Source organism: Pollachius pollachius (assembly GCF_949987615.1).
Source record: "Pollachius pollachius genome assembly, chromosome: 17".
Taxonomy (NCBI): Eukaryota; Metazoa; Chordata; class Actinopteri; order Gadiformes; family Gadidae; genus Pollachius; species Pollachius pollachius.
In genome coordinates, this window is record NC_136950.1 from 15,967,020 (window position 1) to 16,039,108 (window position 72,089).

Genomic DNA, 72,089 nt, shown 5'->3' on the forward strand with positions numbered 1-72,089 from the left:
CACACAAGCCTAGTGCCTTCATATGGCCAGCAGTGATGGACCAACATCTAAAACCAGAAGGACATTTCTGACACATTTATACTCTCCAGGACGTCAGTTCTAAATAAAGTTAACTGCCACAAACGTAGTTTAAAATCCTCTGTGGGTCCTTATGGTGGCTTGAATCTATAGAGGCTTCAATCTATAGCGTCTACAATCTACAGGGCCTTCCTTCTATATTGCGTTCAATCTATAAGCCTACTCTGCATGTGTGATAGTTCTCGTTTTAGTTGCCATGTCCTCAGACTGTCAAATACAATTTCAGATGGTTGATCTTAAGTTTGGCAGGTACACCCAGAGATATCTCCTACCATTTCAGAAGAGTTCTGCTTTCTGAATTGCATTACCAACGCTGTTACGTCGTGTGATTTAAGGTGAGCTGTTTTCTAGTCAGCCTCCCAGCTGGAGACGTTGATGAAACACCCCCTGAACTACATGATGAGCCGTGATGATTGCGGCAGAAGAGCCCTCCTATCCCAGGGTCTAGATGGTCACGGGCGTTCACAGTGCCTTGCTTCACAGCTTATGTAAACCAGCCACTCTGAGTTCGCTGAAAGGCTTCGCTTGTTTGTTACAAAACCCCCGCTCTGGCGCGATCACAGGAGCTTTGTGTACCTCTGCGCCTCGTCTGAATGCATGGTGCAGCATGCTAATGAGCTAATGCAGTCCCACCGTTAGTGCAATTAGGCCTGTGTGCTCTCTGTAATTGGGGAAGGGCTAATGGAAACAGGTGTCTGCTGGCAATGCCTCCTCTGTGGAAGGATAGCTGGTGGGGGGCTGGGGGGGGGGGGGCGAGGAAGAGGGCTACAGAGTTCTTCATTTCTTTTGGTCATTAAAACATTAGGTATGCAAATATATTTCTGTATATTTTATTAAGATGTTACTCATTGCCTCGGATACAATGTCTTTCATGCAGCGCTTTCTTACTGAGGATTTTTTTTGGACGACGTGACTATTTGACTTTTCTTTCCCATAGTTATTTGGCCGCCATGCCAATCCATCACGTAAATGGGCAGATTTTATTATTATTTTCGCTCAATTGGATTTTAATGAATTCTGCAGTAAATAAGCAACAAAGAGAAGAGATAGTGTGGTGTCCCGTGATATCTGGCCCTCCCGTTGTATTAGTGGAACAATACGTGAGAGGGCTCTGAATACTCTGCATCAGGTGAAGCAGAATTAGATTTAGAGTTTAGTGTTTCAAGCAAACAAAGAGAGAGACACAATCATGCAGAGCAATTCCTTTTAATGCCTTCAAGGTCGGCCTTTTGTGAGGATATTGCTTTCTGTCTGCGCTCACACTCTCGATGGGTAGACTATCCCCTGTGTGGGGGTTTGGTCTGTGCAGCTGTGTCGAGGTGTCATCTGTACACCTCTCCATCTCTACACCTCTATATCTTTACACCTCTACATCTCTAGATCTCTAGATCTCTACATCTGTACATCTCTACACCTCTATATCTCTACACCCCTACATCTCTAGATCTCTACATCTCTACACCTCTAGATCTCTACACCTCTAGATCTCTACACCTCTACATCTGTACACCTCTACATCTGTACATCTGTACATCTATACACCTCTCCATCTCTACACCTCTATATCTCTACACCCCTACATCTATACACCTCTACATCTCTAGATCTCTACATCTCTACATCTGTACACCTCTATATCTATACACCTCTAGATCTCTACACCTCTACATCTGTACATCTCTACACCTCTATATCTCTACACCTCTACATCTATACACCTCTACATCTCTAGAACTCTACATCGCTACACCTCTACATTTCTACGTCTCTACTTCTACACCTCTACATCTTTACAGCTCTACATCTCTACATCTACACCTCTACATCTTTACAGCTCTACGTCTCTACATCTACACCTCTACATCTTTACAGCTCTACGTCTCTACATCTACACCTCTACATCTTTACAGCTCTACATCTCTCCAGCTCCTCAGGAGCATCCTATCTGGATCAGAATGCTGCTCTGCTTCTGCAGATAACTCCTGCCTGCCGGAACACTACTGTAATATTTACTATATGCTATTTGTAAGATGGCACCAATATACATTTTTAGAAATAACCATATTTAAATGAGCATATATTATACAAATACAATGATACATAAATATTCATCTGTTCCACAATATACATAATGGATAGTATTCCATACAGGAATGCTGCTAGTCATTACACTTAATCAGGTCTTTGCTTCATGCAAATTTAACACACAACTTTAGTAAGCAGTTTTAAATCCCTAAAATACATTATTTTCTTATAGTGACATATCCAACCATTCTTAAGTCTCCAGAACTCTGACCCCTCACACTCACACACAGGTACCAACACACTTGGCATGAAGCATCTGCCTGATGGAGACCAGGGTGAGCCAACATCTCTAACCAGGGCCTCTTGCTCCCCTCCACAGCGCTAATCAAGGCTATGATTAGCGCTCGCCAGATGAGGGCTTTCCGGTTGAACGGGGACAATGGCTAACGCTGATATAAATGGACGTCTCTTGAATGTGTGCTCATCTTGCATGCATGAGTGGAGAATAGGGGTCATGACGACAACAAATAATTAGAGCAAAAAGGAAAATGAGTCGGACGTCATTAACTAATGTGCTCATGCCTGTTAGTGCACGGCGGGAAACACGTGTGCAACACGGCTGTCGTTATGGAAACACTCAGCGTTGAAAAAAGGATTTCTTCAAGATTAGTTTCAGAACTTGATCTTGAACATGCAAGCAAGAGAAAAAGATGATCAGCGATGTATCTTTTAATCTTTTTCTAAAAGCTTTGGGAGGATGTTTTATAGGTTGTCTGGGTATCCGTCTTCTGAATAGGCTCGGTCATCAGCCCACACACTGTAAGGGAAGAATGAGGAGGTGCCAGCCAACCCACCCTGCTCCTCTGCCCAGGAGTCGGTAGCATTCACCTCCCCCATGTCCTCCTCTCCTCCTCCACACATTGCTCCACCTCCTCCCTGTCTTGTTCAGAATATTGGTAGCGGTAGTGCTGGTCCTGATGCTGGGAACTGGCAGGGAACGCAATCTGGTGGTGAAACACGATTAGACCAATAATCGGTATGGATGTTAGGGCTCAGTTTGAGTTGGTTGGTTTATCTGGTGGAGCTGCCTTCTGAATAGTGTTGGCCATGCTCTGCCACACTGTAATAAGAAAATTCAATTGATCCCAACACTTGAAATTCCTGTTGCTATTTGTTTTATCTCCTCCACTTTCAGATAGACAGTCTGATTTTAACACAAACCCTTACAAACTGTGGCCATAAAACTCTGTTAGTAGAGACACGAAACATCCTGCAGAATGTCTCTGGGGGTCATTCTAAGACCAGGGAGAAGGCTTTTCAGTAAGTCTATTAACCCATGAGGACATCCTCTGGATAGAACTGCATTTGGAAACAATGTCAATAAAGTTAGACTCTAAGGCACATCTCGTATTACAAAACTTCAATTTATTTCGAGCGATCTCATTGGTCGAAAATTTCAATTTATTTCGAGCCATCTCATTGGTTGAAAACTTTCAATTTATTTCGAGCAATCTCAATGGTTGAAAACTTCATTTTATTTTGAGCGATCTCATTCGTCGAAAATTTCAATTAATTTCAAGCGATCTCATTGGTCGAAAATTTCAATTTCAAAATAAATGAAGTTTTCGACCACCGTACCATCGTTGTGGTCAACAGGGAGTACTCAAAGACAGAAAACATCAGATGCAGGAATGAATTGATGGTCCATAAACTGTTATGCAAACATAATATCACGTTATGCTTAGAACACAAAATGTTGGTTAATAGGTCATGTTCAAGACAAATGATTATGAATGATGAACAAATCAATAATTTAATTTCCCTAAGATTAAGGGTTCAACACATGAAGCCGTTAATGTTCATAACCCAAAGTGGATAGGTTACGTTTATCTTCTTCCATGTAAAAAATCGGAAAGTAAAACAAAGCCATTGTTGACTTTGAATGAAACTTTGATTGAAGAATAGAATGAAGAATGTTATTTTCTAGGTCTGTGGAATGCCCGTACATATAGTAGAAAAATTGTCTTCCATCCCTCCGCTTTTTGTTGGCTTAAAACCCAGTCTACATTCTAGAAATCCTTCTTGTGCAATTTGTCCCACGAACTCTTTATCAACCCCTGTTCTGTCCCTAAAAGAGTGCATCAGGTGAGGTCGGGCGGGTGTGCAAGTCTTCCAAAGCTCAGCCTGTAGTATTGATCAGGGTGCAGGGGAAAGGTGATCATTGGAAAAGTGATTATAACGCCGTCCTCTTTCCTCTGTCCTCGACCAGGCTGTTTATCGCCCCGCTGAATAAGAGAGCCGCGGACTGGGCCCACCTCTTCATCGGCTCACCTCTTCATCGGCCCGTCACCACACTGTGAGGGGGGCGTGGCTCCCTGCAAGGAAAGGTGTGCAGAGCAGGTCATTATGATAACACTTTGCATGCATAGAGTGCTTTTCTGACTAGTGTGAAGACACTTGTGATATAATTTATTATATATCATATTCATATAAAAATACATCAAATACAAGAGTAAACGAAACAATTACATCAATGGTTTATTACAAAAAAAATTAAACTAGGGGTCTCTCAAACAAAACGGTAGTTTACAGCTGTAGATAATGTTATGTGGGGTAGGCCTAGTTTACAGATGTAGATAATGTTATTTGTCCAGTAGCCCAGTGCTGTTATCCATGGTTTAAACAATCATATGAAAAAAAACCTTATGAGCATGTTCAACGTCGTTGTACGTTTTTATCGTTCACATTATAGTGTCTCCACATTACCGGGGTTGCCTAGCAATCAACGTATGATTTATAAGTTACCAGAGACATGCTGGGCCTCAAGATTATGTTATTAAGCTCTAACATAATGGATGGAGGTTACGAAGCTGTTTGCGGATTCTATTCCAGCCTTGCTCTCACAGCCGGACGCTCAGCTGCCGGCCGTTTAGTAACTAGGAGTCATGTCCATTTTCATCACCCTATCGCTCAAGCGTTTAACTTCCCTTTTCTTTTTAGCGCTGCACTTGTTGACTGGTTGATTGCAGATCGTGTTGAGCACATCATTTACAGAAGTGAAATCGAGCAAATAAGTACTGAGTTGTCCTCAGTTGTTACAACACACATGAATGGCTCATGGGCATGGCTCCAGACTCTTTGTTGTGGGATTGTGTTACATTCAAGTCTTCATAATTCATCATAATAAATCTACCGTGTTGACAGGGTTAATCCACAAAGGATTTAATAATTTAATCTGCTGGTTTTGGTCGTGCCATTAAGACCATGGTCTTGGATGTATTTTGATATGGCATTTGTATTGGAGCTCAGCTTGGTGACCCATTCGCTCTATCATGGCGCCATCTATTGTTCAGTCTGAATACTGCGGCTCAGACTTTTTTCTTACCACTAATTTAAAATATAAAGGCATGGTGTGGCATAAATACAACTATTTAAATTCAGCTAAATAATATCTATACAGAAACGAAGACAATTTTTGACAATGTTTTATGCAATCCTAAATTATATATATATATATATACACACACTAATACTAATATATTAGTATATATGTAGCTGAAGTGCATTGTATTGACATCATTACTTAATCATTTCAATAGTGATTAACAGTTAATAGTGTGTTATGGAGCTGCACTTGTTTCATGTTATGCTCCTCATCCATGTTCATGCTCTAATGTTTACAGCCTCTATGTAAAAATCCATCAGTGATTTAACAAACACTAGCAATGCAATTGTACAGTCAATGGTACACTTTTATTGATAAGCACTTCAACGGAGGACTAGTTGATTTGAGATGGCATCACAGCTGAAGACCTCTATACATCATGAAGTTCACACGACCAAAGGAGACTAAACTGAATGTTTATCAGCACACATTTGGTCAGGAAATACGTGTCTGTTTGAATCGCTTTATGACCAAATGAATAAATATCCAAGCTATAATTACAGTATATCAAGGCTGCTAAATCTAGATGAACACATTGAAACAAGTTTTGATTTCATGAGGGATGAACTTCTGATAGCTTCGATAGTTTACACCTTAAGTCAATCAAGGCTGTGAGAACCAAACATTAAGCTGCACTTCAAAGTTAAACCGCAGATCCCCTCACTTACATTCCTCCCCGCCACACACTACCTCACATACATTACACTCTACACATACATTACCCCACACACACACACACACACACACACACTACCTCACATACATTACACTCTACACATACATTACCCCCCCACACACACACACACACACACTACCTCACATACATTACACTCTACACATACATTACCCCCCACACACACACACACACACTACCTCACATCCATTACTCTCCACACATACATTACAGTCCACATACATCACCCTCGACCCACATTACCTACCCCCCCCCCCACACACACACACACACACACATATTACCCCCCCCCACACACACACACACACACATTGCCCTCCACACACACACATTACCCTCCACACACACACATTAACCTCCACACACACACACATTACCCTCCACACACACATTAACCTCCACACACACACACATTACCCTCCACACACACATTAACCTCCACACACACACATTACCCTCCACACACACATTACCCTCCCATTGCCCCTGGTTATGAGCATGGTCTGAATAAGCGTTCCTTGGTTCTACTTGACCGAGACAGCAGCATCACGGTGGAGGCTGTCAGAGTGTGTTGGTCCTCATTCAGTCTGCTAGAATAGCATAGTTAAACAAAGAAATAAAGAATATTCAAACGGTGAATATTCATCTCCGGGCCTACGGCTTCACTTCAGGATTTGATTTGCTTCACGTCGAGGAGAAGCCTCATCAAAGCTCTGAGGAGCAGGGTTGGAGTGTGTGCCCCTTGGATCAGGTCATTCACTTCAACCTGTTTCAGGAGGCCAGCCGGTGGCTTCATTCAGAAAGGTTCATGATGATGGAGTCCTCTTAAGAGACTGAAGTGGTCTAAACATGGACTTCAGAAGAACACCACAACCATCCCCACACGAGATGGATGCTGCAGCGCAACTTCCGCTGATAGAGGTGAAAGTCAAGAATCTTGATCTGTGCTTCTTGCTTCAGGGTGCACAGACCTCAGGGTCCAGATGAAGGCGTGCCGCCGCCCCCCCGTCCCATGTGTCTCCATGAGCAGGGCGGCAACTGGGGGTCTTGGAGGCCCTAGGAGGTCCAGCGCCACCAGGCCACCTTCACGCGGTCCCAGACGGCGTCCAGCGAGTCGATGGCGGGGCGCACGTCCAGGTTGGAGAACTGGTAGGTCTCCTTGTTGATCTCGCCGTCGTAGTAGTCGATGACGTACCGCACCTCCCGCCCACAGCGGTCCACGATCCAGTCATGGCGGTCGAACGGGAGCTCGTACCTGGAGGGGGAGACGGGTTACTAGTAGACCGGTTACCAGTCAGCTGGTGGGAGGAGACGGGTTACCAGTCAGCTAGTGGGAGGAGACGGGTTACCAGTCAGCTAGTGGGAGGAGACGGGTTACCAGTCAGCTAGTGGGAGGAGACCAGTCAGCTAGTGGGAGGAGACCAGTCAGCTAATATAATAATAATATAATATTAAGTCACTTATTGTGATAATGTTAAGTCACTTAGTGGGATCATTTTGAGTCACTTAGTGGGATAAGGTTACCAGTGATAAATTAAATACTGACCCCATCCAGGATCGAATCCGCGCCCTTGGAGAATATTCTTTGGCTTTCCCGCCAAATCGTTTGAGGGAGGGGCCACAAGGGCATTCTCTGGAAGAGGAAGGGTGACACAGCATCATCAGTATCATCATCAGCCCTCCCTCTTAGGGGAGGAGCCACGGAGGAGAGATGGACTCACCCGGCGTGCAGCGCCTCCCACTTGAGGATCTCCTGCCAGGCCTGCTCGTTGTTCTCGTTGTGGATCTTGATGATGTTGCTCATGTCCTGAGGATCCAGGGACTCCTCGCGCCAGCGCCACCTACAGCAGGGGAGGACAGGAGAGGGAACGGTTCAGAGTCAACACAGAAACACTAAGGAGGATACTATTTATCAACAGAAAGATTTACTTTTCCTTCTGAGTGCAGCTGACGAGCAGCCTTATTGTTGGAATGGAGCCCTCTAGCTGAATAACATCCTTATTGTTGGAATGGAGCCCTGCAGCTGACGAACAGCCTTATTGTTGGAATGGAGCCCTCTACATGTAAGGTGATCCCGCAGTCTAATGTTCATGCTCCCTAGTCATGTGTTCTTTTTCACTCAAGGTGATATGGATCAACAGGTGAAGCAGGCGTTCCTTACCCTTTGCGCAGCATGGCGTTCCAGAACATCTGCTCTGAGGGGTACACCCACTTCTGGTCGCTGCCGTGTCGGGGGATGTTGGACTCCCTCCTGTTGAGCGGCAGCGGGAAGGGCTGGTCGGGGGCGGGGCTCTGGTTCGGAGGAGGCATCTGGAGGGAAAGGGCCCACATGAGACCTCACACCCCGTAGAGAACATGCTGGATCAGTTCTCACCAAGACCTCCCCCTTTACACTTCAGGGACCGGCCAAAGCAGATAGACCAGACAGCCTCATTACCAGGCTTGAACCGCCGCTAGCATCCGCAATTAGTGGTTTTTTTCATAAAAACAACTTGCAACCAGTAAGCGTGATGCGCTAGAGGGGAGAACCAGTTGACCACAGCGCCGCTCCCATCGTAGGCCTTCAGCAGACAGAGAAGACTGTGAATCTACTGCGGAGTTACAATGGATCCCAACTGGTGCCGCATAGGCCTCTTAGTGGGAATGTACTTTAGTAGCCACCAGTGTACAGCCTAGTAGAATTGAAATATGATTTGAAAGTCACTTCCTCTCTCCTGGAGGAACCAAGCCCCAACCACAGCGAGATATACCAGCATCCAATGCGGAAGTGACAAACATTGCAGTAGCACCGGGTGGCCACTACGAGGTGGTACCAAGAGGGAGCAATTCTTCGTTGACTCACATGTTAAACAGGCCGTTTTCACAGTCTTATTAAACCTATTTACAGCCTGGTCCAAAAAAAACATTCTAGTCAGTATGTTTAGTTCATATCTCCATGACAACACTGAGGGGGGTGATTTTTTTTTTAGGAGGCTAGTTTTTATTTTATTGGGAGGTTAAAATGTATGAATTAGGGGCGCGGCCTCTTGAGTGACAGCTAGCCGCTGACTCACTCTCTGTACGTCGCCTAGATGGGCGTATCTCCCACCCCCCATCAATGGGGGGCGGGAGATCAATGCCCTTTTTTGGTTAAAGGAAATGAGGCGGAGTCAAACTATGACGAGTCAAAGTAAGATGGCGACCCGCATAAACCAAGAGAATTGGATGCAGTTGGAATAACTGAGGTCTGCCCGGATGCTACATCCATTTTATATACTATCTATGGGAGGAACACAACATCCCTAGTGTCTCAGGTGTCAGGAGGACAGTACCATGTTCGTGGGGTCGATGTCGTTCTGTCCACCCGACGCTGCGGCCTTCATGGGGCACCCCACAAACTCATAGGCTCGGTCCTGGTGGGCCGGACCCGCAGGGGCCGCTGGAGCCTCAGGGGCCGGAGGAACGGCGCCACCTGGAGGTGGGTGGAGGTAAAACATGAGGGCTCTGTGTGGGCATGAGTAACACTTTCTGGAACACTCCTAAACAGTCCTAACTGCTGTTTTTTTTGCAGAAGGTAGAGCACAGGGTAACTGGCCTGACTTCATCTGAACATGGAACCCCACCTGTTACCTCCAGCTGGTCAGAGATTTTCCCAGCGAGGGGACAGCTGGGGGGGGGGGCAGACCCCATGGTCCGGGAGCACTTACACAGGCTCACTTCATCCCAGTGAAGACCTCTATAAATGGCAACAACCTGGATGAAGTTTCCTACAGGAAGGGCTTTTCACACCTTTTTTTTGTACCAGATTATTTATAACATTATAATAATCTGTATTACCCAGCCATCCTCTCTTTGAAGGAACCAGTATGGGCTTTGTTCAGTACTACAGCTTGGTTAGAGGCTGTAATGCAAGGGGAGAAGCTCCACTCGTCAGAAGGTCCTAACGCTTGTCCCTTTATAGATCAAGGACCTCCCGTCTATGTTATTGGTTGCGGTGCTGAAGGAAACATCTGTGGCCACGCCCACAGGACGCTCAGCGGGGAGGGAGGGGGGGGAGAAGCAGTTGAGCTTGTGGATTGGCTGTTGCAGACCAAATGATGGGAGGGAGACGGGTGGTATGACTTGGTAAGGAGCCCATAGGCTACAGTGACGTATGGAGGCCTATTGCACAACGGCTTTTACAGCCAACAGAGTTTACAGGCAATAACAATGCTTCTTTAGGCTGTGTGGTTTTGATGAGCGTAGCTTCTCCTGGTACTTACCAGCAGTGCTTTGGTGCATGGGGCACCCTGGAGGGGGCGCAGCTGAGGAGGGGAGAGACAAGGCCACTCTGATTAACCACTGAATAGTTCAACCACATTCAACACTGATCCATATCAATTCAACCACATGAATTTATTTATTTTGCTTGAAACGTGAAGACTAATAAATGGTCATCGATTATTTATCAATTATCAGAAATCATCAATCAATAGACTTGAGATCAACTCTTCAATGTCTCCATCTCCCTCCATCCCAGTCCTCCTGATCACACCCCACCTGTCTCACCTTTAGGGGCGGGGTCTTCCCGATGCATGGGACAGCCCTGGGGGGGCGTGGCCACCTCGGCCTCTGCCCAGACGGTTGGGATGCCCATTGCGGACCCTGTGACTCCCATCGTTCTCCAAGTCTGAGGCAGCAGGCGACAACATGCTATTAGTGTGGTAACAAAATGTAAAAGACAGTTCCCCTCAGCTTCCATCCTGCCCCATGTGACCCCTCAGCCTCCCTCCTGCTGCCCCATGTGACCCCTTAGCCTCCATCTTGCCCCCATCCTGCCCAATGCGACCCCTTAGCCTTCATCCTGCCCTCTTAGCCCCCATCCTGCTGCCCCATGTGACCCCTGGCTCCTCCTCACGGCCCACGACCTTTCACTGGTTAACTAGTAACTAATGTTAGTTGACAAGTGACTAGTTATCGTTAACCCCAGGTTTAGTAACCAACTAGTTCACTAGTAAGGACGTAACGTTACATCCTCTGGTCGTCCAAGGTAACTCCGGGTTTAGTAACTCACTAGTTCACTAACGTCACGTTACGTCATCAGGTCGTCCAAGGTAACTCCAGGTTTAGTAACTCACTAGTTCACTAACGTTACGTTACGTCATCAGGTCGTCCAAGGTAACTCCGGGTTTAGTAAATTACTAGTACTACTTCACTAACGTTACATAATGTTAGGTCGTCTAAGGTAACTCCAGGTTTAGTAACTCACTAGTTCACTAACGTTACGTTACGTCATCAGGTCGTCCAAGGTAACTCCGGGTTTAGTAAATTACTAGTACTACTTCACTAACGTTACATAATCTTAGGTCGTCCAAGGTAACTCCAGGTTTAGTAACTCCCTAGTACTAGTTCACTAACGTTACGTTACATCATCAGGTCGTCCTATAGCTGCAGGTTTATTCACTTATTATCTGTTTCCCGCCGTTGCCCAGACCTCGTGGACCCAACACAAAGACAACATGTTAAGATGTTAACATGTGGCCAGGTAAGAAGCTCAAACGGAGCGGTAGGAGACGTTCACCAACCTGTCAGTTCGGCGTCTCAGAGTTTCTCTCCCAATGTCATCACACGACCATGGCTATTACCCAGAGTATCTAGCGCGGTCACGGCTAAGCGGGCTGAGTTCCAATTGGTCCACTTGTAGCCTATAAAGGGTTCACTAGCGAATAGGGAACAAGGAAACCAAAGGGAGAATAATGGAACGCACCCATGTGATATCTTCTTTTTATTAAATAAAAGCTTAGGCACAAAACGGAAAGAACATCACTGCCACCTACTGGGTGGGAGAAGTTTATATAAATATATATATTATATATATACTCGTACCGCACAGCAGATGGCGGTGATGTACTTGCCGTTGTTTATATATTATTTTCTCTATCCATTCTATCCATCTGTCTGTCGGTATGTCTGTCTGTATATCTGTCTGCCTGTCATATATTAGTAAAATAGAGCTGCGATGGGTTTCAGATTACTGAAGGTATTGGATGGCATGTAACATTATATGTATGGATTGGGAATTGGCTTCAAGGAAACAATTGAAAGGAGTGGGTAGCAGAATAGGTAGGTGAATCTATGAATGAGTGATGTGGATGTTAGAGGATAGAGGATGTTATGTTCTTTTAAGCAGGGGCCAGATGGGCCAGGTGATTAAGGGAGGTGGCCGGCCCTACAAATGTATTTTGGATGATGAAAAAATTAAGTAGATTGGATTGGTATGTACCGGCCCAGACTATGTTAGCGTATATGAGATATGGATAGATTAAACTGTAATAAAGTTTTAAGAGGCAAGCCTGATGAACCCAGGCCCCAATCTCTTGCAGAATACCAAGTGACCTTCAGTTTTATCGTTCACTGAGTGGAGGGGATTTTCCAGGACCATTTTTCATCTACTAGGATGCAAGAAATCTAGTGGATTGGAACAGAAAGATGTTGTTCTCACTAGACAGATTCATTATAAACAGGTTAATGTTGTATATGCATGTTTGTTTTCAATACATTGCAGCATTTAACTTAAAGACGTTTATAGCTTCCTCATCATGGCGGTGTTCAGGTTATTTCGTTTAGTACAAGGAGCACCATCATGTAGCCATGACTACCCTGTGGGTGGTGTACCTTCTTCTGGAAGGTCTGGCTCTGGGTCTGCCGCCCCGTTCTGAGTCACATTGGGTGAGGATTTCAGTTCGCAGTAATATGTACAACCACCAGTTGCCGCCGTTTCAATTCCATTCAAAAAGCATTATGGCACACTATTGTTGTGAACAGTATTACCAATGCATTATTTATCTTTATTTTTTTTACCTGATGGAAGTATGTTTTCTTTCCCTGCGAGAGTTTTGTGCTTTCTTAATGCATGATAATTTAAAAGCATATAAAAAAAAATGATCTATATAATTTCTTTATTTTTTTCAATACATTGGTAGTCAAGGCGGGACCCTATTGTTGTTAAGTTGGTGCTGGGGTGGTGGGGTTGGTGCTTAACCATACAGTGCTGGGGCAAACACTGATTGAGGCCTTCTGGCGCATTCAAACGGCTGGAGTATGAGCTCTGCTGTGGGTGAGCTACAAGTGCAAAGAGCCTTGGAGCTGGAGTGTAACCCCAGAGACATGGAGGCAAAGGGTTGTTCCAGTCGATTTAATAAATAAAACCGAAAAACAGACAGGATGTACAAGTCGTTGAAAAGCCACTTTCCAATTAGTGTTATATCTCTGCATGCACCACAACGTGATCAAGGCACATCCATGTGCTGTTCTGCACAGTGTTTGGTTTAGTTTAGTTTAGTTTAGTTTAGTTTATTAGGATCCCTATTAGCCATTACACCAGGCAACAGCTACTCTTCCTGGAGTCCACATTTAACAAGAAAAACAAAAAACAAAAGAAAAAAACAAAAACAATGTACAATTATGAAATCATAGAGAGGGAAAAGACAGACATCATACATAGGTAAAATTGTGAAGCAGCAAGTATGATGTTTCATCGCACCACTCCAATAACACAACATAATCTGAACACAATCACATATATTGACAAGTCTAAATAAACTATTGCAGATTATTAAATTGTATTTTGAGCTGTTTTTTAAAGTGTATTCTACCCTTAATTTATATGATTGTGTGAGGTAAAGAGTTCCATATTCCATATACAGTGTGAGAATGTTCTCCCCGTGTCCATCCTGAAGGACATTAGAGATGTGTTGGAATCTGAAATTTGTACGTTATTCGTTTTGCATACGAATGAGGAAGGGGCACGGGTCTTTGAAAGGGGCTTCAACCTGTTCAGCCTGCGGCCTCCGCACTCGGTACAGCTTTATGAAGGACCGAGAAACCTACTAACATTGGAGATCAGAGCTTAACATAGGTCTCAGATGGAAGCTGGAACTCTCCTTTCTGGATATATAAATCTTTCCTGTGGAGGTCGCTAAACCTGTGGTTCCAACGACGTTTGGTGGGCCCTGATGCGGTGACAGCCTGTTTATGGAGACGTTTGGTTGCCGTGATGCTGTGATGCCTCCCGACGATCCGACCTCCGTCTCGCGCTGAGAGGGTCCCTGTGGTTCACCTGAAGCAGCTGAGTTAACTGACACATGTAATAACTAAGGGTGGGTCAGTTTGCTTTAATAACTGACCAGTGTAATAACTATGGATGGTTCAGTTTGCTTTAATAACTGATCAGTGTAATAACTAAGGGTGGGTCAGTTTACTTTAATAACTGACCACTAGTGTAATAACTATGGATGGGTCAGTTTGCTTTAATAACGGACCAGTGTAATAACTACGGATCGGTCAGTTTGCATTAATAACTGACCAGTGTAATAACTACGGATGGGTCAGTTTGCTCTGACCTTCGCTACAGTGTTGGTTCTGATCAGATTCCCTGTGGCTTTTTTCAAAAGAACATTTCCATCCTCATTGGTTTCTTCAGTTTACCCGAGCAGCCCTATTGGATGGATAATGTTGTAGCAAAGCCAATCACCACGCCCCACCTAGGTGGCTTTTACAGGTTCACCTGGAGCAGCTGTGGCGCCGGTCAGATCACGCGCTTTTTAAGCGATGGAGGCTCCATCAGGACCATGGTTCATCCCTTTCTGCTGACACAGTCTCTGCTCTCTGCCAAGGCTGGCATCTCACCAGCAGATAAGCCGTGGTGAAATGAGTCGTCACACGGCCCCTGGCTGCCCTTAATCAGCTGGACAACCGACGGTCAATTTCACAAATTAGGCATTTTTGTAGTTGGAGCTTTGATATTAACAGGGACTGGAGATTAAACTCGTCAGGCGACTGCAGTTGAAACGAGTCAGACTTTTTTAATTTTGAAGTGGACTTTAAGTCCATTATGTGGAAAACAGCGTGACTGATATTCAGCGCTGATAATCAGCCCACCTTAAAACGAGTATTAAGGAGCTCTTTCCACATGTGCGACCGTAATGTGGAGAGACGCCTGCGATTCACATGTTAATGAAGTATTAGTGTAGTAGTTGACCAAGCAATCCTTATGGCACACTTCATGGCAATTTCACTTCCATAAGCCAGTGCTGTGATACATCACCAGTATTATTTCTCCTTCACTTCACACAGTGTCTAACGTTCTGACTATGATATATGGCTAAGAGATGCCTGACATTGGTTTGAGCCTCATTATAGCTGTTTGAGGACTCAGAGTGTAGAACCATACCACTTGCATCGGGTAGTTATACCTCATATATATATATATATATATATATATATAGAATGGTTTTCCCTAGGGTTTTTCCAGAATCCAAATCTGCATATTCTTTTGCAGTTCTTGCAGGAGTTGTAAAGGTTCACGCAGTGCATTTGAACTGTAAGAATAATTGATGCACAGAGCAGGCTCTGTGTTGGAGTCCAGCAGCTGGCACTTTAGGTTTTCATCAATCAAAGGACACTCTTTCTTATCAAAGTCCACCCCAAATAATGGTGCATGCTTTATTCATGCCAGTTAATGCATATCAGTCCCCTCCCTTTGACTGGTATGCCACTCTGTAAAGCATTGGATGACACCCCCCCCCCCCCCCCCCGGCCTAAAGGACCATCTCCCATTAATGCATCAACAGCTTTTTCAAACCTCCTCATGGCCACGACTGGATGCTGGTTAGTATGCAACATGTCTCTTTCTGGGACTGAGAGATTCCCCTGCTCACCTGGGTGGGCTTTTATTGCCGTTATCACCTCTGGCCATCGCAGCTGGGCGGCTGAGGAGCTAAGGAAGGAGAGAGGGGCGGCCCGCCTGTCTCATTAGACAAAGATCCCTAAGTGTTTTCACCCAGCAGACTCTCACCCTCTCAGGAGAATCCCGTTGCATCTTTGTTCCGTACGTCTGTCAACCTTTCGTTTGTCTGGGTGTTCTATCTGGTGTCTGGCCTTGGACCCGGATTAACATGCTGTTGGGGGCCAGTGTGTTTCTATGTTCATTTGTGCAGAAGAACTAGATGTGCACGCTAAATGGAAATCCACAGAGAACCACCTTGCATTGAAAGACCTTTGAAATATATATATTTTTCTCTCACCCACATTTGCATCTGCTGGTGGTAAGTTGGATTGATACTGGTTTGATTAGCTCTGATTTGACAAACCATCCCCTTGCGTAAAGGCCAACACACTATAATCAGATGTGTCATGTGCTGAACCATTAATGGATCAATCATGAAAATAGGCCTCAGCTCCTCTTGAGCCCATGCAGTGTTTTCTTTGCTTCGGGAGACAGATTTTGTAGAGGTTCCCTGTGGTGTCTTCAATAACTAAGGATGTGTCGGTTTGCTTTAATAACTGACATATATAATAACTAAAGATGGGTCAGTTTTCTTTAATAACTTACCCATGCAATAACTAAGGATGGGTCGGTTTGCTTTAATAACTGACATATATAATAACTAAAGATGGGTCAGTTTGCTTTAATAACTGACCCATGCAATAACTAAGGATGGGTCGGTTTGCTTTAATAACTGACATATATAATAACTAAAGATGGGTCAGTTTGCTTTAATAACTGACCCATGCAATAACTAAGGATGGGTCAGTTTGCTTTAATAACTGAGCTATGTAATAACTAAGGATGGGTCAGTTTGCTTTAATAACTGACACATGGAATAACTAAGGATGGGTCAGTTTGCTTTAATAACTGACACATGGAATAACTAAGGATGGGTCAGTTTGCTTTAATAACTGTCACATGGAATAACTAAGGATGGGTCAGTTTGCTTTGACCTTTACTACAGTGTGTGTTCTGATCGTCTCCAGCTTCCATGTGGCTTCTGAATCTGAAGCAAGATTTTCTTTTCCAAAGAACATTTCCATCCTCATTGGTCCTTCAGTTTACCCAAGCAGCCCCATCGGATCGATAATGTTGCAGCAAAGCCGATCGCCCCGCTCCACCTAGGAGCCTTTCACAGTGCTCCTCCAGACGAGGTCTCAGGGTGCCGAGGTTACAAGCCGGTTTGCTCTAGAAGTATGTAGTTAACAATACATGACCTTGTGCTCCATGTTCCATGCTGGAGATTTTTTTGTGTGGTGATGGCTGGTTTAACTTCTGCACACTGATTACTCAATGTGCAACAGGTATGCAGCCTCACCAGCCCCAGAGTCCAATCAGACTCAGCCAGGTGAGGCCGCTTACAGCAGCGATCATCCACACCTCATTCAGCCATGAGGTCACACGCTCAAACAACTCAACTTTATGGTATGACAACAGGCAGCCACACTTGTTTCCTAGTCTGTTGGAGCAGAGCCTGTGCAGAACATTCAATTCTCGGACAAAACCTCAGAAATATACATCTATTGGGAAAAATAAAAGATGACTCAACATAAGTAAAGAATAAATAAATATGCGCAAATTAGGGATCCAAATCAGGCTCTAGATGCAGGTTTATTTCACAAGTTCAAGTAATTTGAATTTGATCATTTCAATGCCCTTTGCTTAAGGGTCTGACCGCGTTTGTAAGTTCTGCTTTATTCTAACCTGTTAAACGGAAGGATAAACACTGCTTAATGTTAATATTGTTTATGATACGGAGGTTGACTGGTTCTAACATCGCACCCCCTCCCCCCCCCCCAGTCCAGTGCCTGGGAAACATCTCCAGGTTTACTGCTGGTGGGCAACAGGAGTATCAACCTAGCATGAAGGTCCCTCTGTGACGGAGGAACTTTGGAGAAACCCCACGGGGAGCGGTGAGAACAAGCCAGCTCCACACTGGAGCTCGGCTGGAGCCCAGGATCTTCACCTGGGAGGCAGCAGAGCGCCACGTTGCCTCGAGGTGTGTTGTATGTGAGGCTGAGGCTAATGGCCTCGGTCAGGTCAGTACCGAATACCACCACAGGGTGGCGATGTTGTAAATTAGTATGGAATTCACAAAATACTTGGCCAACCTCTTATTTATTATTTATAACTTTGCAAAAAATAAGAGTATATCTGCAGATGACGTAGTGTCTGGGCATACATTATCAGAATAAAAAAAGACTATGATTACTCCCAGACATTTAGAAACCTAATAACCAGATTGATAGCGATAATGTTAGCATGCCTATTAAAGCTGATTGAGATTGAATGCTTATCTAACAACAAAAAGGCGGTCAAGATATATATATTTATTCATGGTAAGAACCCACTCAAGGTTAGCTATTGCAAATCTATTTCTGTATTTATTACTTGTTTATTTTATATTTAAACAGGCCTGATCCATCACTCACCTCAGAATAGATCTATCACTAAAAACTGTAGATAATGTTAATACTGATAATAAACTAGTAATATTTTAAATAATAAGTGTGTATTACAGAAGCAAACGCCAGATCATCAAAATTACTTCTTGAGTAAGAGTATGAAAGTTTGAAAGAAAGCAGAGAGGTTTTTCCAGTCTTTTTCTTTTTTAACCAAATGTGAGGAAAGTTAAATATCGCTCACATGTAACATAATTTTAAACTTAAACTTTAATTTTAAACCATGCTTCAACCAATCATTACATTCTCGAATGCCCATGCTAATTGTTCACTAAAAAGGCCATGCTCTTTTCTATTTTTTGGTAATTTATTAGGAAAGTCTCTCTTGCAAGAGAGACCTGAAACAATGAAATATATATAAAATATCATAAATTAAAGGAAATTATAGAGATAAGATCAATCCAAACATTGACTAATAATAATTAGGTTAATGGTCACATTTAACAGTCCCTCAAGGGATGAGTCGTTTAAGTTTCGGATTTCACAACCCTCCAAGTTCTACTTTGAGGAACATTTAGAGCCATCTAATCATGTGATCTAGTGTTTATTATTTTTATTGGCTGAAGGCTGTTATACATTTTGGCAATTGTAATATATTAACTTTGTTTTCACTCAACTGAACGTTCAGTTCAAACAGTCTTTTTATTTTTTGAATAAAAATCCAGTTAAAATCCAGCATTGCCTGACGTTTGTAGTCTAATCGACTGGCTGTGTGGAGCCTGATCATTTTGAAATGGGACTGGTTATTTCTTAAGTTGCTAATGATATCAGCTCTAGAGAACTTGGTTCTGATTAGCATACAACGGCTAAAAGGCGGTAGGTTAAAGGGCTCACAGTGAAGACTAATCTCGACTGCTCCTCCGGCCTCACCCTCTCTCAAAGGGCTTCAATGTACTAGGAATGGAGTTAACCACTCAAGAAACATCATCTCAGTTGAGAGAAGACAAGCAGAAGCTGCTACTCGCTAAATGAGAGATTGGGCTAAAAGGCCGAAGGCCTTAAGGGTGTGCCAGTGTGGGGCCCATCAGCGTATCATACCGGTCCACCGGACCCCGTGGCGTGACGGCCTCGCACTCAGCCTTATCGGGTCGTCACACGTGAAGCTCAGGGTGCAAGTCGGTAAGAGGTCCTTCAACCACTTTCAAATGGAGAGGAAGCCACCCCTGGGTCCATGGTCCACATCGGGACCACGTGGTCTACACCAGGACCACACGGTCCACATCAGGACCATATGGTCCACTCCCCCAGGAGGGGCTCTGGGCCTGCTGTGGAACCCGTTGCCTCCAAGGCTACAGACCCGGTAGCCTTGGTGACTTCAAGGAAACTCATCATCCAGATCCCTCATGCAGGAGTACGATGTGTATTTAGCGTCTGAATGAATACCTGATATGTTAGTGTCTCAGTATTTTGAGCGTAACGGCTAACCCTGGGAGACCTCCTGATATCCGGCTGGCCCTGGCTGGGCACTGATTGGCTTCAGACTTGCGTTGTTCCAAAACTCCATGGGGCACTCCATTGCCAATCAGAGTGACGCTCGTGAACTTGCTGAATCTGGTTGGGAGTAAAGCAAAAGCATATTGCTATCTGAGTTAAGCCTTCCGGCCAGTTTGTAACATTTATATTCAGTCTAGGATCAAAACAGTTTTGATTGCTTCCCTCTCCTTGGGCGCTGCCATTGTTTTTTTAATTTGCAGACTGCGGCATTCCGTCCTCAGCCTGCTGATTGGTTCTGGGGTTTTGGCATTTTGAAAAAGTTTTTTTTTTTAAAAAGAATGAGGCCCGACTGACTTCCAGAGATAAACAGAATGTGCGATAGGGGATTGTCTCGGGGGTGAAGCCACAAAGCAGGTGACCACCTGCCCTCCCCAGTGAGGTTCAACGTCAGCAGAAGACCACTCGACCGCCTGCTCTCCCCCGGGTTCCAAAGCAGACGCTTTGGGTTCAGATGTTGTGGTGGTGGGCTCCCAAACCCCCAACCCCCGAGGTGGAAGGTGAATCCCGAGCACTGAGGCGGATGTTCATCCAGGGGAGCGAGCTTTAGACCTCTCCCCCCCCTCCCAGGGGGCCGAGGGCCACGTCGTGGGGGGCTGAGGACTACGTCCTGGGGGGCTGAGGGCCATGTCCCAGGGGGGCTGAGGGCCACGTCCCAGGGGAGCTGAGGGACGCTTCCCAAGGGGCTTAGGACCCCGTCCCAGGGGGCTGAGGGCCCTGTCCCCGCCCACTAGCTTCTCCCCTTCCAAGGTGTCTCCGCCCACACGGCGTATCTCTGTGCACTAAGGGGAACACCGCGGCGCTGGCAGAGCTTCAGAAGCTCCAGCACAATACCGACTCGTACACAATGGCCTTGTTCTCCTGCCAGGTCCCTCACAGCGGAACACTTGGTCTTCAAGGTCCTCTTCATCCTCCTCAGAAGATGAAGAGGACCTGTGGGAGTGATGGGACTCTCTTTGGCTCTGCAGTCCTCAGAGTGACACAATGATGCTCAGTGTTATTAGGTATTAGGGTTATAGAGGTTTAGAGGAGAGGAGGCCAGGTGGTTTATAGGAGGTCTGGAGGTTTAGGGGAGAGGTCTGGAGGTTTAGAGGAGGCCAGGAGGTCTAGAGGAGGTCTAGAGGAGAGGAGGCCAGTAGGTCTAGAGGAGAGGAGGCCAGTAGGTCTAGAGGAGAGGAGGCCAGTAGGTCTAGAGGAGAGGAGGCCAGTAGGTCTAGAGGAGGTCTAGAGGAGGTTTAGAGGAGAGGAGGCCAGTAGGTCTAGAGGAGAGGAGGCCAGTAGGTCTAGAGGAGAGGAGGCCAGTAGGTCTAGAGGAGAGGAGGCCAGTAGGTCTAGAGGAGAGGAGGTCTGGAGGTTTAGAGGAGAGGAGGTCTGGAGGTTTAGAGGAGGCCAGGAGGTCTGGAGGTCTAGAGGAGGTCTGGAGGTCTAGAGGAGGTCTGGAGGTTTAGAGGAGAGAAGGCCAGGAGATCTAGGGGAGGTCTTGAGAGAGGAAGAGGTTTAGAGGAGGTCTGGAGGTCTAAAGGAGGCCAGGAGGAGGTTAGGACGGTGTCCAGGGGCACCTCCAAGGTGGACCAGGGTTGCCAGGGCAACCACCATAGATTGACAGTCCAATGGCCCCCCTCCCCTGTCGGACTCCTCCTTATGCTTCTCATGAATAACACTGCTATCGTAAAGTATATAGGCGGAGAGGGGGTTATTCTTTATTGTATTATGCTGTAAACTATGAAATGTTTCTGTACTATTGAATGTCCAATAAACATGTATATTCAAAATAACTAAATTGAATAAAATGCAAAGCAGTTGGACTTCTCCCTGCTGTTCTCACAGGGATGTTTTAATCCGATATCCACACGGGAACCGCAGAGGATTTAAACGTATTCCAAACGTAATCTGCAGGGACTCCACTTCAGTGCAAATGCGAGTTAGCCAAGAGGGTAACATCGGTAGTCCTGGCCACTTCAAAACAGAACTATTACATTACTCACATTACACATTAACACATCACTCAATTATTGTTGCATGACATTAAGAAAAATATAAACGATACAGCAGCATGCCAAATAATCAGTGAACAGTGTTCACCCTGGAACAGAGGAGGAAATGTATTCTGTGATATGCTTTCTTTCCAAAGTGAAGTGAGTGATTTCGCCAAATGCCCTAATGAACTAACACGTGTTTCTCTGTCTGGACACCGTTCGGCAGCCCTAGTGGCTTCCACGGCGCAACATATTGTACTTTTCCTCTTCCTCCATCACTCTTCCCACTGTGTGTGGTATCAATCTCAAAATGTCCCTCACATTCTTCCTGGCCCCCCTGTGGCCCCCCCCCCCCATGAGAGAGTCCTGGAGGGGCTGCTAAGGCGCCCTGCTGGGCGGGGGGCCAGCAGCACCGCGGACAGGCGATCCGTCACCAGACCCTGCTACCCCATCTGTTACAGGGGCAGATCCCAGCCGACTGACATCACCCTGACTATGGTTAGAAGAGGCTGCAGCTTGCCCAGTAGGATATTCCTGCTAGTATTGTTCAGAGTCTGATGCGTCAGTATCCGGGCGTCTAACACTGACCTGTTTGCGGAAAGGCCTGTTTATTTAATTGTATTTAACTTTTATTTAACTAGGTAAACTTCTCATTGAGATTAAAATCTCTTTTTCAAGAAAGACCTGGCCAAGAGGGCAGCATAGAACAGACAATACATATATGAAAGGCCTGTTAACAGATAACGGCTCACAGCATGCAATTAGTGAGGTGGACAGGAATTCATCGTAAAACTAATCAAAATATTATAAAATCATGTCAAAAAATCATATCAAAATGTTCTATCCTAATGTCTCCCTACAAAAGTTTCAGGCATTGATTGACAGGTGGTAACTGTATTGTTCAAAGAGGGTGTTTGTGATTTGTCAGTTTCTAAAGATGTTTTTTCTAAAGGGCATTGCCCTGAGATCAATGGACATAGTTTTATCTCGGCCTGGGTCCTTATGGGTAATTAAATACATACTGTATTTTCAAGTCCATGCATTCATTAGTGAATGTAGTTGGTGCGGTCGGTTGGCAGCGATGTATCCCAATTCAGTACAGGTTCTTAATGTATTGATCAATTGATCAGCTTTTTGATAAATAGATCAATCCAGATCCAATCTGCTCATCAACTGCCCGCCCCCCCCCCCCCCCCCCCCATCTGGAGCCAGGGGTCCTTCTCGTCCGGAGCCAGGGGCCCCCTCCCATCCGGAGCCAGGGGCCCCCTCCCGTCCGGTCACCACTGGGCCCTGCACCACAGGGGGCGAGTACCCTGACGTCTCCTCAGAGCACCACCCTCACAGCACCACCCTCACAGCAGCACCAGGGGTCGAGTACCCTGACGTCATCTCAGAGCACCACCCACACAGCACCATCCTAACAGCACCACCCTAACACCACCACAGGGGGCGAGTACCCTGACGTCTCCCTAGCACCACCCTTACAGCACCACAGGGGGCGAGTACCCTGACGTCTCCTCCCAGCACCACCCTCACAGCAGCACCACCTCACAGCACCACAAGGGGCGAGTACCCTAACGTCTCCTTAGCACCACCCTTACAGCACCACAGGGGGCCAGTACCCTGACGTCTCCTCAGCACCACCCTTACAGCACCACAGGGGGCCAGTACCCTGACGTCTCCTCAGCACCACCCTCACAGCACCACCCTCACAGCAGCCCGTCTACCGCACAGCGTCGTGGAGCCACACCGAGGAGCAGCAGTAGTGAAGAGCTCCCGATCTCCGTGGAGCAGCATGTCCCCGGTCCCCCGGTCGTCTGCGCTCCGGTCCCCGGTCACACCGGACTCTATCTGACATCGCTGCTGTTTTTTTTTTCTGCGTTGAGGATCTGATTTCGTCCCTTTCTGCTGATCATCGACCTGCTCGTTGGAATGATGTGGAACTCGCAGGACTCTGTTGGATTTGCGGTCTTAGCCGGGCTCTGTTTCCAGATGGGATTCTCGTTCGAAGGTAAGAAGTGAACAGAATGTCTGATCGTGAGACGAGCGGACGAGATGTAACAAGTGCAGAAAATCTGAAAAATTACGCGTTTGACACCGAGCCGATAACGAAGGATATGCCTTCAAATGGAGACCTTCAATAAACGCTAAGATAAACCCCATGCCCATTTGTTATTTATGGTAGAAAAACGCAACTGGTGTTAGAAATGAACTCGGAGAGGTTCGGTTCAGAACACATGAAGCCTATTGGGGCTGCCGGACTTCGACCATCGTGATTGCAAATGGCCTGGACATGAATCTCTGAAGACATTTGTTTCAAAGATTCTTACTGGGAGTGGACAGTGGGGCTGGTGTTAGAGCAGACCACCGAGGGTTCAGCACCATGGAGAGGACAGCAGAGACACTGCGGGAGGGGAGGCTCTCTCCTCTCTGCTTCATGCAGCAAATCTCCTGCATTCCAGACTAAAGAATAGGTGGAGGCTGAACGTTTATTTGTACGTCTATCTCTGGATTATTACATTGATTTGACTAGCCTTGTGTCAAGGCATGTTGAGGCGTTTTCCATCAAAACATTTTTTTTTTTAAGTAATCATTTGTTTGATTACTTTTAATTAGCCTAGCTATAAACGTTTTTAAGACTAAACACAGAATATACACAACATACTCAAATGTGACGCAGCCGTATCAAAAACAAGAGAATACCCGACGTAGAGGGAGTGACTTAAAATAATTAATAAAGAACTTCCATGGTCCACTTCCATCTCACATACTAATCACAGTCCCACAGTCGGGAGTGTGTGTTTACTGATGACCAAGGCCACCTCCTTCATCGCCCTCATGTCTCCCCCTTCCTCCCCTCTCTAGGGCAGTTCACAGATCTTCCTTCCAACACCACAGCCTTAGAAGGACAGAACATCGAGATGGCATGTGCTTTTCAGAGTGGGACGGCGTCTGTGTATCTGGAGATCCAGTGGTGGTTCTTCAGAGAACCTGTTCCCTCAGACAGCAGTGAGGACGTTCATGCAGAAGAGGTATTGCTGGCATTTCCTTTTTCTTTTTAGTGAGTTGTATGAGCAATATGAGCTATATTGTTCTATTGCAAAACCTTCTACCTCACCACTAAGCTCCATTTCCAAGGCAAGTGTCACAATGCATTCTCCTGCTGTTGCAGTGGTCTGTGTTAGACACCTGATGATGCTGTAAATACAGAAAACAGTGCTCCCTCCAGGCTCAGTGTCATGCTACATCGTTCTGTTGTTGAAACCTTCCCTTGGCTATTCTCAGCATTCCAAAACCATACTTTGTAAGAGCAACGATACTATAAAGAAATGACTCATCACTATATTGTTGTTCACATATTGCGAAAACAACACACTTACAAAACGATGATACATTTACAGCCTAACAGCAAAATGGCAATGGGTAGGTAAGTATAGGGTTGGTAATAGTTAAGGTTAGTTTGTCATAGATCATCGATAAGGGAAAGATCTCCATGACAGCTGAAACCCTGACTTCAATCAGCCTTAAAGTAACACAGGTTAAGGCCTTCATTTGATAATCCAAAGTCTACAATGGTACATTTGTGGTTTGGCCTGTTTTCCTTTAGTTGTATAGATGTCATGTGGATCCTCCCGGTGTAGACAGGAACATCTGACAGGGTTGAGGACATTGAGGATTTCTCTGATATTTCTCTAACACTCTGAGACGTGTCTCTGGGTTTCGAGTGGTGGCGCCTGATGTGCTCAGACAGCCAGCCCTGCTCCTTCCTGTGTGCGAGGGTACAAAGTGTACATCGGTAACAGATATGACGCACATGTGTGGGCTCTGAGACGTTCATGTCACTAGAACAAGCCGTGATCATTAGGCTATTGTTGTCGGCACACTTGCGTCACCGTATTTCATCTGGCTTCTGATCCGGGGAGACGAGCAGATGTTGCCCGCATCGGCCTATCGATCCGGACCTTGGACTCGTAACGACAACTGATGAAGGATTATCTGCAATGATTTGGTGAGGAAAGTACCACTGGTGATCATATATATATATAAATGCATTGAGATTCAGAGAGCGGTGAATGTGCTTCTTTCGTTAAATGCATCTTTCATGGTTGTTTTAAAGTGCCTGTGGTTTAAGATGCAGTGAATATTCCACATGTGTTCAAAGGAAGCGAACAAAGAGACATTAGAAAAAGTTACTGAACTAAACTGAGATTGTGGTGGGATGGATTACATTATTATTATATAATATTATTATTTCCTCATTTCACATAATGACGTCATACAGGAGAGACATCAAATAATTGGTTGTGATAGTGATTCTCTATCACAACCGTAATTATAATGCTTATTGCAGACCCCAGCAAATGATTTAGACAAACTACTGAGTGATCAGACTTAGATTATACTGTGATCTGTTGAAGTAAAGAAGTCGATACTAAATAAGATTCCTAATTGATCCTAGTTACTTATTTAGTTGTTTCTATATTAGAAAGTAGCTGTTCTTCCCTGAGACGCCTAAATAACACTTTGATTGAACTCAAATGATAATAGAATGATATAGAGTATTTCTACAAATAAAAAAATAAAAAATGGAAATCTCTAGAATATTGTCCCCAAGTAGTTTTGTCTTCCTTGGTTAAAGCACCTGTATTTTTGACAAAGAATCATACTTCATTTATTTCATCAAGGCTACTTGATGAGTACAATAGTTGTTGTATTAAATGAAACATTGTGGTTTGATGAGTGTGGAGGTGCTCAACTATTGGCTAGCAATGTGCCGATTAGAATTGAGGAGAACATACTGCCCCGTCAGGGTTTGGCTCACCACAACATTCCAGTTCAGATCGGAATGCTGTGAACTGGGATCATCCAGAAGCTGGATATTTGTGATGGATTTGGAGACACCTTCAAGAGCTTTGCTATTCCACAGGGGGCCAGGTGGAGAAATTCCAACAGCTGAAGCCTTAGATGACCTTCCCCTGCTGACCAAAGTTAAACTATTCTAAGTGTGAAGGACAGATTCTATAGGAGTACAGTTTGTCAGAGTACACTCCGTCTGAGGGACTCTCCATCAAAGATACAATGAGCACACAGCGGCCTTAAGTAATACAATCTATTATTGAGGATTGAGCTGCTTCTGTAGGAAGTCTGTCGTGGATTCCATCCATCTACAGCCAACACAATTGCAGCCTGGAGGAGAGCTGAGAGCATCGACCCAGACAGTCCTGAGCAGGAGGGGCAGATAGCCCCCATGGATACAGCAGGACGTCCCAGGATGATGTGACTGAGGACCTGGTTGGGGGGGGGGGGGGGGGGGGGTGTTGGCACATCCAGTATGATGATATAACAATAAGACACTACACCACTATATCATATTAGATGAAAAGATTGCATCTATCATTTTTCTGTTGACGCAATCCATATAGTGTACAAATAGAGGAATGGAGAAAGAGAAATCGGAGAAAAGGCCGTGTTTGGACTAGCTGCTGGTGAAGGAGTTAGCATCGATGCTGCTGTTGACGTAGCTTAATCTGATCTCCAGGCCAGTACTCCGATGTAAGATGAACTAGAAAGGCCTCGAGGGCTTTTTCCTCGAAGGACAATTCTCGTCATGGGTGTTGCACAATCTGATTGGGTGTTGCAGAATCAGATTGGTTGTTGCGGAATCTGATTGATTCAAACTGATCCAATCAGGTGCAAAGTAGGCTTGACTGACTACACCTCTTGTCATTCGCTGCATTCCCTCTCCAAACCTCGTGGGCTGGGGAGTCTGGTCCGACTGAGCTCCATGTAGTAGGAGGGGTTCACGTCCCACTCTGAGCCCCCACCTTGGCATCCCCGTTATTAAAGCTCTACTCTCGGCCACCTTTCTGCTACAATAACAACCGCCTTCTGGCTCCTTTTAGTTTTATGACTCTGATTTACCAAGAGGGCTTGCAATGGGCTTTTAAACTTCAGATTGCATGATTGAAAGCGTCCTGTACAGTATAAATTACAGTATATATTCCTGGTCGCTGCCTTGGTTTCAGCATAGGGAACCGTGGTTTATTGGTCTCAGAGGGAATTAGGATGGTTCTTCTCTGACCTAATAATGTGTAAGGTGCTGTGAACACAGATCCAATTACACACGTTTGCATGCATACATACGCATTATGCACAGAATACAAACCGTGCTACTGTTGCTAATAATAATTATATGTGTGTTACGTTATTTCGGTCTTTTGAACCTTGGAGACATGGACCTATGGAACATGAGAGCACGGCCTGTGTGTCTGGCAGTGTGTAGCCGTGTTTAGTGGTGTGTAGCAGTGTGTAGTGGTGTGTTGCACTGCACAGAAGTGTGTAGTGGTGTGTAGCGGTGTGCTGCATTGTGTAGCAGTGTGTGTAGACGGTCAGAGACCATGGTCCTCAGGACGTGTGCATCAGAGTCTCTTCCAGCACCTCGGCTGCAGTCTAAATGCGTTTTCTTCTTACAGTTTCCCCCCATGCCCTTTTGATCCTAACTCATCAGATAAGCAGTGATGCAACAAATTGCCTTAAATAAGTCACACAGGAAATTAAAAATGTTGAACCATGCTATCCTGGATTTGTGTTGGTTAAGAAAGTGTATCTGGTCTGATTTAGTTGGAATATACTTTATACGACACATTGAATCAATCAATTAAATTGAATCTTCAACCAAATCATCACTTTTAATGTCCGTATTTGTATTTGTGCAATGTTGTTTGATAGTCTTTCATAATGGATTATTTGATTTTACACGATCATAAATAATGAATAAAATAACCATTAGTAATAAGTTCTTTAACACAGATAAAGCTAACATCCTGCAGCCCGAGGGGGACGCTGAACCGCGTAAACCCCCTCCACCAATCAGAATCAGGGAGATGTACACAGCCTGGATGATCTGAGAGATGTGTAATGAGAGGAAAGATGAAAATAGAAGGCAACACATTTAGAAAGATAACCCCAAACTAAATAGACACAATCTGAAGGGTTTAGTTGGTTATAATAAACGTTGAGAAGATGAGTTTGCTTAAGGAGTGGACAGAGAATTAAGGCCCAAAATGAGTACCAAGCCATAGAAGTATGAGTCGTCTAAGCCCCTCGTATTGCCGGGATAATGGAGCTGTCAGAGGTTTCCGTCTGAACACATTGATTCTTCTTTAATTGCTTCAGGCCTGCAGAGGCAGAAGAGAAGTCAGAGGATATTACATTTAATGTATTGTTGCAGTAAAACGGCTGCTGCGCTGATCAGACGCTGATACGTACTCATGTTCAGTTGGTGGCAATAATCCTTTTATCAACGGAGGCCAACAGCCAATGATTACCGCCTCCATGGCCCTCGTCACTCACTGAGCCAGGTTCAATTTCCAGGTTAGATCATTTATTGTACTTCGCAAACGTTTCTGGTCGGCCCATTCTTTATCTTATCTCTATCTCCTGTTCTCATGTTCCCTCAACGATACATTCAAAGATATAGACATTTTGTGGGAGACATTAATCTATGAGTCATGTGATATAAATCAAAGCAACAATTGCTTTCCATTTGAAATTGAGAAGCTGATATTTAGTTAGCACTTTAATATTACTGGAATGTTTTTCTGTTTCGTTGCTTAACATTATCACATTTTCTGTCTCTATTTATCTGTTCTAGCATAGCTGATTCTCTTTATGGGTTAGCCGGTGGGCAGATTCAGGTTGTTGGTGTTACGTATTTTAAGCACATGGGCTACCATACATAGCCACTAGGAAGTAGGATCGAACACATAAGCCGTAATTACCATACATAGCCACTAGGAAGTAGGATCGAACACATAAGCTGTAATTACCATACATAGCCACTAGGAAGTAGGATCAAACAGTCAGACTGGGTTAGAATGACAGTCCATTCTAGGGAGTTAGGTACAGAGGCCTGCTGTTTGTCGCTCACACGCGTGTCCATACAATTCCCCTCCTTTTGCTTCATAGTTACCACACCGAAATACTTTAACAAATAAAGTGAGTTAAAAGCGATCTGGATTAGACTACTTTCTTCAAGAACGCAACATTGGGTAATGTGGTTCAGACTGGGCCCAGCAGATTCAGGTTGCTGGGTAATGTGGTTCAGACTACCCAGGGATACTTAAGCTATTGTTAAGGTTCTCCTTTCAGTAGAGGATTCCACCAGCCAGTTTGACATGTTTCTGATAACCTACCGAATCACTATGGTACAGTGATCTACAGTGGCTTGTTGGATGTCTAAACTAATGACTTGCATATCTTAATATATTTGTTGGATGATGTTTGTCACAGACTTTGGAAACCTCCATGTTCCTTCTATTTTTTGTATACATTTGTTATTCTATAAAAATGTTTACCTGTTTTACTTGTAAATCCTCGGAAGTTTGATGTATTCTAAAATGCCTTTCACATTATTTAGTCCACTTTGTAAACCAATACTGCTGCTACACACGAGGTTTGTCTTTTGGATTAAAAGGGTCAGAGAAAAAACTCCTGTTGTGGGTTTTTGGCACTAATGCCAAGTGTTTTATCATGGTGGCCCCTATAGCTAATTATGCTTCACATCATGACGCAACAGAACCACTGTTGTGACAGCATGTTGTAAATCAGGGCATGAATTACGAGATGCTATCAAAGAAGATATATGCTATGTTCGCCTAGCGACACAGAAGATGGATTTGGCATCCTCTTTTATTCAATATCATTTATATGCATAAATGCTCGGAATAAGATCCACATGTACTCCTATGTGTTTGCGTCTGATGAGAAAGAGAAAGATGAGAAATCAGTAAACAATCCCAGAACTGATTCAGTTCATTTTTCACTTTGATCATTTGAATCGTCTATTGTTAACCTAATGACTTCCCCCGGACATACATGCCTCGTGTCTCATGGATTTGCTATTAGGACACAAATGTATTGATTGGTCAATGGAATTGCGATTGGTGTTTCATCACAATAGGCCTGGCCTGTAACCAAAAGGTTTAGAACTTCCAGAAATCCCCTTTGACGGCCAGTGTGTATGATGGACGTTCTGGCTCATAATGGCTTCCCTGGATCACCATGGGGGGGGGCACCCAGCACAGAGGGGGGTCCAGCCATGCATCACCCGGGGGGGATCCAGCCGTGTATCAGCCAGTGAGTGCTGCACTCTGGTCTTGGATGAGTTGTCACACCCCACACACACACGAAGAGCACTATGCAGTGAATTGTGAAACGTTCTTCTAGTTCTGACGTTGGCGTTGGTTAACTGACCCTGTTGCTCATGGGTTCTCCCCATCGTCACCTTTGAGATCACGTTGCACTGGGTGCAGAATCGTGGTTATTCAGCCGGCTTCACTTTAACCTGAGGTCTTCATGGCGTTAAATCTATTTTAATTAATTTTGTACTTCATGCATATTTATATTCTATTGGTTTATGAATAATGGGTGGAAATGAGTTATCGATAGAGGTTGCATTGATATCCTGATGGTTTGAATTCTTCATGGCCATATCTCCCATACTGCTAACGGTTCCTCTGCTGTCTTGACACACACACGCTTCTTAGTGTGTATTATTTTGTGCGTTCACTGCCACTCTTTTCTTAGGAATTATGTTTGTTGGGTCTTTAGTGATATCATTTTACCCTTATCTGGTGCATGCTGCAATCTGCATGCATGCTTGCATGTATTGTTGCCTCGTTTCCACATGGACTTTGCTGTCCTCATCATTATATCAGAGCCATTGTACAGCCGTAAACAGGATGAGACTGAGCCTGTTGACCCAGGGGTCAGACACAGATAATGCTCTGGATACTTCATTGGCTCACAGTCAGTTTTTATTTAAATGGTGGAAATTCAGAGGAGGATTTTTTCAGAAATGTTTCAGGAGAGAAAATAAAAACATACTTAAAATAGAAATATGGACATCCTGCTGGTCATAATGGATGCGTAGCCTTATGAGGTAAAGGTTGGTATATTCTTATTGTCAATCTACCAGTCTAAACATAAATACAATTCAAAGAATGCTTTGAGCATTGCTACTGAAATCCATGGAGAGAGCAGTCTGTGGGTTATACAGACATGCCTCTGTAGTTTAACAGGTGACTTAAAGGACCACTTTACCCCCCCCCCCCCCCCCCCCCCACCCCCCACCCCCTCAAAGTGGTTACATTCGTGATGACTATTTAATTCCCCTCTGAAGAACGAATCCAAACATCAGCGTCCGTATAGCTCCACGGCCTGAAGGGACATCTTCTCTTTCTCTACGTCTGACAGCTTATTTCCTAAAAGAGATTTGTTGCATTGAGATTCAAAGGCTTGTGATCATATAACAGAGGCAGCTTCACCTGGGATACTTAGGGGGAGTAAAGCCAGTCTACATCAAGCAGCAACGCGCTTTGTTGACATTTTAGGGCTTTGAAGAACCCTTCCTATTATCGAATACATTTGAATAACAAAATGATTGCATGAATTGCACATTTTCCATCAGCCCTTCCTCTGACACATTCATTATTAAAACAAACACCTTAAAATATGTAGTGCAGTAGAAATAGGGAGCAATCGTGTTCTGGATGAGCTGATGAGGTGAGGTCATCTTGTGTCCGTGGGGAGGCAGAGGGAGGTAGAGGCTGGAACACGCATCCAGGAAACCAATTATCTAAAGATGCCAAACTAATAATTAGACTGTCAAATGTAGCGTTCATAATATGTGTCTTCATCAAAAGAGTTTATTTCCACAGAATCTTGTGGAACAAAAACATAATTTGAATTCTCTTCGACAAGATAAATAAATACACACATCAAGTTGCCTCTGTAATGTCTGTTTGCTCTTATTTTAGTGTCAAGAAAGGAACAAAGTAAGGATTTTGAAAGAACACATGAGGAGATGCCTCATGTCATAGCCGTACTGACTGAAATGTTTCCATCAGTTCATGTGATCAGAAAGCATGCGTGAAGGATATGTTTTTTGGGTTTATTTGATAAGCAATGAGCAAAGAGCCATAATAGTGGGACACCCAATTGAACAAGCGCCTTATGGCTGTGGGTTGATACAGCTCCAAAGTGCTCTCTGGTGGACCTGGGGGACGTGTCTGATGGGGGGACTTAATTGTCTCTGTTTATCATGGAGGAGGTGGGAGGAGCTTACGGGGACGGGATTGTCCCTCGTGGTGCATTCCATCTCTAAACGATTCAGCTACTTCTAGCTCAGCTTCTTTGGTTTACCTCCCCAGCACTGGGGAGATGCACTGGCTGCTCTAGTCTCAGTCGCATTAGCCTGGCCTAGCAGTGTCCTTATGCATATTCAAGAGGGGTTTACGCTTCCTCGGAAAGCAAGTCCTCATTATTGTGCAGCCAGTGTACCCTGACGTTGAAGTGCTCTCCCAGCAGTTAACTGGTAGGAGGCTAACACTTCAACACCTGGTCATCCTGAACGCTGCGGCGCCTCTATGAGATCCTGGGCTCCTCATACTTCATCTCCACATCCACTTCGGTAACCTCATTGATATCTTGTTGGTCCTCATGGATCTTGGAGCTTAGACCAACTCCTGAAAATAGGTCATCCAATTCAATTTTCTGTGCTGACCGTCTGCCAGAGTCCATACATGTTTGCGTAGCGGGGGTGAATCAGTTTGTGAATGAATTGACTTTTTACTCCAATTTGATCAATTTCAAGCACAGCAAATACACAGCCGACATAACGTCCACCTTTGATATTTAAACAGTGGCCAGCAATGGGGAGTTTTGAGAATATTCCTGGTGTCCGATTGTGGTTCGGACCATTGAGGTGAATATTGCTGTTGTTGAAGAGGATGACTGGTTTTCAAATGTGTCATTCTTCAGTTGTTCTGAACTATTATTTGAGTCAAAGATCTTATTTTGTGTCAGTGTGATACTTGAGACATTTCAGAAGATGGCTGCTTTACTACATCATAAATATTAGGGTAACGCTACTAACCGTTATACATACTAACCCTATAAACACGTGTTTTAGTGACTTGGTTGATTCTGTTTGTGTTTGCAGCTGGAAACCCCAGTAGAGGTGGACCCTGACATGGATGGGAATAAAATAAGTGTAAGTTTACTTCACACTTTTTTCCATCAAGTGAAAAGGGATTTTATTACATGTACCATGACATATTCATACAACAAAAACTGATGAAACCATTTTTGTACCCTTTGTGTGATGAAGACGGTAAAGGTCCAGGGCAACGACATCTCGCACAAGCTCCAGATCTCCAGGGTCAGCAAGAACGACGAGGGGCTCTACGAGTGCCGGGTCACTCTGGCCAACTACGGGGAGCTTCTGGAGCACAAAGCCCAGGCGTGGCTGAAGGTCAACAGCACCCAGCGGCCTCAGCGGCCCACGCTGCCCGTCAAGAAGTCCTCCCCCCTGCATCTCACCGACAAGAAGCCGCGCAAGCCCAGCTCTCCTCTGGGGCCAGACCCCATGAGCGGCGACCAGATGGCCGGCTCAACATCCAGCTCTCGGGAGCCTTCCAAGTCGGCCAAACACATCCCCAGCTCAGGTAAGAGATCCACACACATCCCCAGCTCAGGTAAGAGATCCACACACATCCCCAGCTCAGGTAACAGATCCACACACATCCCCAGCTCAGGTATCAGATCCCAGTTTAACAAACACATACCCAGCTCAGGTAACAGATCGAAACACATTCCCATCTCAGGCAAGAGATCCAAATAAATCTCCAGCTCAGGTAACAGATCCCAGTCAAACAAACCCATCCCCAGTTCAGGTAACAGATCCCAGTCTAACAAACACATCCCCAGTTCAGGTAACAGATCCCAGTCAAACAAACACATTCATAGCTCAGGTAAAAGATGAGTTGGTAATTGCGCTTGAAACCTAATTTTGAGGTCAAAACAGCAGGAGCCATTCGATTTAGTCTAAGAACTGGAACACAGCTCTTTAGTTTGTTCAGGACCCCGGAGCATTTCCCTCCCTGCTCAGCTGGGTTGAGCCTTTGTGAACCTTGAGGTCAGCATGCGGAGACAGGCCAGATAGAGGATGTGGTCACGGCTTGCAAGCACACAGAATGTGTTTTAGAGAACAGGACTCGACGTACATACTATGGCTTACAACAAATACAGTACATGCTTACAGCAAGTAGGTTGGCATGCTCATCTGATGCGTCTCTCAAATGGAACCTGACAGGTGAACATGTCCCCTAACCGTCAAAGCGGCCTCTCTTGAGGATATCTGGAGGCAGGGTGTTGGAAAGACATGCACCAACCCATGCTTCTACTCTCTCTATCGCTTCCTCCACAGTATTCAGGTCAACCTGAATGTGCCTCATTCTGTGTGCATCGGTCTAACATTTAGAAGATTGCAGCAACTGTAATTATACATCCACGCAGCGGAAGAGGTTACAACTTTTCCCTTTTTAGATGCAATTCAGTTCCCCAAAAAGCTTTTATATTCAATTACAACATACAGTCCTTTGTGTACACATTGTTGCCCTCCCAAACCAAACTAGAGGGAAGATGCATCACGTAACAAAGGAGCTGCTTATTGGGACCAGCGACACACAAAGAATACAGCATGCTTTAAAGGTTCACATTATCATTCTACTCTTCAAACCGGCCTCGGGACAAAATGGGATTTTTTATCTGCATTGCCTTTTTACTACTGATATGCTATCATTTTGGGGCACTTCTCATCTTGACTGCCAATTATTTCCCTGCTGGTTAGCTAGTTGAAACAGAAAGTCCATTATGCTGGGAGAGTCGTATTCACCCTAAAGCACAACAAAGAGGCATGGAGATATTACCGGCTGCTGAGTGGAGGTGAAGAGTTGAATAATCCCCTGGGCTACAGAGCGGGACCGTTATTAGGCCGGAATTATGCTGACAACTGTGTTGTAGGATCTTGTGTCTCCTGCGTCTCACACCATAAGTGCCTGCTTGTAGCTGTGCAACTAGTCTGGCCCAGTGTGAATCACGCCACAGAATGAGGGCAACAGAGTTCTTTCATCGGATAGGAGGTTTGTGGCAGGTGGGCAATAAAAGGCAAATGCACTGTGATTAAATTGAATTTGAACTAGTGCTCCAAATTTCCCTTTTCCGCATTGCTGCATCTGTAAACAACAAGGCCCGCGCCAGCTGGGGGAAGGGGTGACTGGTGAGGGGAGAGGGCTGGGGACGGCGTCAGACACATTAGGGAGGAAGCTGCTCTGTACTGCTACTGCCTGACTGTGTGTCAGCTGTTGTTAAATCCCAACTCGACATCCATCCTTCCTGACATCGTTGTTTTCACGCATCCAGGAGGAGAGGCTTCATTTAAACATTGTCTCCTTTGGGCAATGCTCAAAATACATCTTAAACACTCTGAGAAAACATTGAATCACAGAGGCTTTCATCAAAATGGAAATTGAATATGTTCAGACAGATGCACAGATGATTATCAGAAAACTTATTTCTAAGCTAGAAACTGTGATTGTTGGCAATCTTCTCCTGAAGAAATGCGTGTGTGTGTAGTTATCCCTCTACCAGAAACTAGTCAGTGTAGTAAGTCTCTACCAGAAGCTAGTGACTGTAGTTACTCTCTACCAGAAACTAGTGAGTGTAGTAACTCTCTACCAGAAACTAGTGAGTGTAGTAACTCTCTACCAGAAACTAGTGAGTGCAGTAACTCTGAGCTCAAGCTGTAGAGTTGTGGATGGAGCTGAATATTACATCATACTTCATTTCAACATAAACAATAGAGCCTGTCTATAGACCAATCAGGCAGGTCGTCATTTTTATAGTTGGCTGTTATCACGTTGACATTTTACTACCCCAGTGAGTGAGCGGCTCTCATCCAATTAGATGGCCTGGTGTTCAAAGCCATCATGTTCCGTTTTGTTACAGGGTATCAATCTCATTATTCCTATTCAACATTGTTCCTCTTGTATTGTATCTTATTTTAGCAGATTTGACAAAACAGATGAGATGCTTCTTGTGTGGTCAATGGGAGCTCTTCTTGGTTGGTTTTCCCCACACAGCTGGTTTACAAGTGATGTCTCTAGAGGAAAAGTCTCTGTTGGTGGGGGAGCTATTGCAGGAACTACACAATAAATTGTGTTGGCTTTCTTTAGATGTGCACTGTATGCAGCCCATGTAAATACTGTAGCCCTTTGCTTTTGTAAATCTCCTGCACTCAGTCCAGTTCTCAGTGCATCTCCTGTACTCCTGTACTCAGTACAGGAGATGAACACAGTACCGAGCTACAGTTTGTGACAGTAGAGGAAGAGGTGTGCTACACTGAGTGGGCAGGAACTGGGGCCGATGGGACTTAAGTTTTTAGCTGTTGACATGTGATGTCACCATTTTCTTCCACTATGGTCATGCATTATACATCTGTTGCTCAGCCAGTCGTTGAGATAATCAACCAACTGATCAGCCAACCAGGTACTCCGCGGGTCAGCAAACTATCCAAGCAATGACGGCATCTGTTGAGAGTCAAGTCCGAACCTCTAGCTGGAGGGGGATTCTCAGAGTAACATGACGACATGCTCAGTCAGAACCTCTAGCTAGAAAGGGATTCTCAGAGATACATGACGACATGTTATTCTCAAATGTGCATTTTAATGCACATTTGATCCGTACTCCAAAAGGTTGTACGTACGCTGCACATGTGAGGAGATGGTCAGACCTCGGATCAGATCTCAAACCGCATCAGTATCGGACAACCCAGACCCGAACCCACACAAAGCTCCTGACGTAGATTGTAAAGCGGGAACACTGCGGTGGTTTACGGGGGTTTCCCTGACATCTTTGTAGCCCTCAGAGCATCAGCTTATGGTAAATCAGTCTATTATTTTACAATACAATGTCCTCCCCCAAACGCCCCCAAACAGTTTTCTTTATCCACTCTCAGTTGTCGGTCTGTAAATCAAGCTTGCCTCAGTCGAGTAGTTTACATTTCGAGTCTAATTTGGGCGGCAGCAGCTCAGGAGGTAGAGCGGGTTGATTGATAACCACAAGATTGGTAGTTCGATCCCCGGCTCCTCCTAGCTGAGTGTCGAGGTATCCCTGAGCAAGGCACCTAACCCTTACTGCTCCCGAACAAGCTGGCTGTCGCTTTGCATGGCTGACGTCGCCGTGGGTGTGTGAATGTGTGTGTGAATGTAAGGCAATATTGTAATGCGCTTTGGGTGGCCACTGGTTACAAAAAAGCACTATATAATTGCAGTCATTTTAATTCCCAGATCACTGGTCAGGCCAGTGCAGTAGAAGTGAGAGAAAAATTCTATCATGGATAGGACATGACTGATATCCAGCGCTGATAATCACAACTCCTTAAATAGAGTGTCATGTATTGAGCTGTTGGGTTGTCTTGTACACAGCGGGAGGGTTTGGTGGAGGAATGGACGACTAGAGAGCGACTTGTCTTCACCATGTGTGCATTGTTCCTACAGGTACCAGAACCTCCTCAGGCGGTGGACCCACTCTTCTTCTTCTTCTGGGGTGTGGTTTGGCGAGGGAAGCCTTATTACCGTTTGGAGGGCTACCATAATTTGCATCGCAATGCACTCTCCTGATTGAAGTGAAAGAAAAGCCTCTTACTTCCGCCAAGTTGGTCCCTCCTCTCCTAGCCACTAGCCACTAGCCTCCTACCCCACATTGTTCTGAGCTACTGTCAACATCAGTCACCTTTACAGAGGTTGGATTTCCTCATCCAACGGATTTCTACTGCACATCTGTACTTCAATCTTTCAAGTGAAATATGGACACTGTCTCTCATTGACCACCTCTTATTAAAGACTAACATTGTCATTGTTTATTCACTTTGTTTATTTGTTTGAGGTCATTTGTCCAGTATTCAGATATTACAAAGAAAAAAAAGAGTCTATATTTGTGTAGTATGTAATTACATTATAGATATATAAATATATAAATACGTATTTCATAAAAAAAACTAAAACTGGCAATACAATTTGTCAGTTAACCATAGCTTACACTCGCTAAACCAAGTCATTACATATCAAACAGTAGGTCTACAGTTTTATCCAAGAATTGTGAGTTTAAGAAAAGAAAGTATTGCTGAGATTCCTAATTTAGTTGGAGTAATTTATCTTTATTCATAATTTCAACACAAAAATACACAACCTCTCCTTTATTAAATGATCTCTATACATGACTTAGTCTTTTGTAAAAAGAATGTACCATGCTATTTTATGTGCTACATCACAAGTATACCTCTGATGTTTACCTTCTTGTAACTGTCTATTCTATTTGTAATACATTATGTTTGGTGTGGAAAAAAATGCCTATGTTGTTTTAATTTGCATTTTATCCCAAATTGATTCAATAAAACCCAATCTAATGTTTATGGGACCATCAGATGAAATGCTAATAATTCTACCAGTGAACCATGCTGTCTTCACCTGACCCACGGTAACAACACACATAGCTTTGGCTGCTGTGCCTCTCGTCTTGTGTTTGTTCTGATGACGAAGGGGAATACACTAAGATGAGGAGAGGTGACCCCGGATATTAGCTTATTGCTAATGACTTGTTTACTTTATCTTAATGCCAAAACTTGCAAACATAAATGCGCACATTAAAACACACATACCTATATAACACATTGATCACAAGTGGATTTTCACAACTCTTGCATATGTCCCTCATCGTTCTGTCATCTACATTTTCTCAAAACCTGTTTTAAAAGCATGTTTACAGTCAATGGCAAAGTCATTGTTGTTCCAAATAGTTTATTGTGTGTGTGGATCAAATATATAATCAATTCTCTTTATTTGAGAATGCTATTTGTTGTCTTGAATCTTCTCACCAGTTTTCTTTTCAAGAAACCAATGTTAGGTAGAAGCTGATCTAAATTTCCCTGTGAATAAAGGAAAAGGAATCTAAATCACTCTGATAAGGGATGTGTACAGGGCCTAGGTGATGGAAGGGACCGGGGTAAGGGGTGTGTACAGGGGTTAGGTGATGGAAGGGACCGGGGTAAGGGGTGTGTACAGGGGTTAGGTAATGGTAGGGACTGGGATAAGGGTTGTGTACAGGGGTTAGGTGATGGTAAGGGGTGTGTACAGGGGTTAAATGATGGTAAGTTTGAGCAGAAATTTATAAAATCAATGTTATTTTGCTGAATAAAGATAATTAAAAAAGATGGTTCTGCTGTCTTGAATGATTGTTCTTTAGAATTAAAGAAGACGTGAATAATGACAACAAACACGTCGAGCTGTTCATTTGTATTTGAATTTGTTTTCAAAAGAGTACAAAGTTTGACACACAGAAGAGTTTCTAAAATCACATTGACTAGAATTGAAAAATAATACCTGCATTGTCAATAAAAGATGACAAATAAACCATGCTGTTTATCTAATGTATTCTGCTTTGATTAGTCAAAAGGGCTTCTTATTAATAATACAACAAGGTAATAACTGGGTTATAATCCTAAAGTGATGCAGGTGGCTATGATTCTAAATATGGGCTCCGTTCATAATTCTAGTGGCCCTGCAAGCCGGTGCTGCAGTCATTTAAGTTTGTGTTGGTTCATCTGCACGATGTTTGTGTGACTAAATGGGACTGCTATGGTTTGAAACAACCCAATTTTGCAGATTGGATTCAGTGGGAAGAAAGGTTTATCCTGAGATCCCCAAAAACGGGATTTGGAAATTTGGTTGAAAGATTTGTTTGAAGCACATCACAAAAATTAAGTAAAATTAAGAAAAGATTCTTGCCTTGGTTTTTTAAAGGAGAAGAAAATGCTTTTGTAAAGCATGTAAATAATGTTAGCGTGATGTGAACATTTTTCAATTCACCTTTAAAATACAGAGGCCACTGATACGATTTGATATGAGTATGAGTTTCATTGTGTTATGTAAAAAGCAACAAAGCAGTTTGTTATTTAAAAACTTGAGCCTCATTTCTGAATAATGTATCTTGTCTGCGTATGCAGTCCTCGCATGTCTCTGTAATGGCCGCCGGCCGCCAGGAAGTGGGCACTGGAGAGTCATTTAGGGATCTCTACCGCTTTGATTTGATACGAGAAACAGAGACTTATTTATGATTGATGGCTATAATTGGTGCTTATAGTTTACTATAATGAGTTCACTGTGACTTTCTGCTCCAACTCAAAGGGTAAGAAGTGAGAAGTGTCACTAGGCTTCTGTTCTGTTCTGCTTCATATGCTGTTAGATCTTTTGCCAAACAGTAATAGATGTATCGGTGTCAGAGTCCTCAGTTTGTTCATCTGCCAAACAATTACACTTGTCATTGTTTTCTACATACTGTGTGAGGCTTCTGTACTGCAACATTTCGATAGTTTGTGATACGGCCAGAGCAATATACAAAAAAAAGAAACATTTTCAGAGATGAAGTTTGAACAAAATGCGATGTGATGACCTTCTGCGCTGCACTGTGATGCAAAACAACACACCGACGCTCACCTTAAACTACGCTGTGATAGTACACAACACACAAGACACTCACCTTAAACTGCAAGTACATGACAACAGTAGTTGTCAAAAATTTGTTCTTTGCTAAAATGTCTGATATTGTAGGCCTATGTAGCAATACAGTTTACATATAAAAGTGTGACCGACTGAGCCACTAGATTGTGAATTGGAAAACTTAGATGGTGCAGCGTTAAATAGTTAGCACTAGTAGTAGATGTGTTTCTGGTGTATTTGGATGAAGTCCAGCTTTGAACAGAGACAGGCTAGTACGCTACCCCGTAATTATCTAAAGATGTGCAAGCTCTGTGTTAAATGTGTTTAATAGTACACACTGCAAAACTCTTAACAAGAATAATTAAATGACTGGGTTTAAGTACATCTTTCACTAAGCTAATGCTTCAGCCTGGTATATTGACCCAGTGTATTTCACCTGACCTATGACCATGTTACAGTGTCACTGTCCGAAGCCTCATCGCTGAGTCCCTCTGGGTTTAAATATGGCGTAAGGAAGAGGTCATAAGAAAGTTGTGCTTCTTCTATAACCTTAAGCTGCGATGTGAACAGCCTTAAAGCTGGTGTAGGTGAAACCAGCCAGACCTCAAATGCCACTCCCCCAAAACACATGCCTAGCTCGCTGGCTTTAGTGACATGTCTGCTAGCCTTGAGGAAGACTCCAGTCATGTGTTACTAGCTCGCTAGCTTTAGCAGCAGGTCTGCTAGCCTTGAGGAAGACTTCAGTCATTTGTTACTAACTCGCTAGCTTTAAAAGCAGGTCTGCTAGCCTTGAGGAAGACTCCAGTCATGTGTTACTAGCTCGCTAGCTTTAAAAGCAGGTCTGCTAGCCTTGAGGAAGACTCCAGTCATGTGGTACTAGCTCGCCAGCTTTAGCAACAGGTCTGCTAGCCTTGAGGAAGACTCCGGTTATGAGCAATGAATGCATGGGCAGAGTGCACTCAATAGGCAGGTAGGAAGACAGACAGGTAGATAGACAGACAGGTAGGTAGAGAGACAGACTGGTAGACAGACAGACAGGTAGGTAAACAGGCAGGTAGGTAAACAGACAGGTAGGTAGACTGACAGGAAGGCCATCCTATCATTTCACTAAGGCCAAATGAAATGATTGGAAGGCTTTATTGCAGGCTGCGACAGTCACAGATAATGGATTATTTCTTTTGTCAGAGCATATTATTTATTGATCGCTGTTGCCATTTAAAGAGAATGTCCACAAAAATGCCCAAATATACTTATATACCAATCTTCTGTATCTGCAATGTTGTTGCTTAAAAAAATATCCATTAATTGACTACAGCTATCCTGCGCTTGTCTCTAGTTGAAAGCATAAACCTGGGCCTGCAGCACTTCCATATGCAGGACTCAATGCACTAGACGTCGTCTATCTGTGGGTCCGTTCAGCTGTGGAAGTACTTTTCATAATGCAAATGCTAGCAAGACATTCACTCAAAATATAGTTGAATGAAGACAGACCAATTGAAGGGTATCAAACCATTGCTAAGTGTGTTTGTGTGTCTTGTCTGGATAGGCACACAGGAAGGTCTGCATTATTTATTCAAGCTCATTAAATGCAATCAATTGTAAGTGACAGTGACATACAGATCTTTATTAGGTGTACAGAAGGGAGCTTAGCCTAATGCGCTGCATGGACTCTTACTGTTAAGGACAACAAGTACATAGTGAATTCATAGAGTGAATTCAAGCATTATTAAGTGTTATCAAATTATTATTAAGACATTGCAAAAATATTGTGTGCTTTATAAAATAACTATAATTATGAATCATCATCTAATTATCGAATTTATAATTTATTAATGATTATGAGTAGCTGACTAATAACTGCATATATGAACAATGCTTCATAAATAAAGAGGTCACTATTATTTAAACATGCTCAACATGGGATGAGGATGAGACGGACTGTGGCACATTGCTGCAGTACCGCAGCACGACCACCGGGGGACGGACCGGGGCGCCGCGCTGCAGTACCGCAGCTTGACCAGCAGGGGACGTAGCGGCAGTGCAGCATAGCTCAGAGGACACAGACCGTGGGACACGAAGAAGACATTTGAAAGATGTCTTGTTAAGGAGCGGATGTGGGAGGAGTCAGAGGTTAGAACTCGGCGGACCAACAGCTACAATGCAGCTGGGAGGAGATTAACCCGCAACTAATGGTGAGTTGGATTTAAAGATCCTATATCATGCTTTTTAGGGTTAAAATTTGCGTTTGGGGGTACTACTAGAATTTGGTTACATTTCTGTTTGTTGGAAATACACCTTATTATTCTCACACTGTTAATTTTTGCAAAACCAATTTCACCGTCTTTCAAAAACGATAGTTATGATATTATAACTCTAGTTCTATGATTGTAGGCGTAGCTGTCTAGGCTTTCGCCTTATGGGCTTGTCCCGTGCACGTGCTTGCGCGCACTGAAAATTTCAACTATGCACCATCGACGTGGGCACTGCCATATTTCCCACGGCACCATGTATATAAGGCGGCGTATACCGCCGCTCATCCTCCACGCTATTCTTTCAGCATTTGGAGAGTACAGCAGGTGGGAAATTAGACGGCTACGCCTACAATCATAGAACTAGAGTTATAATATCATAACTATCATTCTATTTCATGTAGGCTACGCCGTCTAGGCTTCGTCTTATGGGCTAAGGCGAAGCTGCGAGCGGAGCCCAATCAATGTACTCCTGCTGGACCCCAGTCAAAAAACTTAAGTCACCAGGGCACATCAGTCCTCGTTAAGCAACATGCAGCTCGGGCTGACAGACAGAGCGGTCAACTCACACGCCCGCTTGGCAGAAACTAAAGCCAATAAGAGCGCCGTCTTCAAGGACAGGGCATCATGCAGGACAACCTGCATGGCCAGCCGAAACGGCTGCCGCATAGACCTTGATAGTGGAGAAGGCCAAACCTTTTTCCAATAAGTACTGCAGAAATGCAAGCACGCTTCCCACCTCGCCTTGAGATGGGACAGCGTGGTTCTTGTCACACCAATTAGAGAAAGCGCCCCACTTCGCCGCATAGAGGGAAGAAGTAGAAGGTGCACGAGCACTCTGGATAGCGTTGATAACCGCTTCAGGCAAACCTTTGCCCTGCAGGATCAACCTCTCAGGAGCCAAACCAACAGCCGTCCCGATACATCGGGCGGGTGGTGCACTGTCCCGTGGGCCTGTGAAAGCGCATTCGATCTGAACGGTACCGGCCATGGCGCAATCCTAGGGAGCGCCGCTAGCTCTGGAAACCACAGAGCTGAGCGGTTCTCCGGAGCCACTATAATGAGGGACAATCTCTCCTGTCTGACCCATTCCAGAAGAGGAAGGATCAGCTGGAGCGGGGGAAACGCATACAAGAGAGCCCGCGGCCATGGTGTGTGTGCCTCCGCATCCACCCCTAATGGGGGAAGATCCCGAGAGTTGAGAGAGAACCACCACCTGCAGTGTGTGTTCTCCCTGGATGCGAACAGGTCCACCTGAGCCGTCCCGAACCTCTGCCAGATCAGTCTGACAATGTCGGGATGTAACCGCCACTCGTCTTGCCGGGGACCGCCGCAAGACATGAGGTCCGCCCCGAAGTTCTGGGCGCCCACGATATGCAGGGCTCTTAGACTGAGGAGATACTGATGAGCCCAAAGCCAGAGCTCGATTGCCTTTCGGTGGAGAGCAGAGTGAAGGAAATGCGACAGCACTTTCCTCACAGCGGCGAGCATATAAATGTGTGCTGTGAAGGGCGGCACATAAATGTGTGCTGTGAAGGGCGTAAGCCACTCGCCTCCGACTGAGTGGGGGAGGCACATTTCTCCCCAACCCATCAACGAGGCGTCCGTGAAGACCACTACGTAGGACGTCACTCTGCCCAGGGGAACACCCCTGAGAAGGGCGGGGGGGTTTCCCAATATCTCAGGTCTGGTGACACCAAACGGGGTACGAGAAGCACCCTGAGCTTGTGTCGCATGGGGTCCAATCGTTTGCGAGCTAACCACCGCTGGAGTCTGCGCATAAAGAGCATAGATTTTTTATGGCATAGATTTCTCCTCAGGTTAGGCCAATAAAGCAAAAATAAATCAAAAAAAACAAAACACAAACGCTCGATCAAAGGCCCGGCCCGACCCGGCTCGAGGATAGTGGTGGAAAATATCGGCCCGACCTGCATTGTTTTACATGAATTGTATAAACAAATGACCACTGTAGTATGAACACAATTCAAATTGTGCAGAGAGAATTATTTCCATTGGTCATTGTGACCGGAGACATTTAGAATTTTCGGTCCTACTCATTTTTTTATCAGCCCACCCCTCCACATTGGTGAAGTCAGTGAAGGCCTTCATCGGGGCCTTCAGGGTAGAAGGGTCTCCACCCGCAGCGGTGAAGAAATGCTGAACGGGTGGGAACAGGGGGCACTGGGTAGCCCGCCGGGAGGAAGACAGGGTGCGAAAGCACTCGCCCTGCATGTCATCCGACATGGGGGCGAGAGGCGGGGCTGGCATAGGGATGACCTTGATGGCCGCCGCCTTCAAGCACATCGAGGCGACGTCATCCACCTCGATGCGGTTGTCGTATATGACGTCCGGAACTCCGGCCTTAAAAATGACGTTGGCCTCGGAGAGGTCCACCGACGGTGAGAATAACGGTGAGAATAAGCGGTGCCTGGAGAGGAGCCCCTCTTCAGGCAGCGCGCAACCGCGGCTGCCTGAAGAGGGGCTGCCTACAAGGCAACCGCGGCGTGTCCAACGCCGAGGCATCTGAAACACGCCAGGTGCCCGTCACCCGGCGCCAGGGAAGCGGGACAGGAAGCACAATGAGGAACTGAAAAGGGCCCAGCTCTTAAGGAAGCGCTCTCCAGTAGCCCTGAAAAGGCTGTTGGTGTGTCGCCTCGCCCACGCCGCTGCCACAGGGTTCTTGGAGCTTTGAAGTCATGCTGTTGATCAGTACAATGCTGATAGAAAAGGGAGGATGAGCGGCGGTATGCGCCACTTTATATACATGGTGCCGTGGGAAATGTTGCGGTGCCCACATTGATGGTGCATTGTTGATGGGTGCATCATTTTCAGTGCGCGTGAGAACGCGCACGGGACAAAATGAAATCGAACTTTCTGTTGGATCATGTTGCTTTAAGGTCCCCCTCCCGAGTTGCCCATTCGATTGGTCGAATGCTTTGCGCTGTCGGCAAATTCACCCCCCGAGCAGTCGTAAACATTGCGGGTAGCCAGGAGGCAGAACTTCTGCACTTCAGCACCGCCCACTACACAGTCTGACGTCGCACTGTTAAGGAAGTACTGGCTGCGTTTCCGATCACCTGCATTTGAGCGCATGCATGCACGAGACTTGAGAAGATCCACCGGAACTAGTCAGAAACACGTAAATTTCCCACCACGTCAAGTCGGACCAGCATAGTTTGGGAAAGGGCACGCCTCTTTGAAAGGAGTTATGCCATTTCTCATGTGGGAAATTCCACATGGTAAATCCAACCAACTAGGGCAACGTTTTGATAGGTTGAGGAGAGTGTCTTATGTCCGCATTTATTTGAGACCATATGCACAGAAAAGCAGACGGAGGGAGTTACCCTGGAGCTCCCGCAAGTTTTTAAAGCCATGTGAAAAGTCGCATAGGGAATTTATCACCAGCTTTCCTGACGTTTCTATCCCAGAATGTATTATGTTATGCGAGGCAACGCAACGCATGCTTGATCTGAAACACGCCTAAAGCTTGAGCGCAATCAAGCTGTTTCACGCACCTATTGAGGGCCCACTTTAATCGCAAAGATTTTATCGGCTCTCTTTCTTGATATGTGGGCAGTTGGGCAATTTGTAAACACAAGTCCATGTGTAGTCATGTTTGATTGGGTGTTATGTCCAAATGGCTAAATCATTTTGAAAACTGATTCTTTATACACAAAATAGTCCATGTCATAAAAAAGATATATTCAGCAAAAACAGTTAGCCTTTCAAATGGTCAATACAAGTGTGTATGTGGGTGTGGGTGTGGGGGGGTGTGTGTGAGTGTATGTAAACATATGACAAACCTTTCAACATAAACAATGTCAATGTATCAGTACATTTGCATATTCAGGGCAGGTACAACTGAAAGAACGTCAAAGTAATTCCTCCCCCTCACGGTCTGGCCACAAGGATCATCTAATTACCATTTTAATTAACACACCATATTCCAAACTCTAAGCCATTTCGTGAACCTTTGACTCAGACAGGCAAAGCATAACTCTTCTCTGCCTCAAGTATCAGCAAATGAGTTGAATGTTGATGCACGCACCAATCCGGAATATTAAACAACTTTAACACAACAGATGTTGCGACATATGCTGAATTCACCTGGCATTACTTTAACAACAAAACATTTAATATCTGTCTCTCTGTCTGTCTGTCTGTATTTATATACGTACATGTATAATGTATGAATGGATATATTTATTGAATTATATCTATATGTTAATTTATTTGTATGTATGCATGCATGCGTATGTAGGAATATTATAATAAAAAATAATAATATGTGTATATAGATATGTAAATAAGAAATGTGGGTGTCCCCGACCTGCAGGGTCTCCTCAGATCGTGAATTGAATTTCGAGCAGTCAATATTTCTTGTATACTTTACAATATTATTTTATCCATACTTTGGCTTGTCTAATTGGCATTGGGAAAAGGCCTTCTTGGCTTAAGGACTTTGGTCTAAATTACTCTGTGTGGCGATCATTTGTTTGGCGAGTGTAGAGGGGAATTGTATAGAACAAACGAGATGGATGAGAGAGGGGCCAGTTCTCAGGATCTATAGCACTTGAGGTTTCCAACAAACCATAATCCCAAGGTTGAGTCATCATGGCTGCTTGAAGACAACTCAAGGGGGAAGCTGCATATTTCCTTTCACTGCTTGCAAGGGGATTTCATCTCTATATTTTGAACAATAGGATTGCCGTTGGCTCACATTTTGGAAGTATTTTATGCAAAGAAAGCTTGATTGTTTTTGTGGGATTTATGTACGAGAGAGAAATAGATACTACAACCTACAAACTCCTCTGTTTACACAAGGGATCGTCTCAGCCAGTGTGAGTTTACCAGAGATTTCTTCTTGAAGTGCACATGCCAGCGTTTGAGTCAAGTCAGGGAACCTCGAGTCCAGAATCCACCCAGCTCACTTGAAAGTAAAAAAAGAGAAACTCCAACTTGAAGCAAGCTGGCCTGGTGATCAACAGTAGCGAAACCAACGCTATGCTCATCATCAACACCAAAGACAATACAAATAGATGAACAGACTTTGGAAAAAAATCCAAAGAAGCACCAGAGTACCAGCCAAGACATCCCAAACAGAACAAGTCCCAAACACCCACAACATTTACCCCAATCCCAACATTAGAGCTCCACGACTAAACTGTGGACATACCAAAGCTTGTTGAAATGAGTCCAAGTATCAAAATCCTTGGAAACAGCTGAGCAGATATCATTCAGCTGTCCACTCTGCACAGGATCTTGCTTAAGATGGATAAGGCAGATCTTCAAAACCATGAATATGAATATGTATTAATTTTGCACCCGTTTCGTTTATTTGCATTTTTGCAGTCTATATATTTGCTCCTGTTCAACTTTGTACTGCAAATGCTGTACAATAATGTCGCTGGGGATGAATAAAATAAATATTGTATCTCAAATAGAGTATCTTATCTCAAACAAAGATCTTAGAGTAACTCATTAAAAGGAAACACACACCACAGTACGTGGGCCGGTGGAGCAGCGCTGGGCAGAATGCAGAGAACATCAGTTCCTCAAGAAGACATGTTGAATGGCGTATATATATATGTATATATATGTATATGTATATATATAAATGTATATATATATATGTATGTATGTATATATATATATATATGTATGTATATGTATATATGTATGTATATATGTATATATATATATATATATATATATGTATGTATATATGTATATATATGTGTGTATATATATATATATGTATATATATATGTGTATATATATATATATATGTATATATATATATATATGTATATATGTATGTATATATATGTATATATATGTATATATGTATATGTATATATATATATGTATGTGTATATATATATATGTGTGTGTATATATAATAAGCAGAATACAGAGAACACCAGTAGAACAAAAAGACACTCTGAATAAACTATCTGCAGAAAACATACTTTCCTCGAGAAGACACGCGTCGTACCCCAGGGGGCGAGCGGAACAGAGAGAGGCCCACAATGTGACGAAGAGCCATCAGCAGCATGTAAACCCCTGCTTGCATAAATATTTGTTTTGGCCGTCATTTATTTCAATCACTATTAATTGCTGGAACATTCTGACTCTTATTACATGTATATAACAGTGAGAAATAAAGATGCGAAATGACGGAAGAAAACTGAAAAATAATTTCCCTAAGAGGATAACTAATAAACTAACAACTAATTAACTAATGTCAGTATTTATTTTTATTTTATATCATTCAATGTTGAGACCTGCTTTTGTATTAAATGTAAAGAAGCAGCTGTGATTGATAGCTTTTATTGATTTTTGAGAGATTCGACTTCAAAGCGATCAGGTTTGTTCTAATTCTCTTAGCAGGTTACTGGTCTGTAATGCCTTCCAGAATAAGCCTCCCCACCCCTCCACCTCTTCTTGGTGTTTGGAGTATGGGTTTACATCGCAGGTGTCGGTTTCTGTAACCAGACCGCTTACGCTTTCATTAGGACAAACCTTCTGCTTGGTTTAACATTGATGATACACCATTCCTTTGTAATGGAAACCTTCACACGTGATGTTTGACGCAACACATGGCTGGTCTGTGTACGAAATATCTAGATTATTCAAAAGATCAGAAATGGATACATTAAAAACATGAAAGCAAGGATAAAGAGTTTGCAGAGTGATAAATCATCATCCTTCATTTCAGGGACAATGTCTCGAGTCCTTTTTAAATAGACCCAAGAAATCCTTTCGAGACACACACACGCACACATGCATGCACGCACGCACACACACACACATTGTATTGGACTATTTGAACACTTGTTTACTCTCATGGTTTACTTTAATTCATTTGGGTTCTCTGTTTTCAGTGAACAAACGATGCAGCCGAAACACGACCGAGCAGGCTGCTTCACATCAACGGCCAACGTTGCATAAACCACAGCGCGAGCAAGAACAAGCCCCCGAACAAGGTATTTGGCCTTCGAGCAAAAACGTGGTGCCATCTGAGCTGTTCTAACAGCCTATTGAAGCAGTAACACTCGTATAGAAATTAATTCCTTTTCGTTCCACACATTTAATGGGTGGAGGTAGGCTGGTGGAATGGAGATATGATGAATACATTTTTTTGTTAGAGAGCTAGGCTCAGAAGAGTGAAACCGGCCGACCACTTGGCATCCTAATGTCAAACCCAGCCCTGCATCTCACCTCCCAGACGTCTGAGAGCCCTGCAGTCCCAATGCCCTCCATTGGTTTTCACATAAAGGTGACTGGGCGGTCCATCCTCCTAGCGGCCTTACCCTCACCATTTAGGTGGACCGCATTGGGCTTTAAACTCAGACCCCTCTTCTCGGAGTCAAACCCTTTGAACCACCGAGCAGCCTGTTGAGGAGAGAACTCAACGGAGGGCTCCCCCCTCCCAGCAGGTCTCTGAGCCGTCTTGGAAGTGAGAGGAGAGAGTGTTCCCGTCTGTAGTGTTCTCATCCCATCGTCTGCACTCTCACTCCAAACCACTCCCAGCAGCCCAGCAGTCCGATGCAGTCTGGAGAGACGGCCCTTAACAGCCATTTCATTAGCTGGTTAATAAGCTGCTAGGTTATTGACTTCAGGTGTTGCCAGGTGCACTGTGCAGCAGATAATTAAGTAAATCCCTTCCATCCATAACCTCCTAGCCAAGTGTGAGCCTCTTGCGGAAGGGGCTTCTTGCGTAGACTAATTGTGAAACGTAATTGATGTACTGGCGCTATTCTGAACGCACGTAGCAACCTGTCTGGGACATTCTGACCAAATATGAGAGAGATTAACTAAACCACAACAAAACCAAGTGTCTCAATGAACCCTAATGCTGCGTTTAATGTGCTGTCACAATAAATTCCAAGTAACAGACCAATGCCAATGTTAGATTCCTAAAGGGAAGAATCTAATTTAGTATGAATCACTTTGAAAAGGTCGCTGCAAAAAACAGACAAGCAAGCAATATCCGGGAACCACCAAGAGATAGGTCTGAGGACGAGATTGGCTGGTGTTCTGACAGACCATTTATTGCTGTTCGAATATTCCAAGAAATTATCATAATTTCATCCTTTAAGAATGTGTTGTTTTGTGGGCCACTCTGTCTGCGTTGATATGCGTGTTAAGTGCATGTGTTCATCTCCAATGCTTGGGTGAATGCAGAACGTGAGCAACACAACAAGGGCTATGAAACATCAACTTGTTTGAGGGACTCTTACATTAGGGCGGGTCTTACATGTCCATCAAACCAAAGCCGGGACAGCCACGCGACGTCCAGCTAGATGTTGCGGACCGCTGGTTGGTGGCCTAATGAGCTGGGCTGTGTGATCAACCTCTCCGCCTAAAATATTTAAATTGCTCTACTTTTGAAAAGTTTTTAGTTAAGCACTCCAGTAGTATACGAAAAATAGGTGTGTTCACCAGTTATTGTTATTTGGGCTGACTTTTATTTAACAATTTCATCCACAGGCAGGCTTAGGTAAAGGAGGAGTAGGGTAAGGTAGGGTGAGGTAGTGTAGGATGAGTAAGAGTAGGGGGAGGGAGAGTAGGGTGAGGAAGAGTAGGGGGAGGGAGAGTAGGGTGAGGAAGAGTAGGGTGAGGAAGAGTAGGGTGAGGAAGATTGACAGTGGGGTGAGGTAGAGGGACAGTGGGGTGAGGTAGAGGGACAGTAGGGTGAGGTAGAGGGGCAGTAGGGTGAGGTAGAGGGGCAGTAGGGTGAGGTAGAGGGGCAGTAGGGTGAGGTAGAGGGACAGTAGGGTGAGGTAGAGGGAGAGTAGGGTGAGGTAGAGGGAGAGTAGGGTGAGGTAGAGGGACAGTAGGGTGAGGTAGAGGGACAGTAGGGTGAGGTAGAGGGACAGTAGGGTGAGGTAGAGGGACAGTAGGGTGAGGTAGAGGGACAGTAGGGTGAGGTAGAGGGGCAGTAGGGTGAGGTAGAGGGACAGTAGGGTGAGGTAGAGGGACAGTAGGGTGAGGTAGAGGGGCAGTAGGGTGAGGTAGAGGGAGAGTAGGGTGAGGTAGAGGGACAGTAGGGTGAGGTAGAGGGACAGTAGGGTGAGGTAGAGGGACAGTAGGGTGAGGTAGAGGGACAGTAGGGTGAGGTAGAGGGACAGTAGGGTGAGGTAGAGGGACAGTAGGGTGAGGTAGAGGGAGACTAGGGTGAGGTAGAGAGTGAGAGAGATTTTGTGTCTGCCTTGTCCTCTGTGGAGATCACTCTGCTACTTTGAATATTCTGACCTGCTGGCCCCAGCCTAGTTTGTAAGCAGAAATACACACATCATATTGAGTAACACTACTTTTAAAGAGTCAGTGGACACACATAAACACACCCACACACACACACACACAAACACACACACACACACACACACACACACACACACACGCACACCTTAAGAAATCTTCCACTCCCACCCACCCGAAGTATGCATTTAACAATAAATCACTCCAGAGATCAATAGATAGAAAACCCATTTGGGCCGATGCCTGGAGCATCAACAAACAGAAAGTCCTCAGCAATTGGAAGCTATCAGGAGTAGCACAATACAACAGCTCAATGCAAACCACAACAACCATCATATCAATGAAACAATCATATTGAGGAACCGTGTCACCATAAAAAAGTACTATATATTCTGTGACCCCGATGTTTAATATTTGTACTGAAGTCTAAATTCACCATATTGCAGAGAGTTATCTCCGCCCCCTCCTCCCAAGACTGAACTCAGGTGGGTTGCCAGGTTGAGGGTACTGAACTCAGGCGGGTTGCCAGGTTGATGATGCTGAACTCAGGCGGGTTGCCAGGTTGTGGAGATTGAACTCAGGTGGGTTGCCAGGTTGATGATACTGAACTCAGGTGGGTTGCCAGGTTGATGATACTAAACTCAGGCGGGTTGCCAGGTTGTTGAGACTAAACTCAAGTGGGTTGCCAGGTTGATGACACTGAATTCAGGTGGGTTGCCAGGTTGAGGAGACTTAGCTCAGGCGGGTTGCCAGGTTGAGAACACTGAACGAACACAAGCAGAAGACGAGACAAGCACAATTATTCTATTTCGACAATGACTTGTGCTAAAATGTAGATTCATCTGTTGGTCTGTTTGCAATTTATTTATTTTTTGCAAATTATAGACCACCATATTTGACAACATCTGTCTTGAAATCCTGCAGGGCTCTAAGCTGACTCCATCTTTGAAATGCATTTCTAACTCAAGGACATTTTATGAAGGAGGAAGAGGCATTTTAGATAGGGGAGAATTTAGAACAATCTTAGTTGATCCACTTTGCTTGCTTCCAAGGCTTCAGCAAACTGTTTGCGTGCCCATTTGTTTCATATCTGGCAACCCAGGGAACTCTGAGAATAGTGAATCATAACATGAGCTGTGATCCAACGGTAATCACTGTTTGAATCATAACATGAGCCCTGATCTTCGTTAATCACTATGAATCATTACGTGAGCCCTGATCTATGTTAATCACTCTATGAATCATAACATGACATCTTCAACACTGGCTGTGGCATTATGAGAAGCCAGTATATTGATTTAGCGTTACCTTAATCTCTAATGAAATATTAAGGTCATTATATTAATTATTTGTTTATTTTTTAGATAAAGCTCCTATCAAATAATATATTATTAATGTATTTGTTAGTTAGAGAAAATGAGAGTAGCAATTCAGAATAACTGCAACTTGAAGCATGAGTGAAGCAGTAGTGAATTCCTCATTAGGAAGCGATGTTCATACATGAATAACATCACGTGTAGTATTATGTGAGCAGATCTAAAGGCAGGCCTAGCCTTCTCCAGTTATTCTAGAGTGCTACCCAGATCACCATAGAGCATGCTCTTTAGCCTTGTGCAGACCCAGAAGAACCTTTCCCTCTATGAAAGTAGCATAGCCCGTGTTTACTTCCTCTTCGCTGTTTAAAGACGTTGGAACGTCCCCAGCACCTAGAGACCCAAAGAGAAACATGTTCTCCTAAAACAAAAAGTAATTCCTTGGTTTCCTTCTCCTTTACAAACAGAGCAGGCCGTTTTAACATATTTGTGATATGATACCAATACCTATTATTGGTAAGCCTTTATTTGATTAGACCTTCTCTAAAGAAGATATTTTGGAACATATGCGAGCCTGGCCATGGACATGAAAAGAACAAGCAACGGTGTTCTGAGCCCTGAGAGGGTAATTAATTCTGAAGATCTCTAAGGTTTTTTATCAACTCACGTGACTCATGCAAGCATGGAATCGTTAGGACATGTAAATCAAAAATAAATGAGCTTTTCTTTGTTCTCTATGAACAATCATTTTTAATGAATTGCAGAGCAGACTCCATGCTTGAAAGTAATGGATGTCTCGGATCCATGGCTGATTTCCATAATAGATCAGCCCGGATCTTAAACAATTTACTTGTGGGGTTAACTAGGCTAATGAGGTATAGTGGCTGAATGGGAAAGCTATGCAATATGTAGAGCCAAAGAGTCTCTCATTGTCTCTCCAACAAAAGCGTCTGACCCTCCTTTTCATGCCAGTCTAAATGCAGAACCAAAACATCTGCATGCCCACTGACCCGATATCCACCTGCCATGATTAAGGGGAAGCACCTGGAGAACGATGAGCCAAGAGAGTACAAATATACAAAGATAATGTTGCCTGTTTTGGTGCGTACAATGCTCCTGACTATAGTCAGGATTAAGTGACTATCGTCTGACTTGCTTTGAGCGGTTAAGACCCCTTAACCTCTGTCTGGAATCAGTTCATTGGTCCACCTCAAATAGTCACACAAGAGATGGGAAATGGCAGCTAATAATACGGTGAGGTGAGGTGTCCGCTCAGACTTTGACCCACATGCATGTTTGGGGTTTCCCAGATATGAATGCATATCAGCTCAGCTCATATAGCTCACGGCAATACTATAGGCTTGGGTCTCGTTCATTTAAAGAAATGATCCAAATCTGGCTCTTTACTTTTGGGTCATATCAAATAAATATCCCACCATATGGGCCAAACTTTTGGCAAGAAGAAAATATTGTCTTAGGAAACAGAAAATCATACATTGTTGGAATAAGCTTTAGACATTACTGCCCTCCCTTGGCAAGATCTACAATTCCCAGGAGGAAGAGGCCTTATTGCTGCTCTTGATTGGTTGTGTCAAGTCCAGAGCTCCCCTAAACATGTGTAGCGCCGTCAGAGACAGAAGGAATTTAGCCAATCAAAAGCAGGCTTTGTGTCCCCAGAGACCCAGTGTGATGTACTGAAACAGACAACTGGGATTGCTGTGATGTCCACCTTGTTGATTTTTGTTAGCCATCATTACTGGCCTAACTGGGGTTGAAAAAGGCATGGTTACATGTCGAAAAAATGTCACCACTGTGAACAAGCATTTGCATTATTCAAACATAATTCATCCACACTGAAGGACTCTCTCACTTTTCAATTTGCACAAGCAATAAAGAGCCCATTTAATCTGATCTCATTCACACAAGCAGCGATGTGCCCCGTCTGCAGAGCACAGCCACCCAACATCAGGCCAGCACTACGCATGGCTGACACAACGCATGAGATGAGGCCCATCAACCCTTCTCTGCCTCGCTCAGTATCCCCACATGGGACCCAAGCCGCAGCAGGGTGGCGGACCACGGGCCTGTCCGCTCTCTTCTGCTGCTGCTTCTCTACATGCGCGTGAAAAGCCTCCGTCGGAGTACCATCGACTCTGCTGTAGCAGGAACAACAGCATACCACTCTGTTAACCCGTTGCTGCGTTCCTCTGGATCTGGCTGGACAGATTGATGGGACAACACGTTTTCAGGAGAAGGGAGAACAGAGAAAAGCTTATCTTGCGGTATGACGCTGTTGTCCTGTCTGGAGCAATGTCCCCACTGGCAGGGTGATCTACGTCTGTTTCAGCCCTCTGCACCGATGCAATCTCAAGGGACACTCGGAGAGCAACAGGGCCACGATGCTCTGTGATAAGATCACTGAGCAAAGCTCTGCTAAGAGATGTTGTTAAGCCTTCACATTTTGCGCTTTTACAATCTGCCCCTTCCCAAACGCTCCAGTCTGATGGTGGTGTTAACGGGCCACGCAGTTTCTGTTTGCAGAAGCGAAGATTCGCCTGCATGACGTTGGAAATGAACTAAAATATGGAGTGTGACAATCATTCGCCTTGTATTATTTTATGCTGCCGCCATCTGCCTCCTCTATCATCATTGGTAGCATTACTTGTTAGACGTAAAAATGTCTTTATGGATGATTTCAAAATTGATAATGGAAAGCTGTATTTTTTTGATTGTGGCTTGTAATTAGCTTTTTGTTTGGTGATACTTAACTGAGTGGATATGATATGAGTTGTACATTTATCATTTTGATTACATGAATCAATTTGAATATTAGCTATGAAAGAAATGTACTACATTAATGCAATAAAATATTAGCATATGATTAACTATTAGTTTAGTGATTAGTTAAGTTCATATTTAACTTTTAATTAAAAACATTTTCCTTATGTTTAGGGTAATTGAGGTCAACATAGAAACTAGGATACTAGTCCCATAGCCTCATCATTGTTAGTTTGATCAACCACACACTTCAGGGAAGGCCTAAAGGTTGTTAGGGTGTGTCTTAATCCATGCCCTCCCCCCCCTCCCTCTTGGTTTGGGGTAGTTTGTTCTCCCTCAAAGTCTAACACCCCACACTGGTCATCCCAAGAGAGTCGTCAAGGTGATCCAGGGCTCAAAACGTCGCCGTGTGAAATGTGGGGGCATACCGCTACACCCCGCCATGTAGATCAACCAAGAGGGAGGGTTAAGTTGATGGACAGAGAGGGAGGCGTTTAGCAGGTGTACAAAGAGGGAGGGTTTAGTCGATCAACCAAGAGGGAGGGGTTAAGTAGATCAACCAATAGGGAGGGTTTAGTAGATTGACAAAGAGGGAGTGGTTTAGTAGATTGACAAAGAGGGAGGGTTTAGTAGATCGACCAAGAGGGAGGGGTTAAGTAGATCATACAAAGAGGGAGGGTTTAGTTGATGGACAAAGAGGGAGGGGTTAAGTAGATCAACCAAGAGGGAGGGTTTAGTAGATTGACAAAGAGGGAGTGGTTTAGTAGATTGACAAAGAGGGAGGGTTTAGTAGATCAACCAAGAGGGAGGGGTTAAGTAGATCATACAAAGAGGGAGGGTTTAGTTGATGGACAAAGAGGGAGGGGTTAAGTAGATCAACCAAGAGGGAGGGGTTAAGTAGATGGACCAAGGGGGAGGCGTTAGTAGATGGATCAAGAGGGAGGGGTTTGGTAGATGGACCAAGAGGAAGGGGTTACATGTATGGATATTGCTTTGTCAAAAACAGCAACAAAAAAAAAAGAATCTTCTCATGTCTTTGCTGTTGTTCTTCTCGTTGTGTTCTTCTTTTTCCCACTATGATTTGCTGCCCTCTGGAGCTGGAGAACCAGCTGGTCGGTTCATCTCTGATCAGTTCCAAATCAGTTCCTTTCTACGCGCCTTTCATGCTCGCCGTCCTTTTCCTGACCAGCTAGTGTGAACAGACTAATCTTAGGATGCTGTTTACCAGAAGAGCCTTGAGTCCAGTCCATTTGGTTTAGTTCTGAATGGAGAAAACTTAAATGCATAAAGTATACTGTCGAATAAGCCCCGGAAATATTATGCAAAGCTTCAAGGAGGATGGAAATGCATCTGCGCCCGAATCCTATTGCATTGGTCACAGTCACCCCATGGATGGATTGACCGTAGCTCTAACCCAACGGGACGTGGCCAGGCTAGAGAGTTATGTGGAAGGCTAATGACATAAATAGAACCTTAATGAATTCTAAGTCGTTGTTAGCCTACACACACGCGCACACACACACACACGCACACACACACACACACACACACACACACACACACACACACACACACACACACACACACACACACACACACACACATTCTAAGTAGTTTGTTACCCTTCACACACACACACATACACACACACACACACACACACACACACACATACACACACAGAGAAGGGGGGGGGTCCCCTGATGGAAATCTTCCTCTTCTCCCATGAAGAGGAGGAGACGGCTGGAAGCGATCTCCCCCCCGCGCTCTCTCTCTCGGTCCACTACAAGACCTCCTTCAGTCCCTCTGTGATTGGGTGATGAATAGTAACAATCGGCTATTTCAAAATAGTTTGACAGACGTGAAAGGGAAGATTGCTTTGTCAATTACATCTTTGGTCATGATTAGTGCTTAATGCTTTATAGACTGTAAGGCTTACACACATGTAGCACTTCTCTGTTATGATCTATCTGTAGCTCATCAACAAGTAGCACTACATGGAGAGATCCTCCCAACATGGGCAGAGCCATGAGCAGCATCACGGTCGGTGTCCGCTTCATCCGCCTCCCCTCTGTCCCCACATTAACTCAGCCCAGGTGTTTCCCAACCCCTAACCAGCCTTTGTGTCTGGCGTCTGCACTTCCCTGTTCCCTCCACCGTGCCAAGCATTAATTGTGTGTACCTGCCTGCCTATGTGCTGACCCACACATGTTGTTGAACTGATTATGCCTGCATATTCAATCAGTCGCCTGTGTCTGCCTTTGATTCCTCTCCTGGTTTGTGATATTAGTTGTTAATTATTGACTATCGTTCATAGATAAGCAGCAAACTTACGTGGCATTTGAGTAAGACATTCGTGGTTAAGCAATGTCATTACTATAAAGAAAACATAAGAAAAGACTGAATAGTTGGTGTTTTGAATATGATTAGTAACATATTTGTCTTGGTAAGAGCTAGCCATGGTGAGTAGCTAACCATGTGTTAATAAATTAGTAAGTTATTATGAGGGCTTACCAAGAAATTAACCGTCATATGATTAAATAAAATTAAGACTAAAAGGAAAGAATGTGCTTTTGAGTTTGTCTAGACAAATTAAACAATGCTGTAAATGTAGATCAGTTGAATGTGAAAAGCGATATTTCAATTACATATGTTACCCCCTTAAGGAAGAATTAAATACTATAACTCATTCACATTACGTTTACTATTGCTTCTGAACATTAGCCATCCACATAACAACACTGATAATAATAACATAATACTGTAATAATAACATCCCAAATTGACTGCTGTATTATTACAATGTCCAGACTAATTTGAACGTATGCACTTCTGTTAATATTCACATTCACAGGTGCTTACCTTTATAAGCAAAATCATGTTTTAATTTAAAACTAAGGATATACAGTGTTTGTCATTAAAACCTTTAAAAGATTTGTCAAAAAAGCCAAAGGCAAATACTAATTTTCCTCTTTGTCATGATTTGATATCTATAATTTGAGACTGACGAAGATCGGTTCTTCATCCTAAATGTAATGACATGTCAAGATCAAACTATTCCCGGAAGCTTCTTGTCAAAGATATGAAATGTGTTTTGCGATTGAAGAATAAATTATGTAATTCTTATCAAACCCTGAGTATCTAGTGAATGGGGAACGGCCTTCATTCAGCACTACTCTAATCAGGTGGCCACTCACCATTAGTGCTTATTCATCCACATATTCATCCATTCATCCACACATTCATGCATCAGGAGTACTTTGGTTCCTTGCTCTGCTGATGAGGGGGAAATTGAACCGCAACCTTCTGTTGTCAGACGGCCTTTACTACTGCAGATCACACACACACGCACACGTACACACACAGATACAGAGAGAGATACACCCACATACAAACCAGATACAGAGAGATACACACACATACAAACGCAGATACAGAGAGAGATACAAACACAAAGATGCAAAGAGAGATACACACACACACACACACAGATACAGATTATTTTTGTCCTGGCCTGAATTTAAAATTGGAGACTGGTCATTAAACAAATGAAGGCAATCATGTGCAAATAATTGCCAGAGGCTTCACAATATGGGTCAGGAAACTGTGCCAATCTCCTTAACCAATCACAGGCATGTCTACAAAGTCCAAAACAAATTCTTTATTTACAAGCAATTTGTTTTAAATGCATTAAATTTCTCATATTTATGTAGCCATTTATCATAACTTTGGTGGGCGACATACGATGTGGACTGACTGGCTGACTGACTGACTGACTGACTGACTGACTGACTGACTGACTGGCTGGCTGGCTGGCTGGCTGGCTGACCCTAAACCTTGTGAGCCCGAACAACATTCTGAACTCGTTACCTGATTGTCCGTATTTCTGTTCAATACATACAGTTTAATGCTTCATGCCTGTAACATTTGTTATATGTTCAGATCAGGTCATTTCTTTTAGAATAATGGAGCTTATGTTACATTATGTTGAACTATATGGGTCTTCCTGCTCTGGAAAGATGTGTTTTAGTGAGGTAACAAGGAATTATATCGGCCTTGGTAGATTCTAGGGATAGGGTTAGGGGTGGCTTACATCCAACTACAATATACAGCTGCGATGAGGAGGAGAGATGCATTGGTACATTTTCAAGATGACCTTCAAAGTTCTTAGCCACAGCCATTTGTTACCCTTACCTACACACAGTCTGTTTTCTGCTCAACAGCGAACCATGATCAACTAATATTATGAAAGAATCCACATCAGCATATTTGTTTGTGTTTGTTATGTGTGTGGATTCTGAGCAAATTCATCACTTCCTCATTCCAAGTTCCAGCTGTGGCCCCTGGAATCCGAGTGCTCCCCCTCCCAGACCTCCGTGGTCCACATTCAGGGAACACGTCTGCGTCCGTCCCAGGGGGGTACAGGAGCTACAGCAACCTTCAACACGTCCGTGTCCTTGTTCTGATGCGCTTCATTCAAGCACATCCTTAGTCTCTGATAGATATAGTCTGGATGTTCCTCCACAAACACCTAGGCTCAGCCGCCGGCCTTAATGTGAGCCAATCATTATTGAATGTGACACTGTTATGGATGTGATTATATTTGTTTGCATAATGAAGCCATCTGCTTTCTACTCTCTCCGTACAATTCCATTAATTAGCAACACTGTTGATATAAGAGGCATACCATTTGGGGATTGCCGGAGAAAGAAAGAGGCCATGACTGATTGCAAGTGCAGATGGCTCTGAAGCTTTGACAGATGGCATGTCATACTGATTATTGTCGCTAGCACTCCATGAAGTCAAATGGAGACCGAGCTTTTCTTCATTTAAGATAACAATGTTTGATGAAGTTGTGTCAACAGCATTACTGAACCATTCCTGTATAAATGTTGGAGAAAGCATCAGGGCACCTATTTGAGTGTGTTTTTTAATATTCTCAGCGATTTGTGTTGTTGTTGATTTACACATGAATGATCATGATCGAATTGATTGGGATTTAATTAGCATGTGTGTGTTTATGCATTTTAGGTTTTAGAAAAATTATAATCATGATGAAATAAGACTGGAATTTAAGGCCATTTTAGCCCCCTAGCATTACAACGAAACAGGTCCTGTGACGTATAAAGAGAGGAAAAGCAGCGGAAGGCTGCAGAGGCCTCAGATACAGACTCAGACCAGAGGAACTCTGAGGCCTCAGATACAGACTAGAGGAACTGTGAGGCCTCAGATACAGACTAGAGGAACTGTGAGGCCTCAGATACAGACTAGAGGAACACTTAGGCCTCAGATACAGACTAGAGGAACTGTGAGACATCAGATACAGACTAGAGGAACTGTGAGGCCTCAGATACAGACTAGAGGAACTGTGAGGCCTCAGATACAGACTAGAGGAACTGTGAGGCCTCAGATACAGACTAGAGGAACTGTGAGGCCTCAGATACAGCCTAGAGGAACTGTGAGGCCTCAGATACAGACTAGAGGAACTGTGAGGCCTCAGATACAGACTAGAGGAACTGTGAGGCCTCAGATACAGACTAGAGGAACTGTGAGGCCTCAGATACAGACTAGAGGAACTGTGAGGCCTCAGATACAGACTAGAGGAACTGTGAGGCCTCAGATACAGACTAGAGGAATTGTGAGGCCTCAGATACAGACTAGAGGAACTGTGAGCCCTCAGATACAGACTAGAGGAACTGTGAGCCCTCAGATACAGACTAGAGGAACTGTGAGGCCTCAGATACAGACTAGAGGAACTGTGAGGCCTCAGATACAGACTAGAGGAACTGTGAGGCCTCAGATACAGACTAGAGGAACTGTGAGGCCTCAGATACAGACTAGAGGAACTGTGAGGCCTCAGATACAGACTAGAGGAACTGTGAGGCCTCAGATATAGACCAGAGGAACTGTGAGACATCAGATACAGACTAGAGGAACTGTGAGACATCAGATACAGACTACAGGAACTGTGAGCCCTCAGATACAGACTAGAGGAACTGTGAGGCCTCAGATACAGACTAGAGGAACTGTGAGGCCTCAGATACAGACTAGAGGAACTGTGAGGCCTCAGATACAGACCAGAGGAACTGTGAGGCCTCAGATACAGACTAGAGGAACTGTGAGGCCTCAGATACAGACCAGAGGAACTGTGAGACATCAGATACAGACTAGAGGAACTGTGAGACATCAGATACAGACTACAGGAACTGAGAGGCCTCAGATACAGACTAGAGGAACTGTGAGGCCTCAGATACAGACTCACAATAGAAGAACTCTGAACTCCGAATGGGTTTTTCCAAAGTTGTATATGTTAAGGGATGTTAATGCTGAGAATATGGCAACACAGCCAAGCATATAAAAGCTCCCGTCCCCCGTGTGGGGGGGCTCTCTGGGGGGACGCCACTCTTTCAAACCACCCTTCTGGAAGCACACACTGCAGGGCTGAGTGCAGAGTGTGAGTTTCATTAAAAGTGGCCGGCTTTGAGTGTTTCTCTATTGAATTATTTACCACTGTTTGGTTTTTCTATTTGAATTGCAAATGTTTCATAGCCAGTTAAATATGTTGGTTTGCTAACACACACACACTCACACTCAAGCTCTCTCACACACACATATATCAAACATATATATATATATATATATACGTATATATATGTATGTATGTATTTATGTATGTATGTATGTATGTATGTATGTATGTATGTATGTATATATACGTATGTGTTTACATAATATAAACACATACGTCTATATACATGCATATTTATGCATATGTGTATATATAGATTATATATATATATATATATATATATATATATATATATATATATATCTGTAAAAGAACAGCTATTCAATGCTTTGCACTTCATTCTTTCTATAATGAACAAACTGCTATGACAATGTTATACATTTGCAAGAAAGACATAGTGACGTGAACTGTTATCTAAGCCTGTTCAGTTCCATATGTGGTCATTATGTTTATGAATCATTCAGTCATAATACATTTCTTGAGTATCAAAGGCAAGGATAAAATAAGAAGAGCACCAGCGCTGAGAGGAATATCAGACAAAGGAGAATCAAAGAGGGAAACTAATGGTAGAGGAAGGAGAAATAAGGACGTGATTTGGCTCAAAGAAAGAAGCACAGGAAAAAGACGTGAAGCCTGCTCTCAAAGTCGAGATGCATATGAGAGTCGAGAGCAGGCAGGAAGAGGGTAGGAATCTACCGTCCAGCGTTGAGGAGCAAGGCAGCAGATGTTATTTGAGGGCAGGAGCAAGGGAAACATTAAAAAACAGATACTCTATTGAGATTAATAGCCTTGAAGAAAACAGTGGAGCTAACAAGAAAGCTGAAGGGGAACGTGCAGTGGTTCACCTCTGACACCGCGCACAAAACACTGGCAGACTCAGGAACCCCTTCAGAAACTAAAACGAGTGAGAGACACACTGCATCTCTTCTGAAAATACTTTTCAGTGATTAAAATGGAATGGTAGAAAGGCATTGATTATATCCTGAAGCTAGCAGTCGACATTTAAGAGCACTATACTAAATAGCAGTATATTGATTCACTTAAATGAACCTTTCAATGTGCATATATTGATAGGTTGATGCATGATGAGGGGTAGACTGCATGTACAGTATACGGAGCTGTGAAGTCTTAGCCAATCAGGGGCAGCCTGGGTTAAGGGTCAGGGGTTACTGTGTGTGGCTGTGTGTACCTCCCAATGATGAATAACTACTGTCCCCTTGCATTGCCAGTTTAATTTTTTAAGGTGCTTCACGAGCAGGAAAGTGACACTATGATCAGAATGGACGACCGAACACCACAGATAATTGGATGGACTGTTTCTTATGTCTTTGATAGGCCTACTGGACTTTTGACTAGGCCTACTGGACTTTTGATAAGCCTACTGGACTTCTGATAAGCCTACTGGACTTTTGATAAGCCTGCTGGACTTTTGATCAGGCCTACTGGACATTTGATAAGCCTACTGGACTTTTGACTAGGCCTACCCACTCTCCGGTATCTGTTGGGTGCTGCATGCTGGGTGCTGTTTGGGTTTGAACGGTCCTGACACGCTAATTAGTGAGATGATTTCAACCACTCAGCAAAAGAAACACCACTCTGAATCGTTCTAAAAAGTATAAAATGTTTTAATCTGCAGAATTGTAGAACAAGTTCAATCGCAAGATGTGCAAAATCCACCTCCTGGAGCGGTTCTCAGGGGCTTCGTTACAGAGGGATTCTGAGACGTTTCACTGTGAACTCCTCATGTAGCTGCCCCCCAATGTGTCTGCAGCTCCGGCAGCGATTCATGGTGGTGGGAAAAGGCCAGGTCAGGCTCTCAGACAGCTGGGATGGGATCTCTGAAGCACGGAGAGTCCCAGACACTTTATAGAGATAGAGTAGCGCAGAAGTCTACAAATGAGCCAGTTTGAGCCAGGATTATACGAGGGCGTCGTTCTCAAACCGTTTACAAAGGGGATCGCCATCTGTCTCCCTGGAGCCGAGGTTGCACGTTTAATAGCGAGGTCCTGGGCCTACACCACAAATATCCATCTGTACTCCGTGTAATTATCCAGGTTGATCATTACGACATCCCTAGGCAACTTTCAGAACTTATGTAACAGGAGTTCATCAGGCTCTCGGGTGTCTATCAAGCCAATTGGTAGACACATCCTTATCTCTGGACCAATCGGATCCAGTACCAATAGTTGTACCTTTAAACCGAATGAACTCAACAAGATTGATACACTGCAAAACCGCCCAGCGGACATTAGAGCCTAGACGGCCAAACACTTTACAGCTGAATGCAGACAAAACAGATGATCTGGAAATGGCCCAAATCGCGGTCCACACAAACACAGCAAGACGTTGGCCCACTCATCCTCCCCATCAAGCCTACAGAATAGATCAAGGGTTTATATTTGATCCCTTTTTAAATGTTGAGCAGCACACTAAAAAGTTAGCCCCGTTAGTAATATATCAGTTGAGGAACATAACAAATACGTAGAGAGAATAATCGCACAGTAATCATGAATAAATCCTATATACTGTAATATATTATCATCTAGATAACAATGAAAATAAATAATCAAAATAATCCAAAAATATTTTTTTCAAAAAAAAAAGCTTTGAATATCAAAAACGGCCCAACGTGGGCTTTTATGGCCATTCTTGAAAGGATGAAGGTTTTATGGTCCTGGCTGAGATCTCGCTTTAATATGCATCCAATAACAATTGTAATTCCTGGCAACTTTTTATATTAAATGTTGCATGATCCAACGGTTCTACCTGCTGTCTTGGTCATTATTTTAAATTGTCTATCCTATTTTATACTCTTCTATATTTATTTTATTTTGAAGTCTCGGTTACATCATATCCTGTCTTAACTAGACCTGTCTATACCCCCTGATCAGGATGGACGCTCTTTCTTGTTGGTTGAATTTAGGCTTCAACTCTAATGATTTATTTCTGGTAAGCACCTTGTGTGTCTGCTTGAAAAGCTTTAGTGTTGGTTTACTCCCGCAGCTGCTAGTCAGGAAACAACGGTTTCTACTTGACCTGTACACCTTGCGCAACTGTGCCTTTTATAAACCCATGTGAAAAGTCTGTAAACAAGAGATGAGATAGTAAATTGCTACTCTCTGAAACTGTCTGATTTGTTGCCCCAGTAGAAAAAGCTCCTGGATATACCAGTCATAGATAAAAAGCACTCAATGGCTACCCTGATCTTTGCTGCACTGCCAAAATCAATAAAGACCTTTTTTTCAATGCCTTTCTTTCAAATGGTTAGCTTCCTCATCGTGAATACTCTGACTTGCGGTTTGTGGCAGTGGTAATGTGGAGCGGTCTTTAAAAACGTGCCGATCTGCTGTTTCATCTCTTCTGCTCATTTTCCTGTCAAGCTCATACTTTGGGTTAAGCTGCAGCTCTCCTCATCCTGGCTCATAAAAGGCCTGCTTCCTTATCTGCACATTCAGTTATTTAGCACAGGCAAAAATGACAAAGTCAGACTGTATTTGGTGCAAAATAATAACAAAAAACATTTTAGGGCTTGGATTCAATAAATATAATTTGCTGTAATTAATCTTAATGAGGCACATTTTCCCCAAAGCGTTGTCATCAATCATCATCATCAAAGTAAAGTAAAGTAAATCAATGAACACAAAGAAAGAAAATAATTGAAAGACATTAATATTCTTAATTGTATCTAATGTACTGTAATCGGACTCTCCTGGGAAGAGAGCCAGAGTCATTTCCATCAAACATTAAAGGTATTGTAGGGAAGATTTAAGGCCAATTATTTGGGTGTTATTTGTGAGCAACCCGGCAGCTTTTGCTGAGTGAGATGTTCATTTCAAGTTGTCCGTATGCCTCTGTATATGACCACTTCACTTTTAGACAAGTCCCAGCTCAATTCTATTCAATCAGGGCATCTTTTCTGTGATTGGTTTGGGGAATCCATCTGGGCTGTCAAACACTGGTGTGTAAAATTCAACACTTCTCAATTGGTGGAGGAACGTAGGGAGGGAGCAGAGCGAGAGGAGTTTAGTCTCTCTCTCTCTCGCTCTCTTGGTGAGGGCCGGGGGCAGGGCGTCAGTCTGTTCACTCCACAGTGGACTGCTGTCGCTGATTATCTGTGATGCTCCGTCTGTCCACGAGACAGACGGGTGTTGAAACATACTGTTGTCCTCTCGAAGCATCAACCCAGATGGTGAGTGGGTGGTCCTGGACGGGAGTGCTGCTGCTCTTGAGATGCAGTGAAGGCAGATCCGGGCTCCACACTGGCAGGGGCGGTAAGGCAGGGCTTGTTGAGCCTCTGTTTCTGTGGTGCTGCCGCCTGACCTCTGGCCCTGCAGTGTTCAGACTTGTGTGTCGCAGCCCCTCCCTGTGTCTGCTGAGTGTATAACCGTCCCCTTTAGGCTGGTGGAGAATGTGCTCAGGCTTCTCCTGAGGCCCTTTAGTTGGGCTTGGAGCACACTGACCTGCTCTGAGGTGTGCCTGGGGCCCCCACCATGAGAGCCCCCTGCTTCTTCTTTGGTGGTACCTGACTATGGGGGGTTTTGCTTAAGCCTTCTGGGAAAGGCATCACATTATATTTATGGATCCTTGGGCGATCAGACAGGATAAGGATGACTTTATTCATCTCGGCAGGAAAATAATTGAAGGTATCATTTTCTAGCTAGGCCGTCCAATGCTTCACCCCCAAGGGTCTTGAGGTTGGCGTATGGCCGAAGTCTAAAGGCCGGAAGTCAGAGGGCAAGGTTACCCCAACAGAACTTTTGCTTTTAGGCGCAGTGCCAAGCACAAAGCATTTAAGGTGCAACATTTTTGGTATGGAAACCAGCGCAGGAATGCTTAGGTGCCTCATGGACACGTGGTTCTGACTGTTGACGTGGTTCTGGTGACGTGGTTCTGACTAGTGACGTGGTTCAGACTGGTGTAGTGTTTCAGACTGGTGACGTAGTTCCCAGAATAGTTGCAGTCCGGGGCGACCAAGGCTGTAACCCCCGAATGTTTTATGAATAGCCCAGATCTAAAATACATTAAATTAAATATTTATGTATATTATTTTTTTAATAAGATCCTAAATAATTAGCATCAGACCTACTCCTCTGTCATCCTGATCATGAAAGAACATACAACGTCATGAAAGAAGCTGTCAATAAATATTTAATGAAAGCGCTTCTGCTTTTACTCATTTCTATTTTCCTCCTACTACTCTCCACAACCACACATTTCATAAGTCAGCTGGAGAGTAATCAACCGTTTTTGAGAAACACATTTCAAGTCTTCATTGATTAAGACCTTTATCCTAGCCACGCCTCTGGTTGAGCTTCTGTCCGTGGTTGTAGAACTGGTTAAATATCGGTTGGGCAGTGGAGGGGGCCATTCAAATCTAGGAGTAAACTGCCAAAATGCGAATTGGTATCGGGAATGACTGCTTTATCGTGGCCTCCAGGCTGCGTTTCATCATCTGCTGTTTAATGCAGGTACTTTGCTAACGCCGAAGGGCCTGTGGTCTAACTCATACAGGCCCAGTGTAGTGATGGAAGCGGTATTTTCCCGGTCTTGGGATACCATTTGTCCTCTGGTAGAACCGTCCGGCAGCCTTGAGTCAGCAAATCGGTTGTACAGTGTGGTAGAGAGGAACACAAAGTTTAAAAGGACCCGATTTTTTAGATTTATTGATCAATCATCTCGACAATCATTCATCTCTACAATCCAGCGTTTACTTGTACTGTGGTACGTGACTATAGCATGTTTTTGCTAACCTGACAGGATGCAGTTGTGTTTCATCTGTTTTGTTTTGGATACAGACTTTCTCTAAAAGTGTGAGAGCCAACTTTTAGTTATCGAACAGGGAATCAACCTCTAAAGCCAATGTCTCCAAAACATGCATGTAATGAAGGACGCACAACCAGTTATCATGATCCCCTCATCCGCAAACTGCCATTCGCTTTACTATATTACATTTTGAGTTAAAAGCAATGTTGTGTGGCGTTATATTCAATACAAAATATAATTTTAAACCATCGCTCATGATGATGTTACAAAAGTATAACAAATTGGACCTTGCTATGGGCGTTAAACTCCCCCTCGTTCCTACTCCTTCTTTCACTAAAACACATTTGGAAGGCCACGAAGACAAAATAATTATCTTTTTCATGGGATTATACACCATTTGTTCAACAATTAGTTCCAAACAAGTAATTTGATTGGACAAGAGGCATTCCATTAGTGCTGATATAGAGAATAACAGCACTGGGACTTTTAACTATACATGTATCACTTCGCTTTACAGGTGTTCTAATAACAGTTAATGTTATTAACGGTATTTATGTAATTTAGGAACAAGCTTTGCACTGCAAATATGAACATGTTTCCAGACATAACATTTTGGTTGAATTACAAATGGTCATCAGAAGAGGACGAAGGGAAGGAAAGAAGCCTGGACACTTAAGCGCAAACCTCCAGGTGTGCTCACATGACATCAGCCGACCTCGACAAATTAGAGAAGAGCAAAAATGAAGACTGAACACTGTAGGCAAACAACATGGGCTTTGAAATCTCTAAAATATAAACATCAACATTCAGTCCATTAAGAAGACAGAACTGAATCCCACATGCCATCAAAGCGACTGTCAACAGACTCTTATTTCCCTGGTTACACAATAAATGGAAACATACAGATAAATGTACATGATACAAAGTAAGCTAGCTGGTCTGAGTAATGTGTAGACCTATACAAAGCAGCAAGCTAGTGTGTTTATGTGTTGCTTGGCAACAGTTCAGTCCCAGTCCAGTTAAGGATCTATTTGTGTTGGCGGAGCAAAATAAATCATTAAATAAACAAACAAATCATAATCTTGTTGCTTATTACTGTTAACTAATAAATGGTGTTTGTAGAACTGTTGTATAAAAGCAATATCAGGCTCGAGGTCGTGCTGTTGATTATCTTCGGCACTCGGCCCATGGCCTGGTACCTACGAATCACAGCTGTGCTGATATTCAGTACAACAGCACTCCCTCTCGTGTGATATTGCTTCATTAAAACATACTTCCATACTTCCATAAATTCCATACATTTCATCTTTAACTGAGTTAGGTTGCTTTCAGAAGGTGGACTCAACGCTGCTCCAATCAGAGACAGGGGATAAGTATGATTCTATGTATTTTTTTTTCTTTTTCTAACAAAAAACATAGTCTTGAGAATAATAACTGCTCCATTTAAATGGCAAAATGTCCATGTAGAGGACTAGATGTAACATTTTTGAAATCATTGTACAAATGGTTGCCACCCTTTGCAGTTAATAACATGGACCATTAGACCTATCAACACGTAATGTATTCCATGCCTGGTAGATTTATTTGTTTAATGACACTGTTTGCTGTAGTGCGAGCAGTGCGATCCCAGCAGGGTTGAATAATAGTGGATCACCAGCAGATATACTTACCCTAACCCTAACCTCCCATTTATGTAAACAAACCAGTACCTACTCTTTTCCTTTGATCTTTTACTTTGTTTCCCTCTTTTCGTTATTTCCATCCCAACATGTCCTTTGTGTATTCTCTGAAGTAGATCTCATACTCTGCCAGTAGCCTCCCCTTGCTGTACCAAGCTCTGATCATATGTGAAGAACTTCGACCACAACCCCTTGGGCCAATCAGGGTGGAGCTCCTTACTGTTGGTCCCTCTTAGTCTTTAGCTCTTTTTAGCATCCGATACTGGCAGTTATTATGTTTACATGAGCTTTCACTTCCTCATCAGAGAAACTCATGTCTATCATTACTGTTCGCTGGACGGGGCATCAGCGAACACAATGTGTTTCCCTGGTGTGTATACAAGATCAAAGTCACATCTTTGAAGTTTAGCATGAGTCGCTGAATTCATGGCGACGATTCGTTGAGAGTTTCTTGATGATGGATATCAAAGGATGATGATCAGTCTCTACTTGGAACATAGGGAGGCCATATACATAGCATAGTGGAACTATAGCAGTCCACAGTCCCAGTGAGATTTGAGTCTTCTTTCTGGGATCTTTGTAAGCGAGCACAGGACTAGTTCTCAGGGATATATTTACAACATTCAATCTTTTCTCGTGTTTGGTAGATGTTTGGTTATTTTATAATCAAGTTGATTATTATGATAACTCTCGAGTCTCCTTTCTTGTCCGTGGATCAAGGCATGCTCAGTACGAAGTTTAACTTGATTTAACTCTGTCTACTCAAGCCCAATTGTGATTATCTTCGGCACTCGGTCTACGGCCTTGTACCTACTCCCTCTCGTGGAATATTACTTAATTAAAACATGCTTATGAACATTATATTCCATTTATTCCGAGTCAGTTCCGCTGCATGCAACTAAATTCCATATATTTTAACTTTAACTGAGTTAGGTTGCTTTCAGAAGATGTACTCAATGCTGCTCCAATCAGAGACAGAATTAAGTATGATAACACTCAGTTCATCCCTGAGGAATTGAACTGGAATCCAAAATGACTTAACTTGATCCCATCAGGCAATTCCCCGTGTCCCGTCTCTCATGAGATGGCTCAGTTTGGACCCCCATAGAATCATATCATCAAGGTTGCATCTCCAGGGTCAAAAATGTTATTTTGA

At 43.9% G+C, this 72,089-nt stretch overlaps 2 protein-coding genes across 2 annotated transcripts; one reads left to right on the plus strand and one right to left on the minus strand.

Moving 5' to 3' along the window:
- Positions 1-6,611: 6,611 nt before the first annotated feature.
- On the minus strand, positions 6,612-11,848 carry hccsb (holocytochrome c synthase b). Its single transcript, XM_079755092.1, has 8 exons — positions 11,786-11,848; positions 10,770-10,890; positions 10,484-10,525; positions 9,554-9,693; positions 8,404-8,552; positions 7,964-8,083; positions 7,789-7,875; positions 6,612-7,497 (listed from the first exon to the last, which is right to left on the minus strand). The coding sequence occupies exons 2-8, from the start codon at positions 10,876-10,878 to the stop codon at positions 7,299-7,301; spliced, it is 846 nt and encodes a 281-aa protein (XP_079611218.1). The 5' UTR covers positions 10,879-10,890; positions 11,786-11,848; the 3' UTR covers positions 6,612-7,298.
- A 12,042-nt stretch (positions 11,849-23,890) lies between these two features.
- vstm2a (V-set and transmembrane domain containing 2A) lies at positions 23,891-38,456 on the plus strand (the record flags this gene model as incomplete). Its single annotated transcript, XM_079754959.1, has 5 exons — positions 23,891-23,969; positions 24,824-24,990; positions 33,963-34,013; positions 34,131-34,467; positions 38,359-38,456. The coding sequence occupies 5 exons, from the start codon at positions 23,891-23,893 to the stop codon at positions 38,454-38,456; spliced, it is 732 nt and encodes a 243-aa protein (XP_079611085.1).
- Between the last annotated feature and the right edge of the window lie 33,633 nt (positions 38,457-72,089).

Excerpts from the sequence above, each read along its gene's own strand:
- hccsb (XM_079755092.1), bottom strand. The coding sequence starts at position 10,878 with ATGGGAGTCACAGGGTCCGCAATGGGCATCCCAACCGTCTGGGCAGAG. Across the intron at positions 9,694-10,483 it reads CATGCACCAAAGCACTGCTG|GTGGCGCCGTTCCTCCGGCC; the intron begins GTAAGTACCAGG and ends ACCCACCTCCAG. Across the intron at positions 7,876-7,963 it reads TGGGAGGCGCTGCACGCCGG|AGAATGCCCTTGTGGCCCCT; the intron begins GTGAGTCCATCT and ends TTCCTCTTCCAG.